The 68,439-nt window shown below is 46.1% G+C and overlaps 8 protein-coding genes across 10 annotated transcripts in view; 5 read left to right on the top strand and 3 right to left on the bottom strand.

The window, feature by feature from the left end:
* ift140 (intraflagellar transport 140 homolog (Chlamydomonas)) overlaps positions 1–18,923 on the top strand; it is a 26,937-nt gene extending 8,014 nt beyond the window's left edge. The window contains exons 19-30 of the mRNA XM_067244862.1: positions 14,308–14,485; positions 15,387–15,577; positions 15,829–15,924; positions 16,204–16,336; positions 16,496–16,639; positions 16,858–16,986; positions 17,249–17,431; positions 17,520–17,726; positions 17,801–18,013; positions 18,163–18,329; positions 18,453–18,594; positions 18,711–18,923. Of these exons, the coding sequence (XP_067100963.1) occupies positions 14,308–14,485; positions 15,387–15,577; positions 15,829–15,924; positions 16,204–16,336; positions 16,496–16,639; positions 16,858–16,986; positions 17,249–17,431; positions 17,520–17,726; positions 17,801–18,013; positions 18,163–18,329; positions 18,453–18,594; positions 18,711–18,923 (1,996 nt within the window). The remainder of the gene's footprint in view (positions 1–14,307; positions 14,486–15,386; positions 15,578–15,828; positions 15,925–16,203; positions 16,337–16,495; positions 16,640–16,857; positions 16,987–17,248; positions 17,432–17,519; positions 17,727–17,800; positions 18,014–18,162; positions 18,330–18,452; positions 18,595–18,710) is intronic.
* Positions 4,689–12,836, bottom strand: tmem204 (transmembrane protein 204). Its single transcript, XM_067244825.1, has 3 exons — positions 11,876–12,836; positions 10,824–10,979; positions 4,689–6,452 (listed from the first exon to the last, which is right to left on the bottom strand). The coding sequence occupies exons 1-3, from the start codon at positions 12,144–12,146 to the stop codon at positions 6,208–6,210; spliced, it is 672 nt and encodes a 223-aa protein (XP_067100926.1). The 5' UTR covers positions 12,147–12,836; the 3' UTR covers positions 4,689–6,207.
* A 1,067-nt stretch (positions 18,924–19,990) lies between the features above and the next one.
* On the bottom strand, positions 19,991–20,503 carry LOC136950045 (dynein light chain Tctex-type protein 2). The gene has a single exon (XM_067244131.1). The coding sequence runs from the start codon at positions 20,501–20,503 to the stop codon at positions 19,991–19,993; it is 513 nt and encodes a 170-aa protein (XP_067100232.1).
* Positions 20,504–20,943: 440 nt separating this feature from the next.
* Positions 20,944–25,315, top strand: ccdc78 (coiled-coil domain containing 78). Its single transcript, XM_067244130.1, is given in 13 exon segments — positions 20,944–21,015; positions 21,197–21,328; positions 21,408–21,494; positions 21,705–22,064; positions 22,224–22,274; positions 22,400–22,488; positions 22,780–22,858; positions 23,027–23,152; positions 23,524–23,729; positions 24,010–24,219; positions 24,674–24,755; positions 24,915–25,015; positions 25,189–25,315. Coding segments are annotated over 13 exon segments (1,722 nt in total).
* Positions 25,316–27,075: 1,760 nt separating this feature from the next.
* On the top strand, positions 27,076–30,264 carry LOC136950900 (GTPase IMAP family member 9-like). Of its 2 annotated transcripts, none has more exons than XM_067245413.1 (7): positions 27,076–27,113; positions 27,909–28,093; positions 28,265–28,336; positions 28,454–28,528; positions 28,752–28,817; positions 28,984–29,037; positions 29,229–30,264. In XM_067245413.1, the coding sequence occupies exons 2-7, from the start codon at positions 28,060–28,062 to the stop codon at positions 29,942–29,944; spliced, it is 1,017 nt and encodes a 338-aa protein (XP_067101514.1). In that variant the 5' UTR covers positions 27,076–27,113; positions 27,909–28,059; the 3' UTR covers positions 29,945–30,264. The 2 variants fall into 2 exon arrangements, with proteins under 2 accessions (XP_067101514.1, XP_067101513.1); XM_067245412.1 differs by lacking the exon at positions 27,076–27,113 and adding an exon at positions 27,192–27,252 and having other exon boundaries at positions 27,764–28,093.
* Positions 30,265–38,284: 8,020 nt separating this feature from the next.
* metrn (meteorin, glial cell differentiation regulator) lies at positions 38,285–44,246 on the bottom strand. Its single transcript, XM_067244908.1, has 4 exons — positions 43,914–44,246; positions 42,705–43,138; positions 41,058–41,117; positions 38,285–40,281 (listed from the first exon to the last, which is right to left on the bottom strand). Exons 1-4 carry the CDS (start codon positions 44,021–44,023, stop codon positions 39,968–39,970), a joined length of 918 nt encoding a protein of 305 aa, XP_067101009.1. The 5' UTR covers positions 44,024–44,246; the 3' UTR covers positions 38,285–39,967.
* A 14,551-nt stretch (positions 44,247–58,797) lies between these two features.
* On the top strand, positions 58,798–62,316 carry stub1 (STIP1 homology and U-Box containing protein 1). The gene is made up of 8 exons (XM_067244890.1): positions 58,798–58,879; positions 59,758–59,987; positions 60,160–60,358; positions 60,659–60,824; positions 61,009–61,078; positions 61,194–61,250; positions 61,875–61,991; positions 62,090–62,316. Exons 2-8 carry the CDS (start codon positions 59,874–59,876, stop codon positions 62,213–62,215), a joined length of 849 nt encoding a protein of 282 aa, XP_067100991.1. The 5' UTR covers positions 58,798–58,879; positions 59,758–59,873; the 3' UTR covers positions 62,216–62,316.
* Positions 62,317–64,497: 2,181 nt separating this feature from the next.
* crp1 (C-reactive protein 1) lies at positions 64,498–67,401 on the top strand. Of its 2 annotated transcripts, XM_067244892.1 has the most exons (4): positions 64,498–64,597; positions 64,784–64,853; positions 65,413–66,055; positions 66,512–67,401. In XM_067244892.1, exons 1-3 carry the CDS (start codon positions 64,595–64,597, stop codon positions 66,021–66,023), a joined length of 684 nt encoding a protein of 227 aa, XP_067100993.1. In that variant the 5' UTR covers positions 64,498–64,594; the 3' UTR covers positions 66,024–66,055; positions 66,512–67,401. The 2 variants fall into 2 exon arrangements, with proteins under 2 accessions (XP_067100993.1, XP_067100992.1); XM_067244891.1 differs by having other exon boundaries at positions 65,413–67,401.
* The last annotated feature ends 1,038 nt before the right edge of the window (positions 67,402–68,439 follow it).

The raw sequence follows: 68,439 nt of genomic DNA, 5'->3' as shown, positions 1-68,439 counted from the left end.
AGGAGGGGGATGAAGAGTTTAGTGCTGGCTTTGCTGTGACATGATCACACCCCACAGAACTAACGTTGTCTGTTTATGTTAAGTGAACTTTTAAACACAGGACATGATTAAGGAGTTTTAAACTGTGTGTGTGTGTGTTGTACTGTAGCCTACATCGTCCTGAGGGGATGTGCCTATCTAAACACGCTGGGGCACAGACATAAATCCCCTCTGTCTGTTTGCTCTAAATAGGAGGGCCATTCAACCAAACAAAAATAGGTCAAACAGGGGATGTCCCGGTGTCCCATGCAGGCTGATGGTATCAAATGTGAATGGAGTCAGTTGGCTGAGCGGTGAGGGAATCGGGCTAGTAATCCGAAGGTTGCCAGTTCGATTCCTGGTCATGCCAACTGAAGTTGTGTCCTTGGGAAAGGCACTTCACCCTACTTGCCTCGGGGGGAATGTCCCTGTACTTACTGTAAGTCGCTCTGGATAAGAGCGTCTGCTAAATGACTAAATGTAAATGAATGAGTGTACTGAGGATGTGTGTATGTGACAGAGAGGCTCACCTCAGTGAGTCCTCTTCCATGTAACCCTACCGGACACTAATACGGGAATTTAGGGACTCCCCCCGCTACTGGGTTACAAAGTGCACGTATCAACTTGCGCAAATGCGTCTTTAAATAAAACAAAACAAACAAAAAAATGGCAGAATAGCACATCCCTTGAAAATACTGAATCCCATTGAGCGGATATGCTTCAGAGCTTAATAGGTGTGATGACAGCTTTAGCAAGTTCCTCATTGACAGCTATTTTTACAGCTGATTCTTTTCGTCAAAAGGATAGAAGCCTGGAGGCATTGTGTTCGATTCCCGTTTATCCCTGCCTACAGGATGATGCACTTCCTGTTGTGTGTCACACCAGCATCAGCTCTCCCGTACACAGCCTAGACTGACACAGCCTCTGCACAGCCCAGACTGACACAGCCCCTGCACAGCCCAGACTGACACAGCCCCTGCACAGCCCAGACTGACACAGCCTCTGCACAGCCCAGACTGACACAGCCTCTGCACAGCCCAGACTGACACAGCCTCTGCACAGCCCAGACTGACACAGCCTCTGCACAGCCCAGACTGACACAGCCTCTGCACAGCCCAGACTGACACAGCCTCTGCACAGCCCAGACTGACACAGCCTCTGCACAGCCCAGACTGACACAGCCTCTGCACAGCCCAGACTGACACAGCCTCTGCACAGCCCAGACTGACACAGCCTCTGCACAGCCCAGACTGACACAGCCTCTGCACAGCCCAGACTGACACAGCCTCTGCACAGCCCAGACTGACACAGCCTCTGCACAGCCCAGACTGACACAGCCTCTGCACGGAGAACTATTAACTACACAGAGTAACCCAGGCAACTCTTTAGAGCCATTGCAAGTGTTTTATTCATAGCAAAGTGTTATATATCATAGTTCTCTCCAGTGTTTCCCCTAGATTTACAGCTTTGGGAGGGAGGGGGGGGTCGGCGGGGGGAGGGGGGGGGGGGGGTCGGCGGAGGGAGGTGGGGGGGTCGGCGGGGGGAAGTGGGGGGGGGGACGGCGAACATGTAGAGACAGAAATTACACGCCGTCGTGTAAATAAGATAAATAACATAAGGCCATTTAGTTTGTTTAATAAAAGAGCAAGCTATAGACCTGTTTTATAGGAAAGGTAACCTTAAATGACTTATTTTGTGATCGGGCGCTATATATATATTTAAAAAAATGTTTACTTGACTTTCCAGGGGGGGCGGGGGTTGCCGTTGGGGGGGCAGGGCGCCCCCCTAATATAATGGTAGGGGAAACACTGCTCTCTCTATATGATCTCTCTCTCTCGGTTCTCTATTTTTCTCTCCTCTGTTTCTCCTGAAGCGGTATGTCAGATACCATGTGAGATGTCTCTCCTCAGTCCAGACCTCCAGTGCTATTTCCTCTCATTCATGCTGTCCTTGACATAAGGCGACACGCAACAGGGTTATCTGTCCGAATGAATGCAAACCTTCACTTGCTAATGTTACTTTGCCATCAGCCCTTCTATTTAAAAGGATAGTACTTCATCTTTTCCATTTCCCAGTCAGACAAAACACTTCTGAAAGTTTCCAGGGCTGCAGCCTCGAGTATGTTGTGCATGTCAGCGGTCACTTGTACTGAAACAGCGCTGCTGCTGTCAAGTCCTGTTCTGTATTAATAACCTTTACTAATATACGTTTTGTAGCCAAACAAAATTATCATTTACCTCATTGTCATCCTAAGAAAATGCTCAATAACTATTAGCACAGCCCTCAAAATGAAAAAAAACCTTTCCGGAATCAGTAAGGCTAAAATACTTTTACATCATTCTTGGCCTCTCTGGTCAACTAGTCTACAAACCCAGACTGGAATATTACCTGAGTGGCTGTTTACAAGAGATCAACGAACTGAGAGGAAAAACTGTCTTTTATAAATAACTTGTACACAGAATATGAATGGTAAAACTATGGCCATTTCCATCTCCTCAATGCAGACAGGCATCTGGATGCCTTCTTCTCTGCCCTCTTGTCTCTGTTCTGCGTCTCCTCCGTGGTCTTTTCTCCCAAGAGCACCTCCTCCTCTTGATACAGCTGACTCCTCTGGCTCTCCTCACAACTCTGCACCTCCTCCTGACACACCTCCTTCTCCTGCACCTTCTCCTCCTCCTGGTGCAACTCCTCCTGGTACACCTCCTCCTCCACCTGGCACACCTCCTGGTGCACCTCCTCCTGGTACACCTCCTCCTCCTGGTACACCTCCTCCTGGTACACCTCCTCCTCCTGGTACACCTCCTCCTCCTGGTGCACCTCCTCCTGGTACACCTCCTCCTCCTGATACACCTCCTCCTGGTGCACCTCCTCCTCCTGGTACACCTCCTCCTCCTGGTACACCTCCTCCTGGTGCACCTCCTCCTCCTGGTACACCTCCTCCTCCTGGTACACCTCCTCCTCCTGACACACCTCCTCCTGGTGCCTGCCCTCCAGGGTGGCTCGTAGCCTCTGGCATCACAGAGCATAGTCACAACCCGAGGCTACTGGCCACGGTGCTCGTCTAAACACTGCATTCAGAGTTAGGATGTTTGTCAGTCGACGCGCTTACCTGGGTCTCCTCAAACAGTGTGTCTCCCTTTGACTGAAACTCCTTCATCTCTTCCATGACCTGCAAGAGGGAGGCAGTGCATCGGTCTAGTTTGGCCTCCTCAGCTAAGAGAACGCTCTTTTAGAACGGGGGGAGAGAGAGAAACGGAATACTTGAAGAAGAGGAGTCAGGTGGCTGAGCGGTTAGAGAATCGGGCTAGTAATCAAAAGGTTGCCGTTGTGTCCTTGGGCAAGGCACTTCACCCTACTTGCCTCAGGGGGAATGTCCCTGTACTTACTGTAAGTCGCTCTGGATAAGAGCGTCTACTAAATGACTAAATGTAAATGTAAGAAGAAGAAAAAATCTAAGACATCCACGATTAGTAACTCAACCAATCAGTGAGTGTGTGGAGACCACAAGCCTGTACCTCCAGCTTAGGAAGGTTATTTTCATTCACCACGACCCACTCTTCTGCCCTCTGCAGGGCCCTCTTCTCCCTCAGCACCTGGAGAGCAGAGGCAGGGCTTGATTTAGAAAGTGATCCCCAACGATATTGTTCCGCTATATAGTTGTCGTTGTTGTTGTGGTGTGGACTCTGCTATTGTTTTAAATATAGATTCTTAAAACGATATCTTTATAGCTATAGTTGTCGCTATCGTCCTTGGTGTGAACGGGTCTTTAGGACGGTTGTGTACCTTTATGTGGAGCCGGTCGCGTTTCTTCCTCAGTTCTGCGTTTTCCGTCTCCTGCGTGGGTTGCAAGACCGCAGAGCGCAGTGACTAAGCATTTAAAACATCTACCCAGTCTGACATGGAAAACTGCTGCTGAGTCTTAGCATTTCCATTCCATTATTATTATTAGCATAATTTTTTCCTACATCATTAAAAGACTATTTGTATTCGTATGTTAGTATTATTGTAGTTATACTTTGTAGGTATAATTTAAGTCATACTTTTCTGCATGGGTTAGTACTGAGGCATTAGTGGAAGCAGAAGTGTCGAGCCGTACGGTATGTCTCACCAGGGCATGGATCCTCAGGTGCAGGTTATAGTGAGTCAGGACCAGGGGGTCAGTCACATCAGGGACAGAGGTAGAAGCTGTCACTGGGTCAGCCAGACCAGGTGGCCCACAGGGTCTGGGGCGCAAGCCCATAGTAGGAAGAACAACTTCACCACCACAAGACAGGGACATCTTAAAACTACCAGTAGTTGGTACCAGAATATACCAGTCCAGTTTAAAAGAATCAATCTTATTGGATGATATCGGCTGTAGGAATGATGGCTTGTGGCTTTTCAGTGAGGAGGTGGTTTTTGCCGCAGGGTCGTAAACTCAGTACTTAAGGTTTGGTGGAAGGTGTTGACTACTTGACAGTGTTTTGGTTTCAATGTTGCAGTTAGAGCTACGTTGCCGTGGAAACCAATCAACTTGAACATGAATCTAGAATCTGATTTGCACTGCGACTACAATGACAAAAAACAACAAATCTCAGCATTGAATAATAATGGATTGGATTCTGTTCAATTCATGTTATACGCAGCAAGTCAAAGCACAAAGTAAATCACACCCACACCACACACAGTGTCCAATATATCTGGATGCGTATCCATACATTTATTGTTTTGGTGTCAGTCATCTGTTCCTTCATGCACACCCTCCATTTGTTTATAAAAAAGTGACTGTCACACTTTTCTATCAGCGGTGTAATATGATAACAATATAACAGCAACACTACCATACAATTGTATGACATTAACTTCAGTACATGTACCACAAGCGAGCAGATTACCAAAAGGAAAGCATCACTACATAAATGAGCATAAAGGTTCAAGGTAATTGTTGTAATTACTACCACTGTTCAACAAGCTGCACTGCCATTTTGAGCAAACCTAGTCGAAAACAGGCGTATTGGACTAAGCACTGAGCATGTGAAGTGGTTTTAATATGAGTAGTTAATATATTCCTAACTTTTCAGAACGTGTCACATTGTTATCAAGCTTTTGTGGTTTGAATAGTAAACAAGGATTACTGAATTTGTGCCAAATCACCCAGGTCAGTTTGAGAATACTATGTTAGACAGTGTTTGTGTGGATACTGCAGGATGGGGTTAACTCATTTTTCAAGTCGATGCTATCTCAGGTTATAACTCTAAGGTCGCTTTTAATATTTATAATAATAATATAGATAAACAATTTGCAGGAAGTATGTGTCATTACGTAAGTGCACATATAACAAAAACATGTCAAGATCCAGCTTGATCTTTTCCTTAGAAGGGGCGTTTCAGACATACAGGAAATGCCAGTCAAGATTCCAGGTCAAACAAACATTCATCACATCTCAGCTTCAGTGACTAACATGTTTACCCAAACAATAAATTCACCACATCCTATGTTTTGATTGATACATAACTGTTTTGTCATCTCAGAGATGTATGTTTGCTGTATGGATTGGATTCCGTTTGTAGATAACGGGAAACAAAACAACGGGATGTCCACAACGTCTGTTCAAATAAGCAGACAAAAGCAGAGGAGATCTGTGAGGCGTGGTTTGTGATGGAGGGAAGTGAGAAGGTGATCTGCCCAGCACCAGATTACAGTCCAGCACCAAATTACAGTCCAGCACCAGACTACAGTCCAGCACCAGACTACAGTCCAGCACCAGATTACAGTCCAGCACCAGACTACAGTCCAGCACCAGACTACAGTCCAGCACCAGATTACAGTCCAGCACCAGACTACAGTCCAGCACCAGACTACAGTCCAGCACCAGATTACAGTCCAGCACCAGATTACAGTCCAGCACCAGTAGAGCTGCAGAGGGGTCCTTTCCTCCACACTTCCAGACAGGGGCGTCAAAGTGGGCCTGACTGACTACCCACAGCCCCAGTGTCAGGGGTGGTGGGGGGGGGTGAACTTGAAGGAAAAAACTGACAACCAAAATGTGGAGGGAGGGGGAACCAAAATGGAATCTCTTCATGGGGTCCAACTTTTTTTTAGCAGCGTCCCTGCTTCCAGATATTTAGGAATGAAATTGTGTGCACAGCTCAGAGCATAGTCCGTTTTCTCTGGCCTGTGAAGCGTGTGTGTGTGTTCAAGGACCACACCTCAGCAGGGCGATTCCACGTAGTCGTTGTCGCGCCGGGCGTGGAAGGGCGCCGCTAGAGAGCGGCTGATGACGATGACTCGGGGCGTGAGGCAGTCGTCTCGGCGGTGCAGAATGTTCCAGATGAGCATCGCTGCCGCCAGGGTGGCCAGCAGACAGGCGGCGATGTCTACGTAGCACGAGTAAGAGAGATGTGTGTACGGGCCGATTCTGTAGAAGGTCACCAGGCCGATCACCAGCACAAAACCTGGTGAGAGAGACAGAGAGAGACAGGAGCTATCGTCAAAATCGAGTCACGTTTCATTTGTACAGCCCTTTTTATGAACAATGTCACAGAGGGCTTCACATACGCCCACAGAACTGCAACTACACACATTGATTCATTACGCATTATCTTCATTACATACACTCATTACTAATACGACGATGTTTAGTTACTTTACAGCTGTGGTTCAGTAGTTCATTATTGATACAGTAGCAGGTGGTGGGGTTCATTAGAGAGTCCTTCAGATGTAAAGGGTTTAATATAAAGGTTTCCACCCCTATCGTGTCCATGCTGATGTTCTTGTATCAGTGATGTGATAGAAGTTCAAAGTCCTCCGTGGGGGGTCTTTGACTGGAGTTTCCTCTGAGGGTGAACTTCAGAGATCTCAGGATGAAAGTGTTCCTCTGTGTATAAATATCACTTAATCCGTGCTTCTCAGAACTACCTGCACAAATAACATGTGAGAGCCAATCAAATGAGGTTCTGCTGTGTCTAGCCTTGGGGTACTACATTGACAGGATCATTGGTTTTCTCTGTAATCCTGTTTTGCAGTCCACAGTAGCATAACGTCTGGTTCAAGGACTCATTATCTCTCAGAATGGATTGATCGTTGCTGGTCAAGAGAAACTTCTGTTCACAGAAGATGATATCAGGAGCCGGTCAGTAGTTTAGCAACAAAAAACTGGTCACACAGCCGTTTCTGAGGGTTACCGGTGGAAGTATAGGAACCAAAAATACTCCCCAGAAACGGAGGGATGTTGAGCCAGTAGGATATGAATCAGTTTGTTTCCTCTACCTTACCAGAGCCAGTGCTCTGGCTGTGTTCTTCAAATTGTGTGTGTGTGTGTTTCCCTCTCAGCATTAGTTAGGGGCCGTCTATTGTTCATGTGATAGAGAATTGGTGCGGTGTTTGTGCTACTTGTGCCCGTGGTTCACAATGTAAGCTTGTGTGTTTGTCTGACTGAATAAGTGTCTTTGTCTCCCTGCCTGTCTGTCTTGCTGTGTGTCTGTCTGTCTTCCTCCATGCCTGTCTGTCTGTCTTGCTGTGTGTATGTCTGTCTACCTAAATGCCTGTCTCCCTCCCCTGTCTGTCTTGCTGTGTGTCTGTCTGTCTACCTAAATGCCTGTCTCCCTGCCCTGTCTGTCTTGCTGTGTGTCTGTCTGTCTGCCTCCATGCCTGTCTCCCTGCCTGCGTCCTGTGGTTGCGTGCAAGTGTTAGCCTGTCAGTCTGCATCAGTTTAACCTGCCTGACTCCTTTTCTAAGAATGACCAGTCCCTCTCCTGGTTCCAGGCTGGGTGTGCTGTGTGAACCATCGTTTTGGCACGGCTTAATCTCTCTAACTTCCTTCCCCTTCTTCCTCTTTCCATCCTTCCTTCCTTCCCTCCTCTCCACACCCCCTGCTTGAGCTTAACATATTCAGTGAACCTTTCATATTATCCACCAAGAGAGTCTGACCTTCATAAAAGACAATGTAAACCCGCCTGGTCTCAAACCACGTCCTGAAAATCCACTGGAACCCTCCCAAACGGCTTTATCTTTACAGCAGTGATAACGGATAATGGTCAGGTCATACCTAGACCGTTCCCATTCCTTTTATGGTCTCTAAATCTTTTAAAATACCCAGACCGCTGAAGCATCTCAGCCAATCAGTAACGGTCTCCAGCTGTGCTCGGTCAGGCTCATTCCTGAGGCTCCCTCTGCTCACATTCCTTGACTTCTCAACCTCAGTGCTTTGACTAGTTTTCGCTCCCTTCAAGGACAAGCACATATTTCAGTCTGTATTGTTCTTCTTGGAAGTGCTCATTGCCTGTTGTGCATGAGACAGACACAATAGCCCAAGGACACGACTTGGGCACGGCGCCCACTGCATAATCCTCCAAACTCCCCTCACTCCTTACTTAAAAGCATTGGAGTGTAAATGTGTCTCTCCAACCCCCTTGGATCCGTGACCTATGACCTAGCAAGCTCTGTCTGTTGAGACAGACATTCCAGAGTCGTCGGAGAGGAGAGAAACTTCCAGCACTGAGACAATCCAGACTTAGACCTGGATCCAGTGTTCATATCACTGAATGGAATTGGATTTTGTTATTCCACTGTCTGAATGTGATAGCCGAGGTTTTTTTGGCCAGGGTCCGAAAATGAAAACAGCCCATTCCTGAGAAAGAGGCTGCTGGGTAAAAATAACTCCATTCATTCAGGGCCCAGGCTCATTCAGTGGCTCAGCGGGGGAGCTATGAGGGATGAACTGCGGAGCGATTGAGGTCTATGAAATGACCCATCCTCAGGAAATGAATTTCTTATGTATAGATGAAGTGAGAGCAGGACTGGTGCTGGAAAATCACTGAGCTCGCTAGCAGACAGCTGAGCCTACGCCCGTTACTGACTGTCTCTCTACCAAGACTCTGGCTAGCTGTCTTTGCATTTACATTGCATTTAGTCTTAAAACACAGATACAATCTCCTCCACATTCAGTTATCAAGGATCTTACTGCTTATCACTAATCTGGGAAAAATGCCATAGTTATTTTAAATATAAAATCAACATTGTAAATTTTGAAATTCAGGATTATTCACCACAGTGACTTAAACACGCTTGGCGATGTGCACAATAATATATTCCTGTGCAGATTTACTGGTGTCTGTCAAAGGGCCTAAATATAATCATGTGCTTTTCTTCACCAAATACGGTAAGACATTCCCAGAGTGCTATATCGGTAAAAGGAATATGTCATTCTTTCCAAAGAGCAGCGTATTTTTAGAGATCAGGGAAGTAGGTGTGTACCAGTCTCATTAGTCATGTCTCTATTCATACCTAATGTCAACATGTTTGGAGGGTGTTTTAGGTTCATTTTTAGTCTGTTTATGAAAATAGCTGAGTGCGGTGACCATCTACATGAGACTGAGTAACAGGATATTAAGGACTTATTTTTACATCAAATGAATACACCCTACATTGACAGGGCAGATTAGTATTCCATACGCATAATTATTATTTATGAATATATTAATGCTCATATTTGGTCTCAATAAACTGTATGACCATGAATCAATTCGTTTGGGTCGACCTCTTTATCTAGAACCTTCAGATAAAAGACCTTGACCAGGATGGCTTTGCATGCAGAAGAAGCTAGGTTTTTATCTTGTTTCTCTGAGGGGACTCTTTCTTTGCCCCTGTTCCTGGAGATGTTGTAAACACAGGCATGAAAGCCAACACAGCTTCCAGCACAGCAGCTTCTCCGACCCACTGTGATGTGTACGAGAGGACCACCCAACAGACACACACACACTCTCATACGCTGCACACTCAGGACCCCATACACTCACACACACAGTCCCCCCCTCCCTACACACACAAAAACACAGTCCCTGTCGAGCTGTCTTTTGCGTCCGCTCCCCCTCCCCCCGTCTTTCCTCTTGCACGGGTTTGTATAACAGGTAGTCGCAGGCATTTCCTCGTCCTGAGCAGGGATATCCTGGCGCCCGACAGTCGCTCTCTGGCTCGCTGCAGCTCCGGTCCGACAACACGGACGAACACGTCGCTAAATTTAGCTCGGACCCCCCCCGTCCTTGCCTGGCCGTGCCACAATGCTGCCCAGCGCCAGACGCCTCCTAAACAACACGCCGCGGAGCGGCTAAGACACGACGCCACACCTACCCAACAGGGGCACTGGGACAGGCCACGCCCACCCTGACCTACAGCCCACTGGGATAGATAAAGGAGGAAGGATAGGGAGGTGCAGAGAGGGGGGGGGGGGGGGGTTGGCTTGCCAACAGTCACACACTCATACTAACAATGCTATTCCTGGTGGTGCTAAGCTTTAATTGACTTTCTTAGACAATTCCGTCTTGGACTGATAAGGCCTTTCCTGGTTTTCCTTTTTTTTTCTTTTTTACTCTGAGTTTGATTTGTTTGGTCTTTCAGGGATTTATTTACATGTCTTTTTCCTGGCCCAGTCTCTTAACTCTGCCTGCTTTCTCTCAGTGGGAACCCGGTGGGAGAGGGTCTCTTTATTGTTCAGTGGCAACAGTATTTCAATTTTCGGATGTAGGAGAGGAACTGTGTGTTGTGATGTTGCATTCCAAAAACACTCGCTTAATGCTTACCTGACATTTTTTTCAAAGTGATTTCATTCAGCCTGTCTGCTCACCTTTCTGCTTTTGCTTGATGTAACTGGTGTTGACAACAACCCACCGTGTCTCTCTGGTGACGTAACGAGCGCTAGTGTCGTTTTGGTCAGAACAGAGCTGTACAACACCAGACTACACCACTAGTGTAGGGGAAGCTACGGAACAGGAGACGAGACACGGTTGTGGAGTACAGATCCTGCTGACGGGGGTGTTGGTGGTACTCACTGGCCAGCTGGAAGAGGGCGGCGATGGCTTCCTCCCACCACTGGGAGTCCTGGGTGATGAAGGGCAGCTCCATCAGGCCCAGCAGGAAGATGAGCTGGCCTGCCGTCAGAGCCACTGTGGCCATCAGGTTACAGGCCCGCATCATGTCGAACTGCACTGCAGGAGGGGGGGGGGGTTAGGACTTAACCCTGAACACCTGACAAAGGTCATGACCCTTCTGAGGTCAAACCGAAGGCCTACTATGTATATAGAGACCAATAAATGAATGAACTATGAGAGCGAGTTCAGATAGAAGTTCCAAATATGACAAGTGCTTGATTTCGTTAGAATTAGAATGCAACAAGTTATACCAATTGAAAAAGTTAACAGAATGTTCTGTACATTTTTTCAAATATTCTTTTTATGTAGGACCTATATTTAGCCCTTAATACAGCCTAATCATTTAGAGAGAAAACAGTAACTGTAGCTATAACATTTTACATGTATCTACACGCACATACACACACACACACACACACACATAATCATATATCTGAGGTGAGAGGTGCCAATGATTGGAACAACATCCTTTGGTTCATGGCAGGCCAACTGTGCCTGCTGAAAGCTCCAATTCATCATGATGTCATCATGATGTTGGGGCTATGATGTTCGAGATCAGGTTACACTGTTTGGTTAACCCACAGTGACCTGTAGGGTTTAATGGAAATGATCCATCATTGTCAGCAGACAGTAAACTGTGGTTCCTCCTGCTCAAACCCTTAACGGTTTGTCATTTATCCATCACATACACGCCAAGAGATCATCTCTGTGGGTTTTAGGTCATCGCTATACATCTTCCATAGACTTCTCACAGTTTGGACCTTTTGGGGGGCAGGTTTATACCAGAAACATTCAATTCAAGCTGTGTTAGGCATGATTACTGTATCAACTTTGTTTTGATTCGATTGCAGCAACGGTGTGAATTTATACATTTCTTTGAAAACCAACACTCACCCACACACACACAGATACTCTCCGCCTACACACACACCCCACCTCTCCACCACACTTACGTTTCACCGATGTGCGGGACTCCTGGTAGCCTGCGAACTCGGAGCCCCATCCCAGGTCCGCACACTGTCCCTGGCCCTTCTTCCCCGCCCCGGGGTCCTCTCGGCCCCGCTCCCCCCCGGCGGGGCACATCCTCCACAGCCCCACGCTGCGCTTGCGTCCGTCCTCCAGGGCTTGCAGCACCCAGCTGGGGGTGAAGGCCGCCACGTTGTTGAGGACCAGGGACAGCAGGGCCACTGCCACCGCCGCCACCACCAGCCTCTGCACGGCCATGCGCTGGCCGGCCGCCACCTCTCCCTCCCCTCTCTCCTCCTCCGCGTCCCGTCCTCCTCCCGCGCCCCGCTGCTCCTCGCCGGCTACGGCGCCGTCGGTGCCCGTGGTCGGGAGCGACCGGCTCTCCTCCTCCTCCTCCACCACCTCCTCCACGGCCACTAAGCTAGCGGCGACGGCTGACTCCTTGTTGCAGCGCTGGGCGCAAGGGAGAGGGTGGGCCAACGGGTGGTGTGTTGCGGCTCAGCTAGAGAACATCTCCGTTCATCCTCATTCAGGACGGATGGTGGCAGCGGAGTCGTCTCAGCCTTCCTCCTCGGACTGCACGGTGGGCAGGAGTGGGTTAATCCTACAGACACCTGGGTCCATTCCACTGGCTTGGACCGGCTGCAGCTTGGCGCTCTAAGATCACTCCCGCTCTCCCTTCTTGTCTTCTCAGTCTTCTTCTCGTCAGACGCTCTCCCTCTCCGACACTCTTTTTCCGCTTGGTTCTGCAGCCGGGGTTGAGCTTCTCTGGGTAGATCGTCTCCGTCTTTCGTTTTTTTTGTCGTTCCCTTCGCTCTTTTTCTTTTTTCGACTCTCTTTTTTCTTTCCCCTTCGGTGGGTGACGGGGAGTGGAGGAGACGGTAGCGTGGGTCCACTAGGTAGTGCTGCTGAGGGCTGGATCACTGGTGGCTTCGCTGGAGCTTAACCCAACCAACCGCTCTCTCAACTGGAAGAGCTCCTACTGCACATGCTGTAGTCTACCTCCCTCCCCCCTCTCTCTCTCCCTCCCTCCCTTCTCCCTCCCCTCTCTCTCTCCCTCCCTCTCTCTCCCTCTCTCTCTCTCTCTCTCTCTCTCTCTCTGTGGGAAACAGTGTCGGCTCTGGCACAGCTCAGTCCCAGGGGTCAGAGTTGAAGTGGGGAGGGGACAGCTTGGTAGTGGAGGGTCTGTGTCTGCAGCAGGTCCCAGGCCAGGAGACACCCCTCCTCCCTCTGCTTGCTGAGGGCTTGTGCTTGGGAGCAGACCCACTGGGGGGAGTGTTTTTTTTCTTCCTCCGAGAGCCTATAAGCAGCAGCGTGTGTGTGGGAGTGGGTGTGTGTGTGTTACACACAGGCCCCTGCAGTCCAACCAGCAACAGGATGCGTTTCCTGAGAGGAAAAGGGGCGAGAGGGGGGAACAGGGGCGAGAGGGGGGAACAGCAATGTCTCTCTTCCCTTTTTTCTGCCGTTTGTTCTTTCGTTCTTAGTCTCTTTTTCTGTCTGTTCTTTAGACCCCCCTACACACACACACACTCTCTCTTTCTCTCTCCCCCCCTCTCCCTCTCTCTCCCCCCCCCCCTCTCTCTCTCCCCCCCCCCCCATCTCTCTCTCCCCCCCCTCTCCCTCTCTCTCGTCCTCCCCCAAACTAAGTCATGTCTTTGTGAGCCTCCCTGTAAGATGTGGGCTGTGTGGAGTCGGTCTGTGACGGTGGGGATTCTCAGGGCTGCTTTCTTTGAGGTTGTGGAGAGCCTAGTTTCGGTTGCCAGTGGCTACGCTGGTCTCTCTGCTTGGCCTTCCCTCCCTGGCCTGATCCAGGCCCCCTAAAGATTCTGGGAATGTCCTGTTGCCTAACTTTAATAAACATCCCACATCTGCATCGGAGGGGAGGGAGGGAGGGCCTCGCAAATAGAGACCAGATGGGTGTGGAATGTGTGTGTGTGTGTGTTGGATAGAGCTTTACCATGGTGTACTTCTACTTCTAAGGGCTGGCTTACAGCCCTGGGTTTTGAGACTGGATTCTCACACTCACACATATTGATGCAGTGATTAAATCAGTGCTTTTGTGTCGAAAGACTTTGGTTGGTATCTGATTGTGTTTGATGTTGATTGTTTATACTGCACAGTATAAGACTTATCCCTTCTCTCAGACATTGGAAAACTGTTTGCCTTGGTCAATTAATTCAATTGTTATACAACAACTCTTAGATCCAAATGAGATTTCCAAACCAGCTTATAGGAATGAGAAGGTTTTTCTATTTTCTACCAACATTTCTCAAGCAGATTTTTTCATGTACCCTATGCATTGCATAAAATCTAAGCTCTTCGATCCAATGTGTTTCTAATCTATCCCCTAGCTAAAGTATGAGCCAACCAGATGCCAGTGTAGAGAGTAAAACAAACTAATGTCCTGTTCTCTCCGCAGCGAGGCGGTGTGGGAGAACATGGCCAGGATGTGTGTGAAGAACCGGCGCCTGGACGTGGCGCGGGTGTGCCTGGGGAACATGGGCAACGCCAGGGCGGCGCGGGCGCTGCGGGAGGCGGAGTCAGAGCCGGAGCTGGAGGCCAGGGTGGCAGTGCTCGCCGTGCAGCTGGGCATGCTGGTGAACATGGCCGCCCACCACCAACACCATCACACCAACATCACACCAACACCACCACCACATCACACCACCACCATCACACCATCACCACATCACACCAACACCAACACCATCACACCACCACATCACACCACCACCATCACACCAACACCATCACCACATCACACCAACACCATCACACCACCACATCACACCATCACCACATCACATCACACCAACACCATCACACCAACACCACCACCACATCACACCAACACCATCACACCACCACACCATCACACCATCACACCAACACCATCACACCACCACACCATCACACCATCACACCAACACCATCACACCACCACATCACACCACCACCATCACACCAACACCATCACCACATCACACCAACACCATCACACCACCACATCACACCACCACATCACACCATCACCACATCACATCACACCAACACCATCACACCAACACCACCACCACATCACACCAACACCATCACACCACCACACCATCACACCATCACACCAACACCATCACACCACCACATCACACCAACACCATCACACCACCACCACACAATGAGCTTCATATAGTAACAAACTTGAAGAGAGAGGGTCATTTCGTCCACTTGTTAGAGATGCCTCTTCTGTGAAGATAGATGCGTCAAGTTTGGATGGGAGTATCCCACCATAACTGAATTCCGTGTTTGTTTGTTATTCCGTTGAAAGAACATACAGCGTTCTGAGGTAACTGAAACATCCACATTGTGTGAAATGACCCTACCTGCATTGCCCAAGGATACAACGTCATTTGGCACGTCATCGAACCGGCAACCTTCTGACTAATAGCCCGCTTAATAGCCCGATTCCCTAACCGCTCAGCCATCTGACCCCCTGAGCAGGAGGATGCAGAGAAACTGTACAAGAGCTGCCAGCGCTACGACCTCCTCAACAAGTTCTACCAGGCGTCTGGCCAGTGGCAGCAGGCGGTGGAGACGGCCGAGACGCAGGACCGCATCCACCTGCGCACCACCTACTACAGCTACGCCAAGTACCTGGAGGCTGTGGGAGACAAGAACACGGCGCTCGTCTAGTAAGAGACACGCCCGCGCTGAAGTTACTGGGTTACATCTGTTTATTTTATTGTAATAAAAAAAATATTAGATTTTTACAGTGGCAATGCATGTTACTGAACATGACTGTAAATGTCCAGATTATGATGTGTGTAAATGCCTTATGTTGTGTGTCAGAGGAAGGGCCTTCTGCTGTCGTCAGCGGATGTGTCCAATACTTGGTTCCTGACTGTGTGTGTGTGTGTGTGTGGTGTGTGTGGGTGTGTTGCAGCTATGAGAAGTCAGACACTCACAGGTTCGAGGTGCCCCGCATGCTCCTGGATGACGCGCAGTCGCTGGAGATCTACGTCAACAAGACCAAGGACAAGTCAGTATGGGGCTCAGGCCATGCTCTGTTTGACCATGTGACCATGTTGACCATGATGACCATGTGACCATGTTGACCATGTGACCATGTGGTTCAGGTTATCATATTTAGGGAATATTTGGAATTTTTGGAAACTTTCTACCAGAAGACTGGCAGTTATTTAACATGTTGTTTTTTACAAGATGATGCTGTGTTGCACATTCTAGAAAGTGTACTATACCCCCTATGCCATGCCTTGAGAAGCCTTGTGACATGCTGCCATCTGGTGTGTTGCTGCAGGAGCATCTATAAGTGGTGGGCCCAGTACCTGGAGAGCCAATCAGACATGGAGTCAGCGCTGCGCTACTACGAGCACGCCCAGGACTACCTCTCTCTGGTCCGCGTGCACTGCTACCTGGGGAACATTCAGAAGGTAACACCCGTCTGAGACAGGGCCCGGGGGAAGGTTTATCAAGTTACACACTTCTGACATCACGAAAGAACTGTCAGGGGTCGGGAAGAGTTAAAATATAGGTTGTTTGTTCGCGTGTGTAGTCTGGTAACATGGTAACCATTGCTCCGTATTTGACAGGCATCCGAGATAGCCAATGAGACGGGGAACCGGGCGGCGTCGTACCACCTGGCCCGTCAGTATGAGAGTCAGGATGAGATCAAACAGTCCGTCCACTTCTACACACGAGCACAGGCCTACAACAACGCCATCCGCCTGTGCAAGGTGCTCCACTGTCCTGCTGCTGGATGCTGCTCAGAATACCTCCACAGTCAACATGCTACTTATCAAACTCAATGACCAAATGCTTGTCCTTTTTAATAATTTATAATTATTTTAGCGATTTAGGCTTTATTTAGAATGAAATTTGAGGCTTTGTTTCCTGTCGAGCTGTTAAGTGTTTAGTAGCTGGTGTTGACATGTTTGTTGTTGTTGTTGTTCAGGAGAACGGTGTGGACGACCAGCTCATGAACCTGGCCCTCCTCAGTAACCCTGAGGACATGATGGAGGCCGCCTGCTACTACGAGGAGAAGGGCACTCACATGGACCGTGCCGTCATGCTCTACCACAAGGTAGGTAGGGGCACGCCACTCCTGACCTTACAGACTGTCCGCTCGGAACAACAACCAGTGCATACAGCTGTGTGCCACAAGGGGGAGCCCCTGCTCTGAAATTGCCGTAAAAAGACAGGCAGACATACACAGCTTCCTTCCTCAGCCCCGGTCTTGACGTTTACGTTTGACTCACTCATTTATGTTTGATGCATCTTAATGGGAGGTACTTGAGATGACCATTTGTCCCTTGCATCTCTCTCTCTGTATCTCTGTCCCGCAGGCTGGCCACTTCTCCAAGGCGCTCGAGCTGGCCTTCGCTACCCAGCAGTTCACAGCCCTGCAGCTCATCGCTGAGGACCTGAATGAAAACTCTGACCCCGCCCTGCTGGCGCGCTGCTCCGACTTCTTTATCAAACACGCCCAGTACGAGAAGGCAGTGGAGCTCCTGGTGGCTGCCAAGAAGGTACCTGAGTGTGTGTGAGAGAGAAATAGACAGAGAACCAACATGCACAGTGCTAAGTTAACGTGTGTGTGTGTGTGAACACCCCCAGTTTCACGAGGCCCTGCAGCTGTGTTTGGACCAGAGCCTGACCATCACAGAGGACCTGGCTGAGAGCATGACCGTGTCACGGGACTCCAAAGACATGTCCGAGGAGGCCCGCAAGGACCTGCTGGAGAGGATAGCAGACTGCTGCATGCGCCAGGGAAACTACCACCTGGCCACCAAGAAATACACACAGGCCGGCAACAAGATGAAGGTGTGGGGGAGTCTCACGGACACAAGCCGACACGCTGTCACACAGTTGACTGATCTATTTCTCCTACCCATCAGGCCATGCGGGCTCTGCTGAAGTCAGGTGACACAGAGAAGATTGTTTTCTTCGCTGGCGTGTCGCGTCAGAAGGAGATCTACATCATGGCTGCCAACTACCTGCAGTCTCTGGACTGGCGGAAGGATCCGGAAATCATGAAGAACATCATAGGGTTTTACACTAAAGGCAGGGCCCTTGACCTGCTGGCTGGCTTCTATGAAGCCTGTGCCCAGGTAAAGCATCATAAATATATCAATTAATCATCTATATACTGTACACACGTTATTACTTAAAGTCTTGATCAGTTCACAACTTCCGGTCAGCTACTTAGATTGTATACAGTTCGGATGTCGTGGTCTTCATGTGTTTGCAATGCGTTCAGGTGGAGATCGATGACTACCAGAACTATGAAAAGGCCCTTGGCGCTCTGACGGAAGCCTACAAGTGCCTGTCCAAAGCCAAGGGCCGCAGCCAGGAGGAGCAGGAGAGCCGCATGGCTGAGCTCCAGCACAAGATCAACCTGGTCAAGAGGTTCGTCCAGGCACGCAGGTGAGGACAACCACAGTCACTCTGCTTCACGGCACTGTAGCAAGAATATGTGGATTTTTACGCTTGTATGTGAACTTTATGTGGAAAAACCATTGGTTTTGAGCGCTGCAGTGCCCCCTGCAGGCTGTATGAGGATGATGCTGGTGAGGCGGTGAGGCTGTGCGAGGCCCTGCTGGAAGAGGGAGACCTGGACGCTGCGGTCAGGATAGGAGACGCCTATGGCTTCCTGGTGGAACACCACTGTCAGAAGGGCAACTTCCAGGTGGTCAGTACTGACAAAACATCGTAGAGGAACCCATACACTCGTGTTTGTATATGTACTTTTTCCCAGTAGCTCCCACCATCATCATCATCCTGTGCCCTCCTGTCTGTGCTCCACAGGCCTACCGCAAGCTGGAGGAGCTCCAGAAGATGCTGCCGTCTCTGAACATCAGCTACTATGTGAGCCAGGGCAGCCTGGAGGCCCTGCAGAGGGCGGTGGGCCTACCCCTGGGGAGAGGGGCGCTGGCCGACCGGGGTGACAGCAGGGATAGTGGGGGTGAGGAGGACGAGGTGGAGGAGGATGAGACCCTGGAGTCACACCAAGGGGACTGATCCACACCCTCTACACCTGTAGGCAGGTGTAGAGCACCTGTAGGCAGGTGTGTAGCACCTGTAGGCAGGTGTGTAGCACCTGACTGGGACAAAAGCTTGTACACGTTGAGGTCCATGACAAAGTGGATACAAGCAGCTCTAGAAACCACACAGACACTCCAAATGGTGTCCTTGTTCTTCGACAGGGTCACCTTATTCAGCTTGATACAAGGGGCTTGACATTCTTACACTCTGCTTCGAGAGAGGATGAGTAGTACAATGTAATCAGTAGCTTATAATGTTATCATACTACTTAAATCCATTCAAATACTCACAAATATCACTTAAATTTATTTATCAACCGACTTACATTTCAAATGTTTTGAACACTTCTAAGCCTGTATAGCTTTAAGATGAGAACAAGAAATCGGAATACCTCACACAATTGCTTATTACATTTCAAAGCTCCTAAATTAATGTATTTTGCTGACACCAGTCTGCAGTTTGCCTTATGCAGTATGGTATGCAGGATATTGCCTTTGGGGACAAAACATTTGTATCTGAGGCATCTGTTTGGCTTTGTTAATTCCTTACAGAACACATGCATTTTTCTAGTCAGTACATCTAAAGAAAAGACAATACATACATTGTTATGTCTTGAATTTAAGGTGTACAATGAATATAAAACATTTGGATAAATATTTAAATAAAGATTCTGCAGCTGTGTTTTACCATAGCAGAAATACATTTTATACATTTATATGATCATTAGTTTTTTTTTGTGTGTTTGTGTTAAGATTTTGTACATGACCTTGGTGTTATTAAATCCCTGAGATATATTTTTGTGATCTGTATAGTATGTTGCTATTTTAAATAAACTGTTTATACATTGCTCGGACAGATTAGTGTGATTTGACATGGGTGTTGGCCTTGGCACTAAGGGCTCAGCATTGTAGCCTAATTAACATGCAAAAATATGGTTAGTGGTTAGCCGGTAAATTTTATTAGTCTTCAACAAATCTAGATCCTTGAAACGTTTTCTTTTTGTCTACTAATACAGTTCAAAGCTGAGCTAGAACTAATGTAGGCTACTCTAAATAAATGCCAAAAACCATGCCAACAGCGAACAAGTGCTGGTTCTCAAAGTTCAGAGTCAGAAAATTGTCCTTTTCAGCATCCCACAGAGCTCGACTAGCAATTTTCACAGTCTGGCCTCTCTTTTCCCCCACAATCACCCTGACAACGTATCTGTAGCGGTCGCACACCTGCTCTTTGGTGAAGGCCAAGATATCAGCGGCGACTTTGTCAGCCACATCTCGACATTTGTCGTGTTCGTAGATCAATTCGCCGAAAGCTTGACTCATCAACTCAGTGCCTTTCTTCCTAATCAGATGGGGAAGGAATTGTACTTTTGGTCCCAATCTGTAGGTGTTGCCAAGTTTGCCCTTGAACCCTGATTTCCATACAGACGACCCCCTTTTCAGTTGGTTTGTGTCATCGTCGTCATATGGGTCAACGTCAACATTTGATCCTCTAGGTCTGTCGGCGTAGCTATCCTTGCGAAACCCCTTCGCAATGCTCATTCGACGACCACCAGACATTTTGAGTACGAAGTAAAGAACACGTTTTCTTGCGACTGAACCGTAGCCTACTCGCTCTTTGGAAACCAGTATTTTGTTTGCCAGGTGGAAATGTGGTGTGATCAAGTTTCAGCATTACCAACTGCCGTAGCACGCGCGCACTCTACATTGTTGTTAAGGGGCCCGTGCACTGAGAATATGATTTACAGAACGTTGAAAATAATTCTGGCAAAAGAAAAGCAAGCGTATTTCTTAGTATTCTTAGTATAAAAGATAAAAGCATGTCTCAAAAATACAATCTGAAGCAAACCCACACACAACCCGGTTTATAACGTTTCTTCCTAGTGTTTGAAGGAGCCATAGCAACACTGTAGATAGTGATTGAAGCTCACTAACAGCCGAGTCAAACTTTTCCAAGCACATTTAATATTCACTTGAACATTAGTACTCCATATTAAACAATGGAATCTCGTGACCTTCGACCTTCTTTAAGTGAGCTTCAAGAGCGAATACGTTCTTTAACTGAAGAAAATGTAAGTCTGTATAATATTTTAGTATTTTACCAGCTACGACTTTCAGATTTGTTATGTTGGTTCAGTTTCCAATAGGCCCATTTGTCTGACAGACAGAAGATAGATTGTAAAGCTCATAATGTTTTTTTTATGAATGTGTAGGCCATCGACTGTTTTGGAAACTCAAACTCTGTCCATTTAGGTCCAGCTCCGTGACAAAAACGAGCGCCTCTTTACCAAATTGGGTTACTTTGAAAGCAGATTAGGCCATCTTGCAGGCTCCAAGACAGACCTGTCCTCCAAACTGGTTCAGAGTGAAGAGGAGAAACTGAAGGTATTTCGGAATATTCTTAACACTTCAACAGTGCATGATAAGATGCCATGAAATAAATATCCATATTTGTGTGTATTAGATATCAAAGGAGCTTGTGGAGGTGCAGATAAAAGGCAACAAGATACGAGAGCAATATGAAGAGGAAACCTTTGAGTTGAAAAACAAGGTGATCAAACTAAACGTATCCCGTTGCTTTGGTGTGTGAGCCTATAAGGGTGACCGCTTTTATGTGCTTAATTTTTTTCCCCTCGTTATCTATGTATGTCTATGTTTATTTTATGCACCTTCCTGCCACAGTAAATTCTGTGTTTGTGTAAACTTACATGGTGAATAAACCAAATTCGTATTCTGATCTCCAACGAATTCCCCCCAACAGATTCTGAACCAGGAGAGTGTGGTGATGGATCTGGAGCTGGAGAGAGACAAGCTTGGTAGGGAGCTCCAGTCCGCCACAGCTCGTCTTCAGCTGGCTGAGAAGACCAGTGGGGACCTTGCGGAGGAGTACGTGACCCTGAAGAGGAACCACCTGGCCCTGACTGAGGCCCAGGAGCGAGAAGTGGCCCAGAACGAGGAGCTGAGTGCTGAGCTGCTGGAGATGGCCCAGGCTCAGGATGCTCTTCGCAGGAAGCTAGAAGAACTGCAGCGAGATCGGGCCTCCACTCAGGGTCTCTACGGGGAGGGGGAGCAGGACAGGGTGCGGGCGCTGGTCAGCCGCATGTCACACAACAGAATCAGGGTGAGAGGGGAGAACTTCCATTCAAACTACTTATTCCATCTTTTTTTTTTTTTTACTCTTATACTTGATTTCTCTTTTTTGTATTCCTGTTATTCATCCCCTTTTTTGTATCCTGTCAATCTATAAGTCAAGAGAATAACTTTTCTGTGTTCTTAACAGCCTGAGGACCTGGCTGTGATGGACCAAGCGCGTAAAAGCATGGAAAAGAGTGTACGTGTATCTATCTTAACTACCAGAAGTGTCAGTGGTTACCCCTCTCTCTCTCTCTCCCCCATCTCTGTGTGTGCCTCTCTCTCCCTCTCTTTACATTTCTCCCTGATTTGTGTGCATTCCAGTTGCTCGGTAACCAGGATGAGATCAAAGACATGCTGGAGAAGATGAAGCAGGGCTACGAGGAGCAGCAGCGCAGGCTGGAAGAGAGAGTGTGAGTGTCTCCACTCTCACCTCAGACCTCCTCGTCTTACATTTAGTCATTTTTTTGTCATTCTTAGACTCCTGCACTGTAAACAGCAGAAGCGTTGAGGGATACGACCCCCTCAATCATCATCAAAGCATCAAACGGTCTAACTCGTCTCAGGTCGCCCCCGGAATGTTCCGCGTCGGTTTCCTGGTCGTTTTGTTAATAGCTGTGGTTTTAGCTTGCTTTTGTTTGTGATGTGGTCTCTTTGGTCCTTTTGACGTGAGTTCCTCTGGGATGTGGTTGAACCCTCTGCAGGGTGGCCATGGGCAAGGAGCAGCAGGAGAACAAGAGAGGCATTCGAAACACCCAGCAGAAACTGTCTGAACAGACTGCGGTGAGCAACAGGGCCCTGTTCCTATTATCATGTAATCAGACTAGTCATCTACCTCCCAGTCCATTGCAGCCGCAGTTTCACCTAAACTCACTCTGATTGTCTGCAACTTGATGGTCTGTCAAGAATGTGTTGCTTGATTATATGTTTTGAATTGTGTGTTTCTGTCAGACCCTTCTGAACTCCCAGAGCCAGCTGAAGGAGGTGGAGGAGGAGAACTCTAAGTTGCAGATGCAGGTGAAGGAGCTGAACGAGGAGTACCGTGCCAGGCTGGTGCGCTACTTACATGACCTGGCTGTGAGTGAACTGCACACTTGTTTTCAAAACTTTTTCTCCAAAATATTTCTTTCAACTTTTCAAAACTTTTTTTCCACACACACAGTGAAAGGAAAAGAGAGGAGAGACATATATCATGCCACCAAATACAGATTTAAACTAAAGTAACGAGCCTGGCTTGAGTAAGAAGTAGAAAGTACAGATACCAGAAAAACAAACCTTAAGTACAGTTCCCATCTCTGGAGCTAACACACACACACACACACACACACACACACACACACACACACAAGAGCAGCCAGCCGCAAACCACATCTAGAACATTGAGGGGATTCAAAAGGCACGCCACCCATGCTGAAACATCTGGTGTGGTGTTCTGTGTTCCTTTCCAGGAGTACATGGACGGCTTAGCAGAGGGAAAAGGGGGGAAGGGCCCACCGGAGCGGGTGAAGATGAGGGGCTTTGTGGACAGCATGCTCCAGGAGGTGCGCTCCTCCTACAGGGCAAGAGAGGAGCAGCTGGCCTCCGCCGCTCGCTCTTACAAGAAGAGACTGCAGAGGACCTCCAAGACCCACCGAGCCCTGCTCATCGCGTACAGGTGAGCCCTGCTCATCGCGTACAGGTGAGCCCTGCTCATCGCGTACAGGTGAGCCCTGCTCATCGCGTACAGGTGAGCCCTGCTCATCGCGTACAGGTGAGCCCTGCTCATCGCGTACAGGTGAGCCCTGCTCATCGCGTACAGGTGAGCCCTGCTCATCGCGTACAGGTGAGCCCTGCTCATCGCGTACAGGTGAGCCCTGCTCATCGCGTACAGGTGAACCCTTTCCCTTGATAAATGCATATGGCGATGTGTGCTGACAGCCAGTGCTGTGTGTCAGGGTGCTGAGGGAGCAGGTTCTGGCCCAGCCAGAGAGCGGTCTGGACCCTGGCCTCCCTGAAGCCCACTTCAGCCTGCAGCCCAGTGAGCTGAGCGGGGAGACGGAGAGGGAGTTGCAGCACCTGCGCCAGGACAAGGCCTCGCTGGAGAGCCGGCTCAGGGAGGCCCAGCAGCAGGTAGACAGCTAGATCAAATCAAATGTATTTGGATAGTCCTTTTTACAAGCAATGTCACAGAGGGGCTTCCCATATGCCCATAGAACTGCCCCTCAGCCAACCTCAACCCTCAAGGAAGACAAGGAAAAACTCCCAGAAAAACTCACTAGAGGAGGAAAAATTGAATAAACCTTGGGAGGAGCAATTCAGTGAGGGATCCCCTCCTCCAGAGACTAGCTCGAGGGGAGACCGTCTGCTCTGAGCCTCTGGTCGATCCGTTTTAGTTTTGTCAGCTTAGCTTGGAATTGAACTGTTATGCTCTTAACCTGATTTTGTGTTCCGATATACTTCTAAAGTTTTTTTTCCTTATTTTTAGATGCCTTTTTTCACCAAACCAATTCAGACGGTCAACTTTCAAGAGTGAGTCTTAAAATAAACTGTTAGAACCTGAAAAGAACTACACTTACACTAGGTGTAAAAGTATATTGATCATGCTGGAAACTTGTGTAGTGCTGGAAAATCTGGACCAATTTCCGATCTGGCCTGGGCAGACATCAGGAAACAGCTACGAGAGATTACCAACTGTACACAGGTGAATTCATCTTTGCACAAAATCCCAAAACCCAAATAGAACAAGACAGTTACAAAAAAAGAATGAACTAGTGTTATTGTATGAATCCATACCGTGTTCCGTGGAAACGCATATGTAGCCAAAGCAGTGAGACATCCAATGTTCCTGTTTCCTCACTAGGAGGCTCATGAGAGAGAACGTGCTCAGCTGATAACCAGGGCAACTGTTGCCGAGGAGCAGGTTTTGGAACTGCAAGATTATGTTGACAGACACCTGGTCAGGTAACAACAAGAACATGACTACTTTGTTAATGCCCAGCCAAAAAGCATATTTCACTGACATAAAAAAAAAAAGCCTATCTGACTGGAAGGTACAGTCTAGTCACAAATTATGGATAATAATATTATCTCATCATCTCAGAGTAGGCTGAAACCAGACATACATTCTCTGACAGGTACAAACAGGAGGTGACACGTCTGCGCAGACTGCATGGGCTGGAGGAGGAACGCTCACATAGCGCTGAGGCCCATAGGCCACGCCCACATGGCCGCTCCACCAGGAATCCCAGCCATGAAATCTGATCACCCTCTCTACCTTCATCTAAAATGGATTATTCAGAGTTGCACTTAAAAGATCTAGAATAGTGTTTAAAATGTAATGGGATTAATGACAATTAAAATTACATCTATATTATATATCAGATATTCAACCAAATGGAACATTTCAGTTCTGTCAATACTGGTTTATGCAAACGCAAAGTGGAACTGAATTGCGATTAGACACAGTGATATTATAATAGTGTATACATTTAATGATATAAAAATATATATAACATACAACTGTATGCCATATTCTATAAATAATCGAAATCTCTAGTGTGTAAATTATGTACTTGTAATGTACTATGTAAGAACCAGGCGCCGCCATGTTTAAGTGACGTATACAGCTGACGTCACGAGAAGATGTGGTTTTGTCGGAAGTAATATAGTTAACACTGACAGGTTGAACAACACCGAGTGGTGTACTTGTCGTAACTGCACGACAATGCCAACAGAGACCGAATCGATCTGATCAAAGAGGCAGACCTGCATGACCTGGGTGTTGGTGGTCCACCAAAATGATCGTTCATCATTGAGCACAGGCTCTTCCCCATGCTGTGTGAAGAGAAATACTTTTTATTATATGTTACCTTATCATAGGTGTTTCCCCTACCATTATATTAGGGGGGCGCCCCCCCAATGGCACCCCCCCCCCCCTCCCCCCCATGGAAGGTCAAGTTAATTTTGTAAAAAAAAAAATATATATACATATTTTTTGTTTGTTTAATAAAGGTGGCCGTCAGGTGGCTGAGCGGTTAGGGAATCGGGCTAGTAATCTGAAGGTTGCTCGTTCGATTCCCCGTCATGCAAAATGATGTTGTGTCCTTGGGCAAGGCACTTCACCCTAGCGCCAGATCACAAAATAAGTCATTTAAGGTTAACTTTCCTATAAAACAGGTCTATAGCTTGCTCTTTTATTAAACAAACTAAATGGCCTTATGTTATTTATCTTATTTACACAATGGCGTGTCATTTCTGTCTCATGGTCGGGCAACCATGTCTCTACATGGTCGCCCCGCCTGCCGCCGCTAAAAGCTGTAAACCTAGGGGAATAGGTGTAACCTTTGATCTGAGTACTTATGTCATGCTATGCCAGGTTGCGTTGTCTTGTCCGTCCTAAGAATATCAGCGCTCGGTCTGACCCTGTGTTGTTCTGTGCATCTGACAGTAAAAGACTTGAACTTTAAAGTTTGGATCGCCCTATAAATAGCTGGTACGTTTCATTCACTAGTAACCTTCAAGTTGTGTGAAACATGCTCAATGGTTGAGTTGATAACTTGTTCGCTAGGTTAAACCAGAGCCATATAAAAAGAGAGTTGCGACAATTCCATAGACTCCCATTGTTATCGAAGAATGCGGAAATAAAGCGTGTCACATGCGACCTATAGTTCCAAACATTAGGTGAGTTCGACTTCATCAGCGGCGCTGCATGAAGTCGAACTCACCTAAAGAGTATAGAAGCACTTCAGGGCAGTCCTTGCCTCCAATCACGTGAAATGATGTACACGTCAATATAATTTATTTGGTAAAGTTTAAAATGTTTTTATTATCAAATGGAACATTTTCCTCTTTTAGTTGTCAGATAAAGTTTTGTGATCTTATTTTAATAATAATATGAGCCGTACTTCATAAATCAGTTCAGTTTCACAAAACATCGAAATGCCTCACAGAAAATCTTTAGGCTACTTCTGCCAATCATTTAGGGGAAGTGGTTTTCTTACATTTTTGTCAGTTGGCTAGATTGTTATTGAAGTTTGAGAAACAGAAAGCACCATAGCAGGTAAGATGTATGTGTACAAAGTTGTTCGTAGTTTAAAATAAACATTAAAAAGCCTTTTGTATTTTTGGGAGGTGATGACAAAATATAATACATTTTCTCCTCACAACTTAGGGGGGAATGGCATTCTCCAAAGTTGAAAGTAAGTTTTACTGTGTACATCTTGAATAAACTGAATTTTTGAACTGATTGTTGGCAATCTACAAGTTTAGTATTTTGGTATATGATTCTGCATGAACTTATTTTGCTGAGTAATGTGTTAACTACACTCACAATAGCTACTAGATTCTGTATAGGGTCGAGTTACGGGATAAATCTGAATGCCATGTTTTTGTTATGAGAGCTGGATGGCAGGCCTGAACTTTTTCACGAAATTAGGAAGTGGTAATCAAACATGCTGACATGATGCTGGAAATGTATGCTGTTGACTGCATACAAATTTGAAAAAAGAAATCATTTGATTACATTACATGGTGCATGATGACTGTTCTATGACTAGTACAATTATGTGAGCTTCAATTAAATTCAAATACACTACCTGTAATTAGGAAACAGCTTTTTGGGGGATATACATGTTTCCTATTTATATAGACAATATGTTAGTCAATGTATTTCTGATATACAAACAAGACAGTTTCTCTTTGTATTAACAGGTCATATTAAACTTGTCACTGGAGATATTGTCCAGACAAACTCTGGCAATGAGCTTACACTCCCCTGCTTCCTTGATCCCAAGATCAACGCTAACTTCGTAACAATCCAATGGTTTAAGGAGAGTGAATGCATTTACTTGTACAGGAGTGGCTTTGTGACAGAGGCAGTGGGCTATGAGCACAAAGTGAGTGTGCTCCCAGAGGAACTGGAGAGAGGTAACGTGTCTCTAAGGTTGAGAAACGTTACAAGTTCAAGTCGTGGAGTCTATATCTGTCAGGTCATCACCCGGGCACAGATGCTTGAGGTTGCAGTGGGGTTATGGGTCAGCAGTAAGTGTGCACATCAATTCTTAAAGATGAAATCCATAGACATATTTAAATAAAATATGTTTAGACAACTTTCTGTCTTTTGTTTAGTTGAGTATCTATTAATGGATTGTGTTGCATAGCTACAGTATGTGCAGTAGTAGACTTCGCTAACCTTTATATTATCTGACGTAGACGCCAAAGCTTACTTACAATCTGAGACGTTGATAAACTGGAGGAGAAGGATTGAATCTGCAAACATGCTGGGTATGTTGAAGCTAAGAATGCACTGGCGATTTAAATGTTTTATCAATGTAGTGAAATTATCATGTAAATCACAGGTCACTTTATTTGTAAAAAAAAATATTTAATCTAATCTGCCAGAGACCAAGAAACCACATCATTTGATTATCAAAGAACCTAAACAACTATACAAACTGCAAGAGGAAAAAGACAATTGTAAGATGCTTCTCTCAAGCATTTTAATACAATGTTGTTCACTGTCTGTGTGTGCATACAAATGCTAAATCTTTTGTGTATATTGTTCTGTTGTGTTGTTTTTGTTTTGAATACATCAGTGTATACCTCATGTACTGAATTTATTCATAGGGCAATTTTAATAGTCATACAGAACATAAAACAGTTATAGCATTACTAATATTTCCCAATGTCTGTCTCACAGTAAAGCAGGATATCACTAGAAAAAGAGCAGTGACAGAACCCATTCAACCTTTGATGAACAGAACCAGTAAGAGGATTCTATTCATTCAATCCATTGTTTGTATTCCTAACAAGCTTGTTCTTTATTTATTTAGAACTCAACTATAACTATTTTATAACTTTTTACATTCATTTACTTTTTTAAATGAATGATATTGCTAGTAGTATGAACTGTGTCGTGTGTTGTGTTGCAGTGGAAGATATAAACCAAGCTCCAGCACAGAGGAGGATAACCATCTCTTCATGCAGTAAGAACCAGTTCATATATTCACAGCTTAAAATTTGATTAGGTTTTGACATCATCAGCAACTCATAATAAAAATTCATTCCATTATAATTATCTGCTTAAAATTCTTACAAACACGAGTTAACTACAGGGACAACTCCTACATGATGTTCCTTTGGTTGGATATTGACCCCAGGGTTTTTTGTGTTGCAGTGGAGGCAGAAAGTGTGTCTGAGCTGAGAGTGGTGCTGCTGGGGAGGACAGGAGCTGGGAGGAAGGCAGCAGGAAACCTCCTCCTGGGCAGAGAGGAGTGTGAGGCCCAGGACAGCCCCGCTGAAGTCACCCAGAGTGGGAGGAGAGAGAGGGACGTGTGTGGGAGACGGCTGGTGCTGGTGGACACTCCGGACTGGTTCTGCCCTGACCTCTCTCTGGAGGAGAGGAGACGGGATGTGGGGCGGTGTGTCCGTCTGTCAGCACCAGGACCTCACGCCTTCCTCCTGGTCGTACCTGTGGAGCCCTCTGAGGGGGAGGAGAGGCGGGCTGTGGAGATAATGGAGGAGATGTTTGGGGAGGGATGCTGGGGACACTCTATCATTCTATTCACCCACGCTGGGAGTCTGAGAGAACAAAAGATGGACGCCAGGAGTCAGAACATGCAAATGCTGATAGAGAAATGTATGAACAGCTACTGCATACTCAACATCGAGGACAGGACCCGTGGCACTCAAGTTTCAAAGCTGCTGAACCAGATAGAGGAGATTGTGGTTGGAAACAGAGAGAGCTTTTACAGCAGTCAGATGTACCAAGAGGCCCAGGCCAAAAGGATGGCAATGGAAAATGTTTGCAGGGAGAGAGAGGAGAGAATGCAGAGGGAAGCGAAAGAAAAGAAAGACACATATGAGTTGTGTTTGATGCTCTTGAAGAAATAGAGGAGGGAGGGATCCTCTCGCATGAGTGAGGCGTCAGAACACTGCGTGGGCAAACTGAACTAAAGCAACAGATGATTGGAGTGGGACAGGAATGGAGGGGTTGAAGAGATAGCAAGGTAGAAAACTGAAAGCTTTGGATCAAAGGGTCAATCAAATGTAAAAATATCAATGTAAATATGTTTTTGAATATGCATACACATACAGGCAATTATTTAAATGCTACATTTGTCAACGTGAAGAGACTATGAGTTATGGAGTATGGTTGTTGTACAAGATACACATTTGAAATTTTCCAGTGATTAAAAGTATTTACAATATTGTTCAGGTATCTAGGCTCAAAATTAGCATTTTAATGGCAAATAGTTTTCACAGACTCGGCTTCAGGACGATGGCGTTGCAGGCTCGTGTTCTCTCCTGCCACAGGGGGGCGCTCACGCTGCTGGTCCCCTCTATAAAAGGGCCCAAAGAAATCCAGCCTTGAGAAAAAATGCCAGGAATGTTTGGAAAGCTTATGTCAATTTCACGAGCTGGGGAGAAGAAAGCGTGCTGACAACGAACGGTAACCCGGGTGACAATAATGTCATTACATGTTATCCAGGGACACACACATGTGAATACTACTCCTCTAAGCTGAGAACCGTGACCTAGACGACCCAGGATCTCTGAGAATGTGGGCTCGTATTGATGACATATAGTGCGGGTTTGAGCCAGTCCCTACTCCCTTTAAATCCTTTTACCAGTGAAAGACCCCTGGAACTGCACTTGTTCCCTGGCCTTGACACTAACAACTATAGTCTCTGTCTGATGACTGATGTTCATGGCACGCCAACACGTTACAGCTGACATATAAATAAAGATCCCGTCCCTTTGAATAATGCAGCGGTCCAACTGTTTAGTGTGACTCTAGAGTTCCTCTTTATGTGGGAGCAACACTGGAGAGTGCAATGACAGCTGTGTCAGGACACACTGACTCTACTGACGGAGAGAGAGAAGGAGAGAGAGAGACAGGGAGAGAGAGAGAAAGGGATGGAGAGTGATGGAAAAAGAGAGAGGGGCTGGAAAGACAGAGAGAGGATGCAACGGTCATGTTTGGCATATCCACCCCAATCCCCTTTATAGGGGCCATGCCAGCCAAGGGAGGCAGGGGGGATAGAGGATGGCTGGGAAGGATTGTGTCAGTAATGTATGACACTCCCAGAACCTTGGGAAAAAGAGGGAGGGGGGGGCGGGGAGTACAGGCTGGGTTTGTGCCAACGTGGTCACCGTGCCAACGAGCTGTGGTGCCGGGCACGACTCCTCTCACTGGCAGATCTGTGGTGCCGGGCACGACTCCTCTCACCGGCAGATCTGTGGGAAAATCATAACCAGGTTGTGTTGTGCTGCAGAGCCGACAAAGACCGAGGAAGATGAGCGCGGCGCTGCAGACATGCAGAGCTGCAGACATGCCGAGCTGCAGACATGCAGAGCTGCAGACATGCAGAGCTGCCAGCGACCGGCTCAGGCGAAATAGAAACGGTTAGTTGTGTGAGTTCTGCATAAAAGCTTCCAATTTGCATACCATTACAAAGTTTGAGTTATCAACAGCAGAGCTCTAAGAAGGCCCCTACAAACTACTACTCCACCACACGATGACAGGAACGAACGTACTTAATACTGTTCGTAATGTGGTACATGCAATAAACCTATCTGGTTCCCTTTATCATCTGAATATGCTAATGGTTGCTGAGGAGCCGGCCTGGTGGAGGATGGACGGAGTGGGAAAGAGCGTGGATGAATGTGTCCCTGCCTGGATGGGAAGCAGGGTGAGGAGGAAGTGGCTCACATGGCATGCGATGGGCCGCTGGTAAAGAGGGCCTTTGTTTTAAGGGTCTAACGCCTAATTGATACAGGCTTAATGAGAACGGGCTGTGTGTGTGTGAGCCAGGGTGTATGAGCTGGGAGGGGGGGTGGGGGGTGGACGCTCCGACCATAATTGGAACCGACAAGCCTTGTGTGTAGGAGAGCAAAGGGAATGGATTTGTGGGAACGCTAGCAAGAGAAGAGAACGAGAGGGAGGGGGTGAGGAAGAGAAGGTGACAATGGAAGGGAGGAATGCGGAGGCGGTGAGAGAGGAATTCAGTGTGCGATACTGAAATTATTGCAAGATCATGAGAAAGAAGAGGAGCACAAGGTCAGAGGCAACCGCAGGTTCAATGAGTACTTTCCCATGGGCCTTTGTGAAACACATCCTCGCGTAAGGGTTGCCGACGGTGTCAGTTAGGCTTTCAGACAGAATTCTGACAGTTATTGTGCTATTTATTGTATAGTTTGTGTTGAGTTATTATCTTTTTTTTATTATTCATTGCCTAAACCGTATTTACATATTCCTGCTCCTGTGGAATACATTTTTTGAAATGTACAAATTGACTTTTAAAATCTAAACTTTGAAAACCCTTTTTTCTGAGGCACCTGTCTTTTCTTTTGAGTCACTGTTGCCCTGCCTTCCAGCTCTGTAGTTCCACACCATTCATGAGAGAGTCTCCTACTCCCCTCTAGACAAGCTTTCAATCTGAAGACTGGAGGGGGGGGGGGGGTGGGTGGTACTGGAGCACAGATGAGCTGTGCTCTTCAGAAGACTTCAGAGAATGGAGCATGAAAACTTTGGAGAGCTGAGAGAGAGAGAGCGAAAAAGAGTGAAAGGGGGTAGTTTAAGCTACTGTAAGGAAAAACAAGATGAAAGGTCTACTGACTGTCATTAATGACCGAGGGGAACAATTAATTGACAGAAGAGAGATGAATTTTGTGAAATGAGAGTAAGGTTCAGTGAGATGTTGGAGAAAGAGAAAGAAAGAGGCAAGGGACCCAGGATTAAAACGAAAGTAATTAAGCAGCAAGTCTAAGAGGACGAGAGGGAAGGGAAAGAACTGAATATAGGGTGAGAATGTGAAAGAAGAAGAATTACAGTAAGGGTGAGGGGGCAGAGAGGGTGAGAAAGACGAGAAAGGGAGGGAGCGAGAGGAACAAGAGCGAGTGAGAATGAGGCTGAGGGGGCAACCAGAGAGAGAGAGAGAGAGAAGGAGAGGGGGATACAGCCCCACTGCTTTCCCACACTGGGGTCTGTTCCCACAGTGGAGAAGCTAATCCCTGTCTTAATTGGGAGAGAATTCCAGCGCACATGTTCCCCTGGAATGAGTGCAGTGCTGAGGGAAGGCCGGAGGATTGCCACCCTCCAACACGCTGAGACACAGCCCAGACCGGCTGCACCCGTGTGTAGGAGTGCACCGTGTTAGAAAAACATGCCACCCAACTGTCAACACCTCGCCTGCTTAAATGACATTGGCAGGTTCTCTCTTTCCTCCCTACCTCAGAGTTTAAAAGTAAAACACCACTTTGGAATTATTAGTGACATTCCACCTCATTAGCTAGCTTCGCTAAGAGAGTTATCAAACTATTGTAGTTTCTGTGTGGCTCCGTGAATAAATGTATAAAGTTACTTTCAGAGCTTTGGCCCGAAGAGAATAATAGGTCTCAGATATCACGGTTGAATCGTTCAGGAAAATGTAATCTCTAGAGATTTTCTTTTGATAAATCAAGGGCCCACAGGCCCCCACTGAAAGGAAATGAGAGAGAGTAGATACTCGCAGGTAAAGAAACGTAACAAAAACAAACATGATTGGCAGTTTCGTTCCAACCTCTTTCAAACCTCACGCCCTCTCAACTGGACATGAACAATTGGAACAGCAGACACAGTGCGTTAAGTTTCTGTGGAGGTTAACTGAAGATGAGAGAGAGAGAGAGAGAGGGAGAGAGGGAGAGAGAGAGAAGGAGAGAAAAGAGAGGGGGATCAAGAGGCCATGCTTCAGTATTTACAGGATTAAGAGGGGGAAATATACGAATGTGTGACCGAAAGGGAGAGAAGAAAGCGAGAAAGATTGAGAGAGACAGATATGGTTGTGAAAGGACTGTACCTTCTCATAGGGAGGTTTCTCTCTATTGTTCAGGCACTCTGGTGGGTTTTGTCTGTGAACCACAATCCTGGCTGTTAATTACAGGGTTTTAGGGGCCAGGGAGAGACAGGTGTGTTCTTCTGCAGAGGCTAGGTTCTCAGCCGGGGGCTTAGCCCGGCATCCAGCGAGACTGACGTCAGGCAGACAAGCAAAACAAGGGAGGGAGAGGAGGAGTGGAGGGAAGACAAATGTTTCAGCCTTGGAGGAGTGGAATGGTGAGAAGAAGAAGGACGCTCACATGTAATATTAGAACGGAATCTCTCTGAACGTCACATTGTACCAAATGTAAAAACCATACTACTGCCTTCGCTTCCAATACAAGAAATGTGGACAAATGAAAAAAGATTATAAATAAGTTCCCCCTGCTGCTACATGTCTATCGACAGTAGTGTGTTTACGCCGGGTGTTGTCAAGGACAACAACAATCAACTTGATACCGTATTTCAGACATCTTGAAGACTTCCTCCCCCTTTGGGGGGGAAGTTTTTCCAGGAATACAAAGCATACAGAGTGAAAGAAGGACTGACTCATATTTATGTTAATGTTACATGGGCACCATCACAGAACATTTGCTTGGGAGATGAGAATCTTTGTGAAGTTATTGTTTTCGATCAACAAAAAACTCAAACCAGATGTCCTCTTGAAATTACCCGCCTGAAATGCCCTTGTTGCCCTTTGTATTGCCGTATGAGTGTTGCTATGAATAGCATCATAAACCCTCCCATATACAAGGCACCCAATTCATTTCATCTATCCGGTGCTTTTGATCTATAGTGAGAGCAAGACAATAAAGTGAGAGTGTGCACCAGCTCCTGCCTCTGAAACTTCTGTGTTGCACAGGTTTCGTGCACTTGCCGCCTAAAAGGGTTATTTTTCAATAACCTGAGAACAGAATGGGTGTGGGTCTCATGTCCTACACCCTTACTTGCTCTCTCTTTCTGTCTCTCTCTCTCTCAAACACACACACACATACCCTCGCACGCCCTCAATGGCTGTTCAAATGGCTCCACTCGCTTGTAATGTCAGGGTTCCCAGGTCGTTTTGATCTCACGCCTCCCGCAGGTCGCTTACATCCACCCCCCCAGATCCTGGGGAGTAATGGCAGCTGTGTGCAGCTGAAACGTGGGCTGTGGGTGTTTGGGGGTGTCTCGCACGGAGGGGGTTGCGATTCACTCTCCCCGTCTTTCCTTACAATGCTGCTTTTTGGCGGGAAACGGTCTAAGACGCAGCCTGCCCTAGACGTGGGTTTCTTGTGTTCAGGGACCCCTCCCAGAGAGACGCACTCTCCCGCCTCTGCAACCACACACACCATGTCCACCCGCTCCAGATTGATTTGCTGTGTGCTTTTGGAAGGGGATTACAGCCATCTGCAAGCTCTTGAGGAACAAAAGTGGCTCCTTGCACCCCTTCGCCGCCACCCCTCCCTCACTCTCGGTCCTTCAGAGGGATAACACGGTCAGATAAACATGGTCTTGGCCCGCTCTGCACCGCCTTGTCAACCCATGTGGAAGGAAGCACATTAGAAATCCCTGATTTCTCCCACACCCAAACTACACTCACAACACCACCCAAACTACACTCTCAACACCCTCCCAACTGGCCTCATAACCCTCTAGAGCTGCCCCCATGACCCACTTGAAACTGCCCTCTCAACCCAAACCCAAACTGCCCTCTCAACCCATCCAGATTGCCCTCTCTTGCCCCTCCAGAGGCCTCGGTTCTCACCAGGATACCATCCCTAGTCTGTACGAAAGGGGAGCGTCTCCAAACACAGTCTCAGAGTCCCACCACTTAAACTCCATCCCGCAACTCCGCAGAAAGCTTGAGGAGTAGAGAACACTGAAGTGAGGGAGAAAAATGAAAAAAAAAACGTTCAATGGATGCTTTGTTTGAGTTCTGACAAAAGAAGAGTCCCTGATGCCTTGGTAAGAGACCTTACTCTCTGAGGGCATTTGTGTGATTTCCATTCTCTTTTGGGAACCATCATCATCGTTTCTTGTTCTGGGGAATGTTCTGGGAAGCAGAGCTGGTCAGCTGGGAAGCCTCAGTGTGGTCACGGTGTTTAGGCTCTCTCAGCTGGAGAGGAGCTGACTAAGTACTGCCAGGGCGCTGGCTGGTGGGAGCAGCTCATATAACCCGCCTGGAGACGACACATGTGGGAATGATTCATTCTGATGTTCTGTTTTCCTGGTTGGGAAATCACCAGGGCAACGTAGAATCCTTGTGATCTACTTATTCCACCTGGAATCTTTTCGCTAGAATCTTGTGGTGACGAGCTGGTCTGCTCTGCAGAGGGGGCATCGGACAGTCCGTGTCTTATCGTACGTGTTACGTCTATTGTCTGTGTCCTTCGACAGAAACAGACCTGGGAACAGCACAGACGTTGCTGGAATGCGTTGGCTAGAAATAGATTGAAGTCTTTAAATCGAGCCTTATTCATTTACGGCCTAACTTTAATGTTTCCTCCGAGACAGAGATTCTGTCCTAATACTAAAAGAATACGTCAGGTCGATGGGTTTATGCCAGTTGAACATTTGACCAGAGCTCTTGCTGTTAATGCTATGAACTGGCTGTGTTGTTGTTATGTTGGACTACAAGGGAGTGTCCTGGAGCACTTTGCCCCTGTCTGCACTCTCTCTGGGGCTTGTGCTCCAGACACTTCCCCCGGTCTCCCTCTGGGGCCTGCGGAAGTCCACACCCCACCCACCCTCTCCCATCCCTTTGGATCCCTCTTCCTATGAATTTCCTGTTTTCCAAATTCTATGCATCCCCAAACCATGCCACAGAGGGATATATATATATTCCCATATTGTATGCAGAGAGAGAGAGACAGAGAGAACTTTGTTACATGTCCCTGCTCACTAAAGGTCTACAAATCCAGACACAGTCTCGTGGCTAAATCCTCAGATTCTGTGTTTCTTTAGGTTTTTTTTGGTCAATGGAATTAGCTAGTCAGCATGAAATACCACACCAGAATGTATATAAATGACTATGACTACTATATTCTTCGGGATACTGTTTCTCTGTTGTTGTAGCATTCCCTCTTGAAGGCAGTTGGTCCTAGTTTGGAGGGGTGTTGTTGTGTGAGACTACAAAGGTCACACTGAGGTTAAAATTGAGTGAGGGGGGGGGGGGGGGGAGCGAGAGAGCTCACCCGAATGTCACAGGATGATATATGACTGCAGTGCAGTGGGCATAATTTAAGTGTTCTTTGTTTCGGCTTATCAGCACAAAAGCAGACAGCTCAAATGGACTTAGAGGTGGAGGAAAGAGGGAAGGAGGGAGGGATAGATGGAGGGATAGAGGGGTGCAGGGGCCCAGGAGGGCTGACAGCTACTGATGCAGAGGCAGAAGGTTTTACCCAGGTTTGAACGAAGGGAAGTAAGTGTGTGTGACACATGCTTGTGGTTCTTCTGCATGAGTCTTACACCGTGTAAAATCCCCCACCTGCTCGCTTTCAAACAGATTTATAGTATGCAGTAAATGTGTGAGGTTTTAACAGACGAATGCATTACATTTTGAAAACGCATATGGGCATTGCAGTTTGTGGATGCCATTTATTATGGTTTTATTGGGAAATCTGCCGAATATGCTGTGGGGGGGGGGGGAAAAGAAACAGGTGATAAATTTAACAAAGTGGGTTAGTGTTATGAGTATCACATGATTGAATGTCAGTCCGTTCTTATTGTGTTAGTGAGAGAGATTACACATACAGAATGCCAACTGTAGTCTCATTATCAGTCGGCTTGATAATCCATGGTCACATTAGTGTGAAATGGGACTCAGACTTTAGCGCTGGCTGGTCACTGAGATAAGACTGGGGTCCATTAGTGCTCTGGTTCAGACAGCCTTGGATTTAATGGCGGTGCAGTCTGCAGAGCTGTAAAGGTTGTCTGTGTCTGAGATGGGAGGCTGAGCAGGATCGAAGGCAGGCTGTCTGGGGGCAGGATGGAGAGAGCGACTGTGTGGCACCTCCAGTCCGCCTGCCATGGTGCTCTGCACCCGTAATGGGGATTTATGACTTCCTGGATCATGAGGCCCTCCAGCACAACAGGATTCCGAGCGTGGCTCCTACGCCCACCACCACCCAGCCCCACAGAGCCCGGAGCATGTTAGCACACCTCTAAATCTCCAGTCGCTTTCGTTTATCTCTTCCGTTAGTCAGGTCGTTTGTTCTGGGTCTTAAGAGATCCAGGACTGGGCTTTTCTAAGTTTGGACACTGAGTTATGACGGCGGTTTGGATTCCTGAGATGTTTTAAGTTTGTTTGTTATTTAACTATGTGAGAAAGGGCCGACATTTTTACGTATGATGTTAGTGAAAATGAAGACTGAAACATCTGTTCTTTTCAACAATTTAATATGGCCACACATAGGCCTACACATGACAATTTCCAGACAATGGTATACCTCCATAATAACGTTTTTTTCCCCTAGAATATCTTATTTACATATTTACATTGACATTGATTTTCATTTAAAAAAAAACACATAAAAGACATTGAAACAACAATAGCAAAAATCACACAAAATGGCGGTATAGCTTTTATTCTAACATACCGCTCCAGCACATGTTAATTTGGTATTAACCCTTTCCCTTCATTTCTATAGTGCACTTAAGACAGTCAGTTGAATAACCGATGCAGTGGAATCGTGCATTTTTTCTCTTTTTTGCTAGCCAAGTCCAGATGTAGCAAATGCACTTGTTGTTTGGAAAGAGTATATTCCATATATTTATCAGGCATGGCAGTGTAGTTGTTATTGCATGAAAATAACTAAAGACATATTTTGACCAACAACGCCCAGTTGAACTCCCATTAACAGTTATGTTTATACAACATTAAGTTTTGTTGAAAATTACATACAAAGGTGACAAAATAGCTGCTTTGGCAACAGTGCTGCAAAGTAATGGGTCGACCGAGAATGAACGCTGTCAAACCAAATCTCTGAAGTCAAATGGAATAATATAAAACATTTGCAGACATAGCATGGCAACCAAAAGTATAACGTAATTACGTAACACAACAGCAAGCAATGAAAATGCTGAAATGTTCATCATAGACATTTTTATAACATCTTTATACAGGGATCTGAGAGTCAGAATGACCCTGTGTGTACAAAGAGAAAAAGAATCTCAGAGTTGGCTACAAATGTGAAAGTGCTCTCAGCACTAGCTTGCCAAGCGTCGCTAGCATCAAACATGCTATGCTAGCTCTGGCCTAGCGCTAATTATGCGCTAGCATCGTCTGGTCATATATTACGTTCTTATCGCCCGTCTATGCTACATATAGTTGCTTTTTATTTGGTTTTCAGTGCTTGCAGAACCAGGCTTTCCAGATCAGTCCCTTTCCCTAATCAGTGCAAATTCATATTTTCAATGACAACCTTTCAAAAGAATACCTATTCTTCATCTCCGCATAAAGAACAGTAACATCGAGAATGGTCTCTCAATGATAGCTACAGAAACATGGCATTTATCATGGCAATTACTTTTTTTTAACTGTTCATGAATTCAAAACAGCGAAACACTGATTGCCATTTTGAAGCCTTTAAACACTGGGATTTCAGTTCAACAATTAATAACAATCTTCATAAAACTTCTCATATATTTTCCTGAGTTTCATAAGACACAATCACAAATGGACCTGAAGTCATGCCATTCATTCTATTGGGGACATTTGAACCAAATAAACGGTGAAATCTGGAGAAATTCCTAACATCCTGCCAATGCCAAATGCTTTGGAGCCACAATCCACCATGTTGCCTGTTTCACACCTTCGTAGGTCTTCGTAAACCAGATGGCATATTGCACTGGGAGTGGTGCTACGCAACCAGACAGGGAACTTCTCCATGCTTTTACAGGGCAGGATCCACTGGAGCCATCATGGTGGCATCTTCCCACAGTTGCACACCACATGCTTCATCACACATCAACCCTTGTCTGAGGGTTGCGGGAGGTCAGGGGGGTGCAGCGAACAGGCTTGCCTCCCAGCCTTGGTTCAGTGTTACAGAAAGCTGAAGGCTCAAGTTCCAGTCGGTTCAGTCCACATCCAGTTCGCAGGGGATCTCCTGGGCCTCTTTGGCCATGGTGTAGGCCCGCTGGAAGTCCTTGTAGCGGGGGGCGCAGCCAAGCCACGCCTCGCCAAAGTGGACCCGGCCGGTGAACAGGAAGCTGCCTGGTCCAGGCCGGACCCCACACTGCAGAAGGGTACGAATCTCGCCCGACTGGGTGAGACGGCCCGCGCCGGTGAACAGGGCGTACTTCTGACGGAAGACCCGGGTCGCGCTGACCTTGATCACGGCCGCCCGCAGATCCTCATCCTCCTGCACCGCCCGAATGTTCCCTCGTACCACTGTGGAGAAAGGAGCAGTTCGATGTCAGCTCAGTGTTGGATCAAACTACACAAACAGCCCATCATGTAAAGCATCGCAATACATGAATCATTTGGGGCGGGGTACTGCGGTGGATGATAGATCTATATACATATTTTGTGGCTCGCAAGGAAAATCTCACAGGACTGTTGAACAGCTGAAGTTATATCCAAGGCCAGCAGAGGACCTCACTTGGGATAGCCACAGGGATACGGGGGGAGTGGGGGCTAATCTTTAATCCCTCCGACTTTGAGTTGCCAAGAGGGGCCGGCCCACAGTCAGGTTACAGCTCAATCAGAGCCACAAGGATTAGTCCACTACTCTGACTCTGAAGGGGGGGGGGAGTGAGGTTGGGATTAGTCCACCACTGTGCCCCAAGGAGGGGGGTTCTAGGAACTGGAGAGGATAAAGAAGTGCTGTTTCACCTCTGACCTCTGAAAACATTAAGTAGACCTAAGGTGGGAGGATTCGGATCTGAGCACTGTCGCCCCAATTTTAAACCTGGCCCCAAAAACCCCCTCTGCATTTAAGCTGATTAGACACGACGTTCCTGAAATCCTGACACAAAATCGTTACGTTCTTTGGCTGCATAGAGGTAGCTGGCACCATTTGGTGGTTAAATAAATGTACTAAACCTGCCATAGAGTGGACGGGAGGGGGACCGGGGGGTCATTACACAGTCTTTGTACTGTGAGTTTTTATTGTTATATGACCAGAACTAGCGTAGGAGTCCGGGTAGTAAAGAGGGAGAGCTCACCAAAGTCGCTGGTGCAGACAGCCATTAGGATCTCTGTGTTGTTGCAAGGTCTGCAAGCACCTGGGGAGAGAGAGAAAAGGAGGGAGGGAGGGAGAAAAGGGAAAAAAGAAAGAGGGAGTCAGTCAGTGACCTTCAATAATTAGCGAAACTACAATCACTACGTTAGTATCTCTTTTAGGCTTTATTTACCACCGTATTGTATGGAAGGCCATGCAGGCCTAGCTAGAAGTTACTAATTACTAATTGAAAGCTCTTTTTTTCTCTCCCCTTGAAAGCTCTAACAGTGCAGGGCTTCAAACCGATCATCTACAAACATATCCTGTAGCAGACATGAAGGACAACAGCTTTAGATCAAGTTCCCAGGCGACACGTGACGGGGATAACCAGACCTGGAGCCCAAGCACACACCCCCACACTGACCCACCGCAGTGGAATGGCAGACAGCTGTTACTTTTACGGTTGTGAAAACTTAAAGGTGTGAGAGACCTCGATCCAGACGTATCTTTCCGCCTCATGAAACTTCCTCCCTAAAGCCAGCGAGGGTGTCTGTAGTCACACCTCGTCAATACAGAGACTAGACAGGGCTGGTGGTGGAGGAAGGGGACTTACTATAACTTCAAAGGATTTAAAGGGGCAAAACAAAATCCACTTCCACTTTTCACAAGAGCCTTCCCTTCCTACTGGACTGCGGTAGCTTCGTTCACAGCTGTTTATCAGTTTAAAGAACTTCAGAGGGAAAGGAAGTACAGAAGAACAGTCCTTTAGATTCATAAAAGGAACTGCAGATGGCCACAAGAAAGAGGCTGAAGCGAAACCAACCGCTAAACTATGGCTGCATTGATGCCACAGGGAGAGGGGAAAACACCCGAACATTTTTTAAAGTTCTGCTGGCCTTGTAGTTGTGAGAAAGGTCTTTTGCCTCCCCCTCCCCCCCTTCTGCTCCTTGGTGAAAAACTCTTGATAAATGAGATTCCTTCCTCCTTGGGCCATAGCAAACCTCCCCCTATCCCCAACCGGTCAGACTATGTGTGTGTGTTTCAGGGAGTGAGAGGAGGGGGAGATACTTCCAACAGAGGAGCAGTCCAACAAAAGAAGGGGAGCATCTCAGCTGGGCAGAGGCCTTTGGGTCGCCACGGCAACGGCAGTAATCCCAGAATACTCATGCTGCCCCCATTGAAAAGGGCCTCTGGACTCTGGAGAAGGCCCCACATACTGGGCTATTGTCCCACAGCCCTCCCCTCCTCCCTCTCTCTTTCCCTTTACACCCCCTTCAAACCTAAACCAGAGGCCTGATAAGATCTGCATGCCTCCAGGGAAAGTTTGGATACATTCTCCTACTTTCTGCCTGGGCAGTGGAAACTCCTAAAAGCCCCCAAAAGCCTGTTGAGAAACCTCTTCCAAACGGATTTGGGAAAATAACGTGACAGGATTCATTGTTCTATTATGCAAAAGTAGTTGTTTTTTTTCTAACTATAAATTTTTATGGAATTGTATGAGAGCATCTGATATTGCACCGTCTTTAAAGGTGAAACTTGAAAGCCTATTTATATAACTTTCTATTTTCATTTGACCTCAAATGGCCCCTTTTTGGCAACGTCACTGTGAGCCAAAAAAGTCTTCCTTCACTTCCTGTCTCATTCTTCTCACCTTCACTGCTGATTGGGCTGGAGTCGAGTGACAGCCGCGCTGTCCAATCCCCTCTCAGCTCGTAGCGGAAGGACGCAATCCTGCGACTGATGTCCTGGTGCGGCGTGGCCTGGAGGAAAAGGGCCACCCTTTCCCCGGGCAGGCGGCTGAAACAGCGCACCCGCGGCGGGGGAGAAGACTCCAGGCGGTCCCCCACCAGGAGCTCCAAGACGCCATCTCTCTCCAGGTACAGCTGCGCCCCGTGGAAGTGTTCCGAGGGTTTGACGCAGGCCGTGATGAGGCCTGAGCTGCTGCTCCCAGGCCCAACCGCTGCGGACGGCAGGCGGGGGGACAGGGTCAGGCGGAGCGCCCCCTTAGGGTACAGCCAGTCTAGTGTACCCTCGGAACAGTGGAGGGAGATCTGCTCCACGCTGCCTTGTTGCTGGGAAAGGCCACTGTAGGAGGTGAAGAAGGAGGGAGGGAGAACCGTGTTACAAGCAGCCCTGCCATGACCCTTGGCTTAAGACAGTTTGCAATTTCAGTGACCACCAGCATACCAGCTATGGGAAATTATGCTATTTATCTCCAACCATGAAGGAAATGGTGCAGGGTTTGTGGTTAGGAAAGGTTTTAGATGTGGCTAATTGGGGTTGGGGAACTTGCAGCATCAAAAGATTCTGACCAAAAGTAAGGAACAGATTAGGGATTTTCCACTGCAGCTTTGGTGTATGAAAACATTAAAATAGGAACGTTTCACAAATCTGAGCGTAGTTGGGCAGCAGAACGTTTCATGGTTAAGAGAAAGCGCCTCCTACTGGACACTTGTATAAAGGAACGGTTACGGTTGAAGCATTAGTCGGCGTTAATTTTAAAGACTTTGCAAGAGCTGCGGTGAAATAAAAACCCGCTTTTAAGTTTGAAATGTGCAAGTAAAAATTTTACAATTACTTTTTTAGCTTTAAGATAGTCTGCGCATCACAGTTGGTCTCATCATGACAAGTAAGGGCGCAATAGTTTGGAACGGTGCACATGACAAATATTCAATTAGCCTATAAAAGAGACCTGTCCTAACTTTTTTTAGCAACTAGGCCTAGAGGACACTCAGGAATGCTCACCATCAACAAGGTAGAACACGCACACAAATGTACAATCACAGAAAATCAATTTACTCTGGGTCTAGGTTTTTAATTATAGATAGATTTTATCCAGTCTATTATTGGTCACACTTGCCTTCCTCTCCAACTGCACTGGTCTTCAGAATAGTTTGCCACTACCAAGTCAAAAATGGCAAACAGTACGATCCACATTTTGTTATTCCAAAAAACGGTCATTTTTCTCATCTATGAGCAAGACGTGCAGAAGCACGTTAAGAGTAGTCTGCTGCCCAACTACTAGAAGTAACAGTTATTCCAAAGAAGCTGTCGCGTGCAAGTCACTTATAAATCTAACCGTAAATGGCTGTACTTCACTATCTCCATAGTTTGGTTATCCTCCCGCTCTAACAGATAAGATAAGATAAGATAACACTGTGCTGCTAGCTGAGACTAAACTACCAAGTGTCCATACTTCTATCTCGACTGTAGGACGGTGTAGTGACTAATGCAAGTAGAGGACCGAACTTAATCACAGTAAGCAAAAGTTCGCCGACCAATCAGAGTTGGAGAGTCGTAACTTTAAACCACTCACACAGAAGAGGGGGAGGGGTGTGGTCTATCGCTCGTGACGAGAAGAATGGTCTATCAGTATGCAAGAATAAACGATGTTTAAAGTAGATAGCAATGATGATAAGAATAAAAGCTTTCTAAAGGTCATTAGCAGCAGACGATACAGATACTATGTTTGATGAATTAATTAAACCTCAATAACATAAACATATGTTATAAATTATTAATTATAAAATTGTAAATAGATTTACAAAAAGTGTATTCAAATAAAAAGTCTAGCCTATCGGTCTTGAAATCGTAGGCTATAGACTATTTCCTTCCGACAAAAAGTACGATATACTATTCTTGGCCTTTGAAAGACCTGTTATCCATGGACCGCATGCGGGTGTCAAGCCGATTTGAAGAAAGCACTTTCTTAATTACATCTGGAGATGCATGCGTATGTTTCTACTAATGTTCTCTCTCAATTTACGGTGACGCGCATGGAGATATGAGAGGCCGAGGAGGATGATGATGAAGGGTTGGAGGGTGCCCCCCTGGTAGAAGTGCCCTCTCTCCCCCACCCCTACTGAGCTTCTCTTTCATGTGGCGGTATTATAACCAAATCAAATATTCTTTTGTGCTCATATTGCCATCCATCTCACTGAAGTGAAACAGTGACATTGAATGTACGTGTGTGCGCAAGTGGCAGGGGAAAAGAGTGAGAGTATATAAGACAGAGAGAGCGAGTGAGCTTGTGTGCGACTTGAGAGTGTGTGCATGCGTGTGTGTGTGTTAGACTCTGACGGAGTTATGACAAGGACTCAAACCAACACAAAGACACATGTGCAGACATCTAGCTGTGCTATTGTCTCAGTGCACGGAGCCCTGTTCGCTCCGGGGAATTTCAAAGCACCAGCGCTTCAAAGAGAGAGATGTAGGGGGTAACGGGAGTCCTGGAGAAATGAATATATTAGTACCTAAACCTAGTTAGCCATGACACCATGACCATGACTTGGCATCGGTGTGCATGTACCAACATTCATATATGGTCATGTAAGCATCCACGCAAAATGCATTGCAGCCATCACTAAATTGGTGTGCAGTAAACTAGCTTGACCCTAACAAGCAGACCTGAACAAGTGTGCAGCTGGATGTGTTTTGATTTCAATTTTGCTATGACTTTGTGCTCTATCTACAGAGGATGTTCAGGAAGGTCTGTTTGTATCTCTCTCTTTCACCTTCTACCCTTCTTTCTTTTTCTCTTACAGTTCTCTCTCCCACACTTTTTCTTAGACTCTGTCTGTCTGTATCTGTGTTCAGAGCATTCTCACTGGCCCGAGAACGCAGTGTCCTTAAACATTGCTTTTGTACGCATACGAGAGTTGGTATGTGTCTGTTAGTACTGTGCGTATTTGTTTGGTATATTTATGCTGCTGTGTGTGACAAAAGAGAGGGTATTTGTGTCAGTATGTGTGTGTATGTGTGTGTGCTTGCCATAGGAGGGACTGGCGAGGTAGTGTGACTTACGTTTACGGAACCTTGACTCTGTAGCAACTCCCGGCCTCTCTCTCGCTCTCTCTCTCTCTCTCTCTCTCTCTCTCTCTCTCTCTCTCTCTCTCTCTCTCTCTCTCTCTATCTCTCTATCTCTCTCTCCCTCACACACACACAAACACACATTCATGGTCCTGACTTTCCCGGGCAGGTAGGTCGAGATTGGGGACATGGATGACCTCACCTGGTGACCTTTCCCTGGGATAAAAGCCCCTGGGCTACAGTGCAGTGCTGCTCAAAGGAACTGGATGGCTCTGATGTATAGGAACCTACAGGGCTTGGCGAAGACTGTGAAAGCCTACTTTGTGGACTACCTCGTAGTACAATTGACACAATGATTGAGAAGACAGATTTGTCCAGATCTGTGTGACTGCTGTACTGTGCATGCATACGTTCAGTTTGTGTGTGTGTGTGTGCATATTTCATCTTTCAAACAGTATTCATTAAATAAGCACATTCCGCTAAAATTCATGTTTTACAGGATGTCCTCTTGCAACAAATAGAACAAATCTTTGGAAGATCATATCAGACCCATGGGAATGGGTCCTCCTGGGAATGGGTCCTCCTGGGAATGGGTCTTCCTGGGAATGGGTCCTCCTGGGAATGGGTCCTCCTGGGAATGGGTCCTCCTGGACAGAAACTCGAGAGTGGACGTGAACCTGCAGGTTTTCAGTGGGGTGGGATCGTCGAGGCGAGCGAGTCGTGGGATCGTCGAGGCGAGCGAGTCGTGGGATCGTCGAGGCGGGCGTCTTCCCATCAGCAGCAGGTGAGGGGCTCCTGTCCTGTTCTCAGAGTCATGTGACCGTCTTTCGGGTCTGGCTGGCTGGTCAGGGCAGGCTTGTGGTAAACACTAACACAGGGATCCCACGCAAACTACTGTGTTTCCCCTCCAAGCCCCTATGAGAGCACTATGTGAAAACCAACACCTGTCTCTCATTGCTCTTTCTAAGGGTTGTGTTTGTTTGTGTGTGTGTGTATGTATGTAGTAGGAGTAGTTGGTGTGCATGTTTGTTTATGTGTGTCTGTGTGTGTGTGTGTGTGTGTGTGTGTGTGTGTGTGTGTGTGTAGGGCCCAGTGGGACAGTCAAAGCTACGAGAGTCCTAAAAGATAAACACAGAGTGGGTGTGGATTGCAAACGCAGCTGGAACCGCACAGAGAGACATTGAGAATGCTACTTAGCTCTCATAAACAGGTAATGCACCATTTAGCTCAACCACCACAATACTACCATACACACTCAACATGATACTCAAGACTCAACATCCTCTGTCACGTAAATCTTTGACACAGGAAAACATGCAGAAAGATCCATTTCACTTCTTGTTTCCATGAGTAAACCCAGGAACATTTAATCTCAAAATATCAGGACCAATTCATTTATCTCAGATCCTGTGTGTTGATGAAGGAATTTAGCATCAACCAATCACTGGTGGGCCTCATGGACCTTACACTCAACCCAAGTGACTTAACGTAAACATAGACTGACTTCCGGCCCTTGCCAAGACAGCTCAGGGGATTGGTCGAGAAATATAATGTAATTAGTGCTCCAAGGGTCAGGGGTCACAGCTGGGTGCCCTTGAGGGTCTTTCATTACTGAAGTGGAGGGAAGAAGGGTGCAGGTGTGAGGAGGGGGAGGGGAAAGTGGTCTTTACTATCTGGAGTGGTCAAGTCATTTTTCTTTCAAATTAGCCTTAACAGTCTTCACTAAACTTCAATGAAATTATATATATATTTATATATTTCTCATAAAAGTCCAGAGAGTATGTTACCATCATAGATACGATTATCAAGACAGTATCAATCCAGATGTGACGTGTGTATTTTACACTGTTCAGACTTCAAACAATGTGTATGTTGTTCAGACATTCAGAACTACTGTTTAGTTACCCGCATTGGCAGTGTGTTAAAGAGAAATATTGATCAAGCTTGAGATATATATTATTCTACAAGAGAGAAAAGAAAGGAGAGAGAGAGAGAGACAACGAAGCTGACAGAGAGAGAGAGACAGAGAGAGAGAGAGACAGAGAGACAGAGAGAGAGAGAGAGAGAGAGAGAGAGAGAGAGAGAGAGAGAGAGAGAGAGAGAGAGAGAGAGAGAGACAGAGAGAGGGTGGTCTATGTTCTGTTATCTCACAGTGTAAGCAGATAACGATAGTATCATTGAAATGAAATGGGCTTTCAAAAGGAGAGGGTCAACAGAACAGCAGTCACCCCTGACGGTCGCTTGCTGGCTCTGGCATACCTCACTGCTGAGGAGCACATGAAGAAGAGCTTTAGCTCCAGGGCAAACAAGAGCCAGTCTTTGTGAGGTGGGTTTCCTCAAAGGCCAGTCAGCAGAGAAGACAGACGTTGACTTATGACAATCAATGGAAAGTCACAAATGAGAGACTCTTCATGTGTGTGTATGTGTATGCGTGTGTGTATGAGAGATGAGAGAGAGATTGAGACATGGTGGACTATTTAGGACTGATGATGTTTCCAACATCCATTTTGGAAAGTGGTTTTATATTTATATGAATGTCTGTGTGTGCGTGTGGGAACTGTGTGTGTGAGTTAGGGGTGAGTTTATTGTGTGGTGAGTCGTTGGGGTGTGTGGGCTATGGTGGGTGTGTTTTTGGAGGGAACTGCACTTTTGTCTTCTGACTTTTAACCTCCCACCCCACCCCACCCCACCCCCTGCCTAGCCAACACCCAACTTTCCCCCCATGACCACCACTGTATGTTTATGAGGATCATTAGCCTTTACTGAAAAACTACAACTCCCTATACCACTTACAGTGGCACACAAGAGTAAACTGCTATTGCCATGCTATAGTAGACAACAGTAATGATGCTATGCTGAGGGTCAGTGTTGTCAGAGTCCAGCTGGGGGTCAGACAGAGGTGTTCCAGTCTCTGACTCCTCCCCCACCTCCACCCCGAGGTCCACCATTGGCCGAAGCATCTTGGAGGGAAACCTTAAGAGTGGTATCCCTCCAAAACTGACAATAGGTAGAATGTTTTACAATTAGCCATAGCAAGACAGATGTTGCCAGGGTTGTATCCACCCCTCCTCCTCCACAGACACACACACACACTTTGTTTTTGTACAATGAAAGTCAGGACAAAAGTTTTTTGGCGGTTAAGCCCTTTTTCTTGAGTCCCTGTCATTGATATTATCACTATGTAATGAGATCTCTGAGAAGCAGAGTTGTGTCAGTGTTGGAATTATAACGATATAATTGGGAGACATGCATTATTCAACAGCAGTTTAATCAGATGCTGAATGGTTTCTCCCCTGAATAACAACAAAACAGTTATAATAAAGTCACACCGTGTTTCACACAGTCATTATTGTAGCTTAGTTCATATGGGTACGTCAATGTAAAAATACATCTTCTTGTGGTTTGTTTTTCATTATAATTATCAGGGAATCAATCAATCAATCAGTCGTTTGCATAAGTATACTACGATTGGCTGTATAATCTTGGAGGGAAATTCAAGAACCACTATCCCTCCAAAACTGACAATGGCTGTGGTGTTTAACATGTCCATAGAAAGCCCTAAGCAATCTGTCACCCCCACCTACACCCCTATTTAAAGAGCATATTTGAGATACAATGCAATTGAGAACAATTGATGTATATTCTGGCGGTCAATATGAGCCTTTCAGGTCTACGGACACCATCAGTAGCAACACAAGACAACAGACAAAGTTTAACTGTGTCTCGTTCTGCATCGCTGACTGAGGTGGTGTTCCATTACGCTGTTGATATTTTTTACAATGTCGAGGTATTCGTTGCTGTCATTTTGTTAGACCACATATTTTCCCTCTGCCTTAGTTTTTCTTTTTTCTCTTTCTTTATGTTTCTCTCACAAACAGCCACACTCCTCACCCAATGTCGTGTCAAATTTGAATTGTGTATCAAATCCACTTCTGTCAGCAGTAGGCACAGTTAGTCTTGACTCGTTCTTTGTTGAATCGGTTCTTTATTTTTATTCTTAACCAAACATTTCCCCAAGCTTCTCTCAGACGGGATCCCACAATGAAAACTATTTCCAATTTTTCTTGGTACTCACTTGTTACAAACTTCACGTTATCTTTACGGTCAAAAAACCATTTCGCTCCGCCGTTACTGCTAACCCACCCCTTTACCTTAGAAAACCACACCCTTTTATCTGTGTAGAAGGAAACCACACCCCCTCATTGTAGCCTGGACGTAAAACCACAGTAAACTTAAACATTTAGAAAATACAAAACTCAAAATGTCTTTTCGTCGGCTTTGGTTCCTACACCCACACACACACAGAAACAGAAGCAGTTACACACCATGTATTCAGTCACAAGGCCTGCACACATTTAAGTTTAGGTTCGCCCATGTGTTGCACGCATGGTTGGTCTTCTTCTTCTGCAGTCTTGTTAGACATTCAGCTCCCCTCCTCCAGAGCTTGCTCTCTGCTTCTGACTTCTCTGTGCATTGTGTTCGAGGGTTCATCCATGGCTGCACACCACATAATTAGCCAACATACACACACACACACACACACACCACACACACATTTTTAAAGATCCATACAATGGTAGGTTCAGACAATAGACACATGCCAGTCCCCCCCCCACCCCCACCACACACACACACACACATATACCCTGTCTCAACTTCGCCTGCACCAAAAGCCTTAATTTTCTCAGCCCCCCCACTCTCCCATCAGCAGTATAATGAAACTGTCTACAGATAGGATTACGCCTGAGACAATTCACTCACCCATTTCTCTCTCTTGGGTTACAGACTCTGTTGTTGTGATATGAGCAGAAGTATACAGCCACATATATTTCCATGATGTGTGTTTCCACAATATTCAGCAAAATTTCCAAGAAAATACATTCACTTAACAGTTTCATGTATTCATATTAGGTTTTATTGAGTATTAATATATTTGATTAGTGTCTTGTGGTTGTTATTTGGCAATATCCCACATCCAGAACCATTTAGACTGTCAGATGCTGCATAATCTATACTTCAAAGAGAATTGTTCAGCCTTCTCAGTGACCTTGGTATTATCTGTGCCCTGGTCATGTTTCCTTTTGAGATGCCATCACACAAGAGACGCTGCCTCTGCCGAGGTCTCTCAACACCTGAGCCCTGCTCTGGTGACCGACAGGACTGTCTTTTAAAAACCAACACATCTGTTGCAAATGTAGACTCTTTGTTGGGGGAACCCCTTGAGGGAACCGCCAATTTTTGGTGTCCACCCATCATTTAACTGCCCCCCCCCCCCTCTTCCTCCCCCCCCCCAGCACTTCCCCCCTTCTACTCATCTCTCCCCATGGGGGTATCATGTCACCTGTGCCCTGGGGACATACTGGGGGGTTGTTTATATTGTCTTGGCAACGTTGACATCCGTTTGAATGTAAACAACATGCCATAGCTGGCATGTGCCGAGTGCCTTGGTGTGGCTGCTCTGTAACGGCTGTCTTTTTGGTGTGATTAAAACTAACTGACTTTGGTGGTTTTAAACTAACTTGTTGCCACGGTGACTAGAACCAAACGAAAGTATAACCAAATCCAGTGTCAATAAGTATATTTTTTTATGTATTAAAAAATAAGTTTGGTTTTGAATGATATTGTTTAATAAATAAAAAAATTCCACCTTTAAATCTTTGACTAAAACGCTAAACGTTCGGAAGTGACCAGTTACTGGCTGTCTGAATTTAAGATTCTGTAAAGCATTTTTGGAACGCTAAATATTTATCTCACAGCTCCATGTGGTCATTTGGCTCTCTCTGTGAATGATCCCGAGGCCGTCGAAAGAGTACAAGAGAGGGAGCAGACAAAACAGACTCTGTCCTGCGACTGAACGACTCTTGAATGTAGCGGGACTGTGTGTCTGCGCCGTGAACACTGTCTGTAGAGAAGTGAAGGAGAGAAAGAGGGAACGAGACACAGAGGAGAGAAAAGGAGAGGGAAATTGTGAATAATTACAGACCATATTGGAAGAGTGTGCATTTGTCTTTCAGTTCTGTCACACACAGACACACACACAAAGCCCTGACTTAAGGCTTTAGCTCGGGTCTATCAGCACATGCATGGGTCCTAATCAGCCTCTTCCATAGAGAGTGCCTCTGGGTCAGCTAGGGTGAGATGTTTGTGATGGAAATTTGGACGGCAGGCGTTGGAAAACAAAGATGAGACAAGACGCCCCGGAGACGACATACTTTACACATGAGATAACACGCATCCAGAGGGTGAATAAAAAGTACCAGGACTGGGGGCTGTAAAGCCGCTCTGTGGATTACTCTTCTGTGCAGTTAAGCCCAATTTCAGGGGTTTTCATGGACTTCATTGAACACAATTGGATTGTAAAAGCAACTTGACTTTTTGAGTTTTACATTTTACAAGAAATTACATAAAATGTTAACAGAAATAGCTTACATGAAACCAGTTCTTGGAAATAGTTGGTTTGAATCCATTCAAACATGCTTTTGAAAAACTTTATGATTATGATTTCCATCCAAGTTTCAATGGACCTGTATTTCACATTGATGCACTGGATTGCAGCATTTTGTGGGAGGCTGATTTGTCCATTCGTCGCTGTATTAAACTATTCATCAGTGTATATTCATCTTATTTAGATCTACTAGTTTCTGATCTCGCTCAGAATAGATTTTGAGGGACAGGCGTGAGCCTAAATCAATTTCCCCCCTGCCAGCCAGCCAGCTAGGTTCTGGAGGAGAAGCCCATTCCTGCACTGTTTGAACCCCAGGCCCGCAGAGGCCTGCAGAGGCCACGGAAGCTTGTCGATCCTGGAGAATATGAGGGCATCCAATGGAACCGCTCCACACTGTGGTATTGCACAAAGATGGGATTTAATGACCCTTCGATTGAGCAACTTTGAAAGAGTGACCTCCGACCCCCAGCCTTGACCCCTGGCAACCCTCACGTTCTCCGGGGTCCAGTGCTTGTCACTGATCGTCCGTCAAACTCTTTTCACTGATCTGATTACCGCCCAATTTGGATTTAGCCGACTACACACTTCTTGGACCACAAAGAGATGCTTTCAGCAACTTTACATGACAACACATAACTGGACCGACAATTTAGAAGTGGAGGGAACCAGGGAACGACAGTCTAGTGTTCAGACTTGAGAGGAGTACCAAACTTATCATTTTAACAACCGCTGGCTGCGTTCTACAAAATTCCATCTGTGTCTACCCATAAACAAGCAGAATCATCAATATGAGATATGAGGTGATAAAAGTGTCTGTACTGACTGTGAATCATTGCAGAGCTGATAGTTAAATTATACTTTTTATACGAAGCAACATGGTCCCTCGTTCTATGTGCACCAACATACAGGTGTGTGTGTGCGTGTGTGTGTGCGTGTGTGTGTGTGAGTGAGTGTGCGTGTGCTTACAATTATTGAGTCTAATGTAAAGGAATGTGCTGTCAGATATTGTGTCAGCCATTTCCTGCCTCTCCCTGGATACCCCTCCCTTCCTCTTTTACCTCAGAACTCTGTCTAGCCTCTCCTAACACACACACACACACATACCGACACGCACACACAAACTTATTTAACCCCTACCCCCTTTCTGTCTGGCTAAGCTCTTTAGGATTATACTGGGGGGAGGTGGTTGCGAGGAGGTTACTGGGGGCTGGGGTAGGGGGGGTGGGACTGTGACCCCAAGACAGGATGACTTTATGGGGCATGGGGGTGTTGGAAGGGGGATGGTACATCTCCCTTGGGTCTGACACAGTAGTTTTGAATTCCCTCCAAAAACTTAATTGTTAAACACCTCCCCCACCGGTGATACATGGCATGGAGCCGTCACCCACACCCCCAGCCACCATACATCCATCAAAGCAGCCAGGGTGGAGGTGAGAGGGTGGGGGGCCAGTCCAGGGCGGTGCAGCATTAACCCCCCTGGGTGTGAAAGATTCTAGGAAGAACACCTAGAATTAAAGAACAAGAAGAATTTATTCAACTTTAAAAAAAAAAGTTTAATTAAAATTTTATTATTAAATGTACATTACATGTTTGAAACAGACACCATCTTTCAGATAGGTTAATGTATTAATCTTAAATGTTTATAGATAGTATTTTTTATGTTTATATTAGTCCCTGTTTTCTACTGTATTACTGCCTTATTGTACTTATGCAAGTACAGGCAAATACAGTCTGAATAAATGAACTCTGAGCCTTTAGGACAGGTCTGACCGTTTCTGGAAGTGGACAAGCATGAATGTGTTTTGGGGTGCTCGTGTGTTTCTGCGTTTGTGTGTGTGTGTTTATCTGAGTTAAAGACGTTGATGTATCTTTCCCTGAGGGCGCCAGGAGTACAGATGTTATTCCACACCCCTTCCCCGAACAGGAAGCTTAATCAGGCCCACCGAGGTGTGTGTATGACCTGTGACCTTTTAGGTGTCACACACACTGAAGGCCCTGGCCTCACGCAGCCTCACACTTCCCTTCACATCTGTGTCAGGATGTTGACTGAATGGCCCATTGAACTACGATAAATATAAAATATACTGTGTTATACTGTAACGCTATTGTTAAAATGAAATCAAACTTTATATTTGTGGCCCATTTTACACACAATGTCATAAGGGACTTCACAGTTGTCTACAAATCAGCACTTAAACCAACAGTATCTAAACCCTTTGATCCCCTCCTCTCAAGACCATTGATAATACAGAAAGGTGCAAACTAAACAGGCTGGAGACAATCTTCAAATAAGATTAACAACAAACCGTTTTTAGATCAATTGTTAGTGAAGTCAATTATAGTGAGGGGTAGGATTCTCCTCCAGCCTCACAAAATCGTTATCTTGTTCTTGGCTTAAAACAACAATCAATGGCCATGGTACCTTGGGGAACGCAAGGTGTAATCTGACCATGCCACCACAACAAGCCCGGACATGTCCACCTCAGACAGGGCCTGGCCAGTCTGACCAGACAGAAGAACAATGCCCATCTGCCTTTTCGGTGTCAGCATTGATTAGTGGTGCATTCTAATGTTCTCCAAAAGGAGGCTTGAAACCGCATGCATATTCACTCATCACGCATACGTCAGCATGCTTGTCTCATCAGCCTGCACTACATTGTCCAATACCTGTTGCCCAAGTAGGCTATATTTGTTAATTACCATTCTTAGTAGGGTTCTATAACATTGCATTGCGAGTCCTGGCTATATCTTGTGTTTCCCCCGGAGAATGAGCCGAAGTCCTTGTTACAAGGAAAAGCCATATAATTAGTCTTTTGTCTTTCCCTATTAAACTTGGACACCGCTTCAGTGATAATGAAATCAAACTTTACATTTGTGGCCCATTTTACACCCGATGTCATAAGGGACTTCACAGTTGCCTACGAAACAGCACTGAAACCTAAAGTATCTAAACCCTCTGATCTAAAACAAGACAAAGACTTGTCAAAAACCTCTCAGCTGGAGAAGATCTGGAAGAAACCTCTGGACAAGGAGAAACTGAGTGAGAGATCCCCTCCTCCAAAGACCATTGATAATACAGAAAGGTGCAAACTAAACAGGCTGGATACAATCTTCAAATAAGATTAACAACAAACCGTTTTTAGATCAATTGTTAGTGAAGTCAATTATAGTGAGGGGTAGGATTCTCCTCCAGCCTCACAAAATCGTTATCTTGTTCTTGGCTTAAAACAACAATCAATGGCCATGGTACCTTGGGGAACGCAAGGTGTAATCTGACCATGCCACCACAACAAGCCCGGACATGTCCACCTCAGACAGGGCCTGGCCAGTCTGACCAGACAGAAGAACAATGCCCATCTGCCTTTTCGGTGTCAGCATTGATTAGTGGTGCATTCTAATGTTCTCCAAAAGGAGGCTTGAAACCGCATGCATATTCACTCATCACGCATACGTCAGCATGCTTGTCTCATCAGCCTGCACTACATTGTCCAATACCTGTTGCCCAAGTAGGCTATATTTGTTAATTACCATTCTTAGTAGGGTTCTATAACATTGCATTGCGAGTCCTGGCTATATCTTGTGTTTCCCCCGGAGAATGAGCCGAAGTCCTTGTTACAAGGAAAAGCCATATAATTAGTCTTTTGTCTTTCCCTATTAAACTTGGACACCGCTTCAGTGATAATGAAATCAAACTTTACATTTGTGGCCCATTTTACACCCGATGTCATAAGGGACTTCACAGTTGCCTACGAAACAGCACTGAAACCTAAAGTATCTAAACCCTCTGATCTAAAACAAGACAAAGACTTGTCAAAAACCTCTCAGCTGGAGAAGATCTGGAAGAAACCTCTGGACAAGGAGAAACTGAGTGAGAGATCCCCTCCTCCAAAGACCATTGATAATACAGAAAGGTGCAAACTAAACAGGCTGGATACAATCTTCAAATAAGATTAACAACAAACCGTTTTTAGATCAATTGTTAGTGAAGTCAATTATAGTGAGGGGTAGGATTCTCCTCCAGCCTCACAAAATCGTTATCTTGTTCTTGGCTTAAAACAACAATCAATGGCCATGGTACCTTGGGGAACGCAAGGTGTAATCTGACCATGCCACCACAACAAGCCCGGACATGTCCACCTCAGACAGGGCCTGGCCAGTCTGACCAGACAGAAGAACAATGCCCATCTGCCTTTTCGGTGTCAGCATTGATTAGTGGTGCATTCTAATGTTCTCCAAAAGGAGGCTTGAAACCGCATGCATATTCACTCATCACGCATACGTCAGCATGCTTGTCTCATCAGCCTGCACTACATTGTCCAATACCTGTTGCCCAAGTAGGCTATATTTGTTAATTACCATTCCTAGTAAGGTTTTATAACATTGCACTGCGAGTCCTGGCTATACCTTGTGTTTCCCCCGGAGAATGAGCCGAAATCCTTGTTACAAGGCAAAGCCATATAATTAGTCTTTTGTCTTTCCCTTTTAAACTTGGACACCGCTTCAGTGATAAGGAGAGTGTGCTCCCCTTCCCTCTCTTGTTTGAGCTTGGCGGTGAATGAGGAAGGCCACTGCCAAAAGGCTACACAGAGACAGAGAAAAGGAGAATCAATCAGGAAGTGACAGCTTTTCAGCTGTGCCAGTGAAGCCTGGGCAACTTCCTGGTGGTGTTACCAAGGTGACTGAAGGCCTAGCCAGCTGGGGGAATTGGCAAATGGAAGGGGTGGCAGTTGGACGCTGGCAAGAAATGGAAGAGAAGGGGGTGGACTTAGCAAGCCTTTGGCCCATGTCATGTGTTTCATACTGTAGGGAACAAACACTTTTGAGTAAAAAAATATTTAGTAAGTCATCGCACACCAAACAAGGAAACCAAGTCTGCAATTACAAGTGTGTGTGTGTGAGAGAGAGAGACAGAGAGAGAGAGCGTGAGACACAGAGAGAGAGAGAGAGACAGAGAGAGAGAGAGAGAGAGAGAGAGAGAGAGAGAGAGAGAGAGCGTGAGAGTGAGAGTGAGAGTGAAAGTGAGAGTGTTTGACATTGAGGTCTGACAGTTAGCTACATCCTAGTCATTGCTGGCATTCCTCCGTCCATCTATGTGCTGACTGGTATGCAGCTATGTGTGAGAGCCTGGCGTTGTGGGATAAACTGGTGATCATGAGTAATACTCTGATACAGCTGTGGTCTTCTTTCCCCCCCTCTCCCATGGCTGAGGGCATGGGGGGTGTGTGGGTGGGGGGATATGGGACCAGGGGACCCCATGGCCAGACTGGGGGCTCTGGGTAAACACAGCTGGGTCTGCAGTTCTGGTTTGTCCCCCCGCTTTAACGACCCCTCACACATTATCAGTGTGTTTGCTCAAGGGATGGACCCTAATCCTCACCCACTGATCTGTGTGCAGACCCACCATACTCTTTCATCCTCTATCCCAGCCATCATACGTTGTATCCCCCTGTCAGTGCACCCCTCCTGCCCTGTGACACCAAGGCTAGGGGCATGGATGAAAGTGACCCTTGTCATACCAAGGCTAATTCCCCTGTTAGTAGGGAGTCAGGTGGCTGAGCGGTTAGGGAATCGGGCTAGTGATCTGAAGGTTGCCAGTTCGATTCCCGGCCGTGCAAAATGACGTTGTGTCCTTGGGCAAGGTACTTCACCCTACTTGCCTCGGGGGGAATGTCCCTGTACTTACTGTAACTCGCTCTGGATAAGAGCGTCTGCTAAATGACTAAATGTAAAGGTAGTAAACCTGAATGTTCTTCCTACAGTAAACAATCCTGGTGGATACCCAGAGAGACAACATTATCTTTTATAGCTCAGTGTATCTATCTGTAAAGTAAGTCTGCAAAGAGTGGATGAGAGAGTAGATGGGTTAGGCTTGGTCTAAGCCTTGGTCATGTCCTGTCATGTTCTTGATTGTTTATCAACCCCCATGCATGCGCCAAAGTGAGAGAACTTTAATTTAATTCTGATATCTGTAATGCCATGGACATTAACATAGGTCTGACCATTTAAATTCACAAGGGTTTGTAGGGCTACAGTGATGCCTGAAAATAGGCAATATTTTCATCTGTTCATTGAGTACCAAAAAAAGAACAAAAAAAGTGAATAAACTTTGCAAAGATAGTTTAGAGGATTCGATCTTTTCTTGAAAACAAAAAGCTCTTTTGGACTTTTAGAGATCTGGGGACATATACTGCCCTCTTGTGGACTTTAGGATCGCATCAATTTGTTGAAGTGATATTCCTAAAATCCTCAAGAGTACGTAAAGAAGTAATAAAGACAGATTCTCTTCTCTATCAATATATTCCTTTTTATATTTGTCTCGATGTATACTGCTATTTTCTGAACGACATCTGAGCAACGTTAAGGATGTTCAACCAGAGAATGTCGAATATCCTTAAACAGGCTCTGGTTCAACTTTGCTAAAATGCAGGAACCTCGTAGGCTTCCGTCTAAAAGGACATGACGTCAGTATAACAACAAACGATGACAGCCCGTGATGGGAAAAGCTAATCAATTAATAAGAATTGAAATATTCCAACATCTCTGTCATCTGAATGTGAAATTAATTTCCTAAGGTAAGGTGATAAAAGGTGCGTTTTAGTGGTCGGCATCGTAAAAGTAGCATTCTTTAGAGCGAAACGTAGTGGACTCGTAGATGGCTAGCTTTGATGGTCGCAGCCGCTGGGATGTTGCAACGAAGTGTTTTTCTGCTAGCGCTAGGCTACCTGTAGTCTGTGGACTAGCTTAGCTCTCTTGCTAGCTACATTTGGGGCCTTGTTTTATCCTTATGTTCAATAAGGATAAATGCATCTAGCTACCAAGTGTTTCTGGTGTCAGTCGAATTAAAGCTCGGATTAGCTAGCCAACAATTACCCTATTAAGCAAGCAACGGTAAACTTAAATAAATATGTTGTTTGTGTGCCTTTCTACCAAGCAAACAATTTAGCTAGCACTAGACAGGTAGCCTGGCTAGTGATTCGTAAACGAGTCTTGGCTTGCCTGATTGTCAGAATAGTCGTCGTGTTGCACTCAGTACAGTAGCTAGCTAACTAAAGTGTTTACAGGAACCCCGACATGTAATTTATCTAGCAAATGGCACCTAATAGAGCTCTTTCGTCTCTATATTAGTTGGCTAATACTCAGTGGCAAACCTCTGCAATTTTTTGCAGTTTCTCCCCCAGGGGGTTGGGTTTGCTAATGTTTAGCTAGCCAGCTAAAAGCGCCGGCTATTTCTTTTCAAGTCTTGACGTAAGCTAGTCGGCTGGCTAGCTACATGCAGTTAGCTGGCCCACAGATATGGGGATGCTGATGTGATGATGGTGCACGTTCATGGGGTTAAGTGTTTTTGAGTTGCCACAGCGACTGCACCTCACCACAATTTCCCAACGCAATGCAGGTGCATTGCAGCAACGCGTCAACAAGGCTTAACTTAAATATTTTCTTTTTCGTCTAGTGTGTGAGTTAGAGAAGTGACAGGACGGTCTTCAACCTGTCAGCTAGCCAGCCGGAGAAACGGGGAACAGGATAGGGAAGCAGGGCGGAGCGGGCGCCGCGGACCCGGTGGAGAAGATGGCGGGCAGCCCAGAAAAGAGTTCCACGGCGCAGGAGCTAAAAGAACAGGGTAACCGGCTTTTCCTTTGCCGCAAATACCAAGAGGCGGCCACCTGCTACAGTAAAGCCATCGTGAGTATTACTAATTTAAAGCTGTACATTGTCCGGGCCCAATTCAGTCTTCTATCACAAGGGCCTTCTTTAAATTAGCGTCACAGTAGTTGAACGAACTCTCGCCATATTAACCTGTAAGTCAAATTAAGACACTACAACGAACGTCTGTCTGTTTGCCTTTTGTGTGCAGAACCGTAATCCTTCAGTGGCAGTGTACTACACTAACCGGGCGCTGTGCCACGTCAAGCTACAGCAGCATGACAAGGCACTGTCGGACTGTAAGCACGCCCTGGAGCTGGACAGCCAGTCGGTCAAGGCACACTTCTTCCTGGGCCAGTGTCACCTGGAGCTGGAGAACTACGACGAGGCCATCGGCAACCTGCAGAGAGGTGTGACAGGATCTCGGTCCCCACACACTGACAACGTCTCCGTGTTTGTCGTCTTCTCTTTGTCAGCTATCTGGAATGTACTAGGTCGTCTTCCCATCACATCCATTGTGAATATCTAGTGGTCTATTGAAAGGCAGTCTCGAAGTCTAACCTTATTGAAGCTATTTGGAAACCTGTAGTTGAAATGCTCTTATTTATGTATATAGGATTTTATTTTCTTCACGTTTGTGACTTGATGTTAGTGTGACTCTGTGCAATCTCAAGGCATCTCACTGTACCGTGCTGTCTGCCTTTCCCCAGCCTACAACCTGGCGAAAGAGCAGAGGCTGAACTTCGGAGATGACATCCCCAGCGCACTGCGCATGGCCAAGAAGAAACGCTGGAACAGCATCGAAGACAAACGGATCAACCAGGAGAACGAACTGCACGCCTATCTCACCAAACTCATCCTGGCCGAGAAGGAGAGGTGAGGGAGACCAGTCATATTTAGAAAAGGGTTCAGCGTTTGTGTGTTTGTGTGATATGAATCCGTTCTCGAAAAAACGTACATGTATTGGCTTTTTATGTTCTGTTGTCTGAGTTGAACTTGTGCTATCCCTGCAGGGTATTTGTATGTCTTCCTCAATATCATTTTTTTTTCTCCCCCGTAGGGAACTGGAAGACAAGCAGGAGGAGGACAATCAAAATGGAAGCAACGCTGTCAAGATCAAATCGAAACATGTTAGTTCGGCTTGGTCATTTTGTGTGAAAAGAATCCTCTGGTATTCCTTTGTGTCGCGTCCCTGTACTGACATTTGTGAGAGCTGTAACTGACCTACTAACCTGTCCTGTGCAGGATAGGTTTCTTAAGGACATGGAAGAGCTCTTCTCTCAGGTGGACGAAAAGAGAAAAGTAAGTGTGTATGACTCAAGCTGTGTGTTAGTGTTATGGGCCAGCTCTTTAGTAGAGCCAGAAATGTGTACTATGCATGGCTTTACGTCAAGCAGAGCCTGATTAATCAAATAATAACATAATGCAGTAGTTATTATGTACTGTTCAGTTTAACCTGACTGCCACAGGAGTTTTTAGGCCGTGTTTTAACATATTTCACCTGTCTACTGTTCCCCTGACTAACACCCACATTTTGGCTCTCGACTCTGCCATTGTTAGAATATACCCGCATCCATCTCCTTTTTCTAGATCAAGCTGTTTCTACGGCAACCGATACCTCCAGTTGCTTGTTAGTCACAAATTAACTATGCTGTCTTTGGTGCCTAGCTTACTTAGCTCATTGTCATGCAGTTGCTAGTCAACAATGCACCAGTAAGGCTTCTTCAGTCACAGAGACTGTTTAACATTAGCATGGTTTACTTTAGGTTAGTTTGACGAGTGCAGTGAAGCTCCGTACTATATTCTTCCGTACTATAACTTGGTTACAGGACGGCTATAAGTTGACTTGAGTTATTAACTGGATAACTGGATGCAGTACATACGAGTGCATGCAGAGGGCTATGACATGTTGTGTCATCACCACAGAAGCGCGAGATTCCTGACTACCTTTGTGGGAAGATCAGCTTCGAGCTGATGAGGGAGCCGTGCATAACCCCTAGTGGCATCACCTACGACCGCAAAGACATCGAGGAGCATCTACAGGTAAGCTACCATGGAAACCAGTGAGCACGTCAAGTACTTCAAAGCATCAAAGAAACGTGCGCCTAGCGCGGATGACGACATCTTCTTTCTTTTTGAAGCGAGTGGGACATTTCGACCCGGTGACTCGGAGTCCTCTGACCCAGGACCAGCTGATCCCTAACCTGGCCATGAAGGAGGTGATCGATGCCTTCATCCAGGAGAACGGCTGGGTGGAGGACTACTGAGCACCTACGCTCCGGGCTCCTGCAGACCTCCACCGGCCTGCAGAGAAGAGGAGGAATGTCTGGAGAGAGGGGATTCGAACCCTGGATCCCCCCCCCCCCCTCCCCCCCCCCCCCCCACCGGATATGCACTTTACACACAAATGCAGGAGGGGCTGACGGTCACATTATGGACTACCTTAACGAGAGCCATCGTCTCTAGGTCTCCATTCTTTCGTGTCTGCTGTCCATCCTCTGTGCCCCCAACTAAGAGCCTTGTTCTGCAGGTCTCTCTCTCCCTTTAATGTTCTGTCATCTCCATCCTCTCTCTCTCCATCTTGCACTCCCCCATGGTGAAGGAAAACCCGCCCACCCCCATTTCTCTTTCTCTCTCTTGCTCTCTCCCTGTCTCTCTGTCGCTCTCTCTCTCTCTCTCCCTCTTTCCCTCTCTCTCTCTGTCTGTCTCTCTGTCTCTCTCTGTCTCTCTCTGTCTCTCTCTCTGTCTCTCTCTCTCTTTCTCTCTCTGTGTCTGTCTGTCTTACTGTCTCAGTGCCACAATCCTCTCTGAACACATCACACTGCACTCAGGTGTTTCAGAACTCCCTCTATGTACAAATACCAGTTTTCTGTCTGATATAACCATCAATATTCTGCTGAAACATATTGGCCTTTTGTTTGGCTCATCATCCAGTATTGTTTATTTTATTTAGTAGTTTTTTTGGGGGGTGGGGGGCGCGGGGGAATTACATGTATTGTACTTAGTTTATTACTAATGGTTTCCCTCAGTTTGTGTTGGTGTTCCCTCAGACATGTTGACATGACCAGATGCCAAAATGCTGTTTTCAACAAATCCAGAGTAATTCATTTTAAATGCAGAATGTTGTTTTGGAATGGGTTCCGAAGAACTAACTAACCAAATTGAAGTCTGCATCACATAGTCACCAACAGAACTAGAATGTTGCTCATTGCATATCAGTACCGGTTAACAGACAATTATACTACGTTGAATGTACTATATGCAAACGTACAGTAAAAGTGAATAGGTTTAAGTCTTCAAGTTGTATGTATTATTAGCACCAAAAAATGCATTGTTTTCATAATCCTAGGTTGAGTTATGAATGGTATAAAATTAAGTGAGCTGGAACAGAAATATAAGGGGTCCCATCTATATTTGGTTCATTATTGAAATGTCTAATGAATTTAATTTCTCCTGAGATCTATTTTCCTGTTTCTGCTTGATTTTTGAAGTTCTTGGAAGCTGCTTTGGGAAATATTCTGTAATGTTAATGCTGTAGGAAGGCAATGGGCTGTGAGCTTGGACAATGTTTTGGGCTGGAGGAACTGCTGTTTACATAAGATGGCTTTGAGCACCTATGGAGATGTGTGAAGTGACTCAGATGTGCTTTACCAAGACAAGCAAACAGTCGTAGACATCTAGCAACAGTGATTGAATTTGTTCTCCCCTCAACCTTTATTTTTGAAACAAATTCTACTTCCATAATGTACACCAATCAGAAAGGTGTTACACCCGTCAAGGAAGTATTCGTAAGAACTGCAATTAAAAACGACTGCCTTTTCCATGAACCAGTGCAGAGTTTTCAGTAGGTTTGGGGTTACTCATTCAATTGCTGGAAAATCTTCTGCCTTGTTTCGGCTTTCTAGGTAGATATGCTGTAAAGGTAGGACAATCCACATGACAGTTTCTTGGTTAGGGGCTTTAAAATGGGCATGACATCCCTTCAAGGAGACCGTTCTCTGCCCAGGTCCAGTAGTTTACAGATATCTCTACTTCCTCTTGTCTAAACGTGTGTTTGTGCTTGGTTGAAGGTGCTGGCTATGTAAATATGTTTGCTTGCAGATCTCTGATTTTATTTCTTCTTCATGGAACCAGTCGAAGCTTAGTGGAACTATGGAGAGCTTGAAAAAAAAACAACTGTATTAAATGTAGATATGTTGATAACACAAACATCAGACTTGTGCTGTTCTTTTCTCAAATCTAATGTCCATATTATAAATATGTAAAAAACTATCTAGAATGCAACAAATGGAAAATGCTTCAGCTAGTCTCAGAGAGGTACGTGGCATAAAGGTGTAGATGTCCAAGTTTATCGTCCCATGAGGGCTGACCTGAACACTGCTGTCTTCACATGTCTTGTTCCTGGCAACAACACTGTGTCTGTCTGAGGCGAACATGACCAAAGATGAAAGTGTGTGTGTTTGCTTGTCAGACAGACACCCCAGTGTCAGTCAGCTCCAAAGCCACGCGACCCATTGTCACTGTAAAGGGCTGCTCAGCTGATGTCATGGTTTGTGCTGGGAGGGAAGAGGACTCAGACTCCCTGGCATAACTACCACAGCCAGCCTGACCGAGTGACCATCACAAGGCCCTCTGGAGAAATAAACATGGTAAGAAATGTTATCTTTATGTTTGAGTTATTCCAATACAAAGTACTCTGTAGCCAAGATAAGCTTGACAATGATAGGCAATTTGCTGAACAATGGATATTGGTGTTTGGGCAGCAGAGCTAGTATTGAGAGACACAGTGTGTGTTTTTGTTAATAGTTTGTCCTTTGTCTGCTTTGTCTTGGAAGAGTGTCTGCAGTGACAAGGTTGCTGGCATTCTCATACTGTGCTTCTTTGGCATGTGTTCAGCCAGTGAAGGTATGATATTGAGCATAATGATTTTGAGCATAATGTGAGCATAATGGTGTCACAAATGGACCTGTATTGTTATTTGTAATATGAAAATACGATGAAAAAGGATTATGTCGATGCGTGCCAGTGCCAGTTCTGATGGAAAACAAATGTGTGTGTGTGTGTGTGTGTGTGAGTGTGTGTGTGAGAGTGTGTGTGTGTGTGTGTGTGTGTGTGTGTGTGAGTGTGTGTGTGAGAGTGTGTGTGTGTGTGTGTGTGTGTGTGTGTGTGTGTGTGTGTGTGTGTGAGAGAGTGTGTGTGTGTGTGTGTGTGTGTGAGTGAGTGTGTGTGTGTGAGAGTGTGTGTGTGTGTGTGTGTGTGAGTGTGTGTGTGTGAGAGTGTGTGTGTGAGAGTGTGTGTGTGTGTGTGTGTGTGTGTGTGTGTGTGTGTGTGAGAGTGTGTGTGTGTGTGTGTGTGTGTGTGTGTGTGTGTGTGTGAGTGTGTGTGTGTGTGTGTGTGTGTGTGTGTGTGTGTGTGTGTGTGTGTGTGTGTGTGTGTGTGTGTGTGTGCTGATGGCCTGTACCAGTGGGTCTGGGTGGCAAGGTCCTGGTCTTCCCTTACGAGACAGACTTCAGCTTCGTGGCCCTGATCCCCCAGAAGGAGATGGAGCTGCGCTCGTTCACGCTGTGCATGCGCGTTGCCACGGAGCTGCAGGGCGAGCGTCAGATCATCCTCTTCGCCTACCGCACCTCCGACTACGACGAGCTCAACGTGTGGCGCGAGAAGGACGGACGTGTGTCCTTCTACCTGAGCGGGGACGGCGTCTCCTTCCACCTGCCGCCCATCTCCACCTTCCGCACCAGCCTGTGCCTCACCTGGGAGTCCAGCTCTGGGCTGTCGGCCTTCTGGGTGGACGGCCGGCGCAGCACCTACCAGGTGTACAAGCCCGGCCACACAGTGAGGCCCAAGGGCACCGTCCTGCTGGGGCAGGACCCAGACAAGCACCTGGGGGACCTGGAGGCTGTGCAGAGCTTCGTGGGGGAGGTGACCGACCTCAACATGTGGGACTACGTACTCCCCAGGAGCCAGGTCCAGGCCTGGCACTACGGCCACCATGTCCCCAAGGGCAACATCTTTGACTGGACCACCATCGAGTACCAGCTGAATGGGAACGTGATGGTGGTGGATGATGACTGACTTGGCGTGGAGTCACGCGCTCGCACAGATGGGTATGTGTGTGTCTGGACTGGGCTGGTGATAGTGATGTTTTTCTGCGGTTGTTTTTAACTTCTCGTCTGTGTGTCGGGCCCTCTCTACTGCTGGTCTTGAGGAGGGAGGTAGTCCTGCATGGACTTCCTGTCGCCTGGTAGTTGCCAAAGTGGGAAATTATGGGTTCACTCACATTATCTTGAAAGCCATGAACTGTATATACAAGAGAAACCGAGCACTGGATTGATTAAGGTCATTCATCTTCCCTTTGTGCTAGGCCTTAGTATTCACTAAATAGAGGGAAAATATATTTAGAATAATCTTGGTTCTCCTTAACCAAATCCATTCCTTGTGTTATAATATTATCGTGTCATTTAACTAAAAGGATTTCAAAAATAAGGATCATTATTTTCAACGCTAGCTATTACTGAATTTGTCCAATTTTTTTATTTAATTGTGTCAACTTCTCGTGGTAGTCTTCAGCCAGCCCTCTGACGTCCTGCACATCCCGAACACTGGACAGTGTGACGTAAGTGCTGTGCAAGATGTTGCCACAGGGGGGCAGGATTGCTGCTCACAACTCTGCAGACGTCATTTGTGTCAATGCACGAAGCAACACACTGGTGTGTTATAACATTATTTTATGCTCAAGGTTTCAGCAGCAGTTATGGTCATAATATACCGAATTTGAAGAAAGATAAATGCTTTTGGAAATGTTAAGCACTAAGGCAGTGCATATCTTAACATATTTTCACGTCTGTTTTCTTTTTCTTTAGCCTATACTTTTTCGTTGTTTGAGGTTCTTGTGTAATTCCTACAGTACATCATATTTTTATATGCCCTATGGTTTCTCTAACAAAGTGCTCTTGCAGTGCAGTGCATAGATATCATATGTACACAATCTTGCTACGTACTAATAACTAAGGACATATGTTGTGAATATGTAATGAAAAGGAAAGATTCTCCAAGTCCGAGAGTGAAGTTGATTTTAATCTATACAGTAGGCCTACATATAGAATTCACAGAAAACCGTAAAATGACATGGTTTTGTGTTACGAGTTGTCAGTAAAAGGTTATAGCAAGAAATATGAAGTATGAAAAGGCGATTCATTATTTCTATACTTAATATTTTAAAAGTGCTGAGAGACAAACAACAATTACAATGTTTAAAAGCCACTGCGTGTTGCCTTTGGTTAGCACACTCACTCTCATAAATGTTCCATGTTTTAAGCTGATGTAAGAATGCTTTTGGGCCTGAAATTAAATCTTGACATGTGCATAACTAAAAACGTGTGTTAATAAAGAGAAATTATGTCTTTGAACTGTTCTGTATCCTCTAAGTAGAGGTATAGCCTACCTTGATGAAATAAATGGGATGTCGTTAAAAAAGAAATTGACTTTAGAAGTCAAAATTAATCTCTAATGTTTTGGTCAAATGAAACCCGACACAGGTTTCAACGATGCTCTCGCATAGCAACGTGGCATCCCATGCCAACTTAGTTGACGTTAAATAGTCCCTTGAGAGGGAGAGAGTGTGAACAGTTAATCACGGCTTGTATCCTTCCACCTTTGACCCCAGACAACAAACAATCCGCACCATGGTGTAGTCCCTCCGCGCCCTGCCCCATATGCTGCCTAGTTCCGTGCACTCCCTCTCCCCAGTCACCACCATCTTGACCTCTTTGGAGAAAACAGGAAGAAGTTTCCAGGCTCCCTTGAGGGTGGGAAAGTGCGGCGTTCCGAATGTGTGTGTTTATTCTGACCGAATCCCCCGTCGGCTCTCTGGCTCTCTGGCGGCTGCTAAATGAGGAGGAGGCAAGCAGAATGAGTTCTGACTGCGGGTCAGCTGCCAAATGTTCCACCTTCTTGAATGTTGCAATGCATCAATCGCAGTGCCCACTCACTGTGTGGTAACACCTTTCTGAACCATCTGCCCCGATTGGCTTCTCAGCCCCCTGGTCCAGACACACTGCCTTCTACTCTCTCTCTCCTTGTTCAGAAGGAGCCATTCCTTCCAGCACCAACATATACACGCAACCGCCCCCCCCCCCCCCTTCACCTCATGTTATTCTTGCTGTTCTACATCGAGGGGCTAACTTTGAACAAATATGGAGTACAACGGTATGTATGAAAGATAAATATTTTCAACGGTTAGGTGAGTACATTCTCATGGCCTCTTACTTGATTTTTGAGAGCCTCTCCTTCTACGTTCACATTGCTTAAGCCTCAATAACCCAATCAAACAATAAGTTAGGTCTGTGTTTCATTGTTTAAACTTGTCAACATGACTTCTTATTTGATGTAATATGATTATTTTTCACAAAGCTGTGCAAGTTAAGCAGACTTTAGATTTCCTATCGTGATATTTCGGATATCAAGGTTAACAGACAAAACTAGCAGGCTA

This window comes from Osmerus mordax, chromosome 10 (assembly GCF_038355195.1).
Source record: "Osmerus mordax isolate fOsmMor3 chromosome 10, fOsmMor3.pri, whole genome shotgun sequence".
NCBI lineage: Eukaryota > Metazoa > Chordata > Actinopteri > Osmeriformes > Osmeridae > Osmerus > Osmerus mordax.
Note: the sequence above shows the minus strand (reverse complement) of the source record. Positions and strands in the feature narration are given on the sequence as shown.

What these genes read in the sequence shown, in the direction of transcription:
- tmem204 (XM_067244825.1), bottom strand. Translation starts at nt 12,146, where the DNA reads ATGGCCGTGCAGAGGCTGGTGGTGGCGGCGGTGGCAGTGGCCCTGCTG. An exon ending in GTCCCGCACATCGGTGAAAC is followed by an intron (nt 10,980 to 11,875) that starts GTAAGTGTGGTG and finishes CCCCTCCTGCAG; the next exon opens with TGCAGTTCGACATGATGCGG. An exon ending in CGCCCTCTTCCAGCTGGCCA is followed by an intron (nt 6,453 to 10,823) that starts GTGAGTACCACC and finishes CTCTCTCACCAG; the next exon opens with GTTTTGTGCTGGTGATCGGC.
- LOC136950045 (XM_067244131.1), bottom strand. Translation starts at nt 20,503, where the DNA reads ATGTCTGGTGGTCGTCGAATGAGCATTGCGAAGGGGTTTCGCAAGGAT.
- LOC136950900 (XM_067245412.1), top strand. Translation starts at nt 27,231, where the DNA reads ATGGCATTCTCCAAAGTTGAAA. An exon ending in TGAATCTGCAAACATGCTGG is followed by an intron (nt 28,337 to 28,453) that starts GTATGTTGAAGC and finishes CTAATCTGCCAG; the next exon opens with AGACCAAGAAACCACATCAT. An exon ending in GCAAGAGGAAAAAGACAATT is followed by an intron (nt 28,529 to 28,751) that starts GTAAGATGCTTC and finishes TCTGTCTCACAG; the next exon opens with TAAAGCAGGATATCACTAGA.
- metrn (XM_067244908.1), bottom strand. Translation starts at nt 44,023, where the DNA reads ATGAGAAAAATGACCGTTTTTTGGAATAACAAAATGTGGATCGTACTG. An exon ending in CAGTGCAGTTGGAGAGGAAG is followed by an intron (nt 43,139 to 43,913) that starts GCAAGTGTGACC and finishes CACCTCCTACAG; the next exon opens with TGGCCTTTCCCAGCAACAAG. An exon ending in CAGCCCAATCAGCAGTGAAG is followed by an intron (nt 41,118 to 42,704) that starts GTGAGAAGAATG and finishes CTCTCTCCCCAG; the next exon opens with GTGCTTGCAGACCTTGCAAC.
- stub1 (XM_067244890.1), top strand. Translation starts at nt 59,874, where the DNA reads ATGGCGGGCAGCCCAGAAAAGAGTTCCACGGCGCAGGAGCTAAAAGAA. An exon ending in ATCCTGGCCGAGAAGGAGAG is followed by an intron (nt 60,825 to 61,008) that starts GTGAGGGAGACC and finishes TCTCCCCCGTAG; the next exon opens with GGAACTGGAAGACAAGCAGG. An exon ending in TCAAGATCAAATCGAAACAT is followed by an intron (nt 61,079 to 61,193) that starts GTTAGTTCGGCT and finishes TGTCCTGTGCAG; the next exon opens with GATAGGTTTCTTAAGGACAT.
- crp1 (XM_067244892.1), top strand. An exon ending in CATGTGTTCAGCCAGTGAAG is followed by an intron (nt 64,854 to 65,412) that starts GTATGATATTGA and finishes GGCCTGTACCAG; the next exon opens with TGGGTCTGGGTGGCAAGGTC.